Genomic DNA, 71,593 nt, shown 5'->3' with positions numbered 1-71,593 from the left:
AGTGATGTTCAACAGTCCAGCAAGGGAACAGGAGTTCACAATTGGCAGCGAGGTGCTCGAAGTGGTGAAGGAATACTTCTACTCAGGGCAAGTAATGGCAGCTGATCCGGATCATCAGAGGGAAATAACTAGAAGAATAAGAATGAGGTAAAGCGCGTATGGCAGGTTTTCTGAGATCATGAATGGCAATTTACCAATATCCCTCAAGAGAAAAGTGTACAACAGCTGTATGTTACCGGTACTCCCCTACGGGACAGAAACGTGGAGGCTAACGAAAAGGGTTCAGCTTAAGTTAATGACAACGCAATGAGCCATGGAAAGAAAAATGATAGGTGTAACATTAAGGGACCGGTAGCGTGGAGAGTGAGTGAGGGAACAGCCGCGGGTTAATGACATTCTAGTCGTAATCAAGAGGAAAAAAATTGGCGGTGGTTTAGCTCTGGTTAAACCTGGAGTGACGCGATAGCTACAGCTGGCCCAGTCGTACTTGGTCACGTGACCAACCATGTGATCAGCCACGGCGCCGCGCCGCCGGCAGCTGTTCCGCACCACGTGACCAACCACGTGACCGCGTGCCGGCGCAGCCACAGGGTTGCGCGCCGCCGCGCGGAAGGCTCGAAATGCTACCGTAACGTAGCTATCGCTGCAAAAAATGACGCTTATGGCGACGTGAATGCTGGTTTCACACCGCGATTCGATGGAGGCGAAACGTAAAAGGCGCCCGGGTGTTGTACGATGTCAGTGCATCCCAAAGATCCCCAGGTGGTCGAAATTATTCGGGAGCCCTCCATTACGGCACCCCCTCTCTTTCCTTCTTTCTTTCTCTCTTTCTTTCTTCCTTCCTTTCTTTATCCTTTCTTTCTTTTTGTTTCTTTCTTTCTTTCTTTCGTTCACTCCAGCCTTCCTTCCTTCCCAAACGGAGGGACTGAGGTGTGCACCGAGTGTGAAACAATTACCGTGCTTTTCATTATCTGATAACCAAACTTTGTTTGCTTTCAGCCAGTGCGTGTTGGGCTCAGCGCGGACACAGGACGACGATATAGCGGTCACGGTTAACCTCTCCTCATTCCTCTCGCCCAGATGCTGTGCGATGACAGTGCGCGATAAGATCCCCTAGTGTTCGAATTAATTCCGAAGCACTCCACTGCGGCACCTTTTGATGCGCCTTTTTCCAATAGCGCGCCCCTCTAGCTGCCGACACTCACAACTATAAATTTGCCCTGCGGAGAAGTAATGCAGTGTGGAGTGGTCATTGTAAATCCCTTCGCAACAGCCTCTTCGGACCAAGGCGGCAATTGAGGCTAGTTGGTTTACAGTCGAGCCCACTTACAACAAACCTGATGGTCACGTGGATTGCATTCGTTGTATCCAATGCTCATAGTAATTGCACTCCCCCCCCCCCCCCCTTCCCCCCCCCCCCCCACCTGCATCTGTAGAGGATGTGGGATTGTGGGGCTCTGTGGAAGACCTTACTGCTGCGCTATTCAGGCTCTCCATGACAGTCATGTCCTCCTCGTCGAGATCCTTGCTGCCAACAATCTGATTTGGGGATGGAACGAAATTAGTCATAGTTGAAATGCACACGGTGGCGGGTGACAGGCCGGCCACATTTATCAGACACATAGCGGTAGAGGAGGGCTCGTACTTTGCGTACAATGGCTTCGTGGTGGTGGTGGTAGTGGTTTTATTAAAAATAATAGTAAAAAGGAAGGAAAAGATTTTTGCTAGCCCCGGCATCTGCCATCGATACTGAAGCACCTGAGCTGGGTCAGCGGAAATAAAGGATAGCAGGCAGAATGGAGAAATGAAATGAAAGAGGTGAGGGGACAGGAATAGAGGATAGGGGGAGAAGTAATATGTACAAACTATTTACACAATAGGAAATGTGTCCAGGTTGTGCGCGTGATTAGTTCATTTTAGAGGAATTAAATCACACACGCACACAGCACTGCGATGGTTACAACTGGAGTGGGGCGTCCAGTTATTAATCGTCTTTCGACGTTATCGTACGCACGGACGTAGTAATCCGAGGCCGCATCCGGCCAACTACGCATCAACGACTCGTTGCCACAAATTACACGCGTCTGATCACGTATCCTAGACCACTTCGACTATCGTTCATGGGCCCATACAGCGGCGAAAGCAGCTAAGAGCATGTGCGCAAAATAATGCTTCAGCTGTTCTGCCTGCTGTCTGGCTCCGCCTGCACGTAGCCGCGCAGAATATGAAGCCGACAATGCAGGCGTTGCATACCACGTGGCCAGCAAGGCATCCCAACTTTTCAAATCGCTGCCGTTAATCGATCCACAACTATGCACAGTAGATTCGCTTCCGACCATGTTGTTGTCTCGCGCCATAAAAGGTGCAAGGACCTGTACTCATGTCGTTTCGGCTTGATGGGTTTCGTGAAATTGAAGGCGGATTCATGCTCCTCACGTGGCAATGGGATTCGTAGGTGAATGCGGTGACATCATCTGGTGGTCGTTTAGCCTCAAGAGAGCACGTGACAACTGCACTCGGAGCAGGTCTGCTGGCCATCAGCACTGTTTACTCAGATTATGATCATTCTCGGACTCCAATGTTGCTGTTGCGAGTGAAGGAAGAATGAAAAAGAAAGTGCCAAACTAAACGCGAAGAAGCCCACATTAAAACGCAAACTTACGTGATCTTGGCTGATTGAGGCTGATTATTGGTGCCCTTGATTTGCACTTCCAAGTCGCGAATCCCGATTTTTCTAAACCTTTTGTGGTCTACGTTGCCTTCGCATTTCATTCAACGGTGCAGGTGCCAGTGCTCCTTTCTCCACCTCCCTTTCACACATTTCGTTCCCTTACAGCAAGGCGTTGTTGAGGAGCACGCCCAGAGTGAGCATGTTACTGAACGTTTCTTTGACCAGTTCTACCGCATGCCCGTCCAATAGAGGAACTTTCTTTTTTCTTTGCTGAGTCTTGGGGTCTTTTGTTTATGAAGCGCAGTTTGTTAAACCGAGGAATAACAATAAAACACTCATTCTGAATGTGAAAGAAACAAATGTTCAAAAAATTGCAGTTCTGAGCCCCTAAAAACCCTCAAGCAGGTTGCAATCAGGGTTTATAAGGGCAACGCGGTAGGCTCCTGTTGTGAAGGTTTTTTTCACCGAAGCACAACCTAATGTGTGGTGAAATATGTAAAGTTGGAGAGAACGCTCTTCAAATTTCTCTTTCGCCAAGTCCGGCCACACAAAGACACAAAAATACCGTGGTTATTACGTCACTGGATCAAGTTAATGCACCCACATTTGCTTAGCAGTAAATCGACCAGATGCTTTGCCACTTATAATTTGGTTTCCGTCTTGGCAACGAACCATGCAGGTGCACGGTTACCAGCGGAACGATTCGTTGCCAGTGCCGTGCATCTTCCGTATCGTGTTGGAAGGGCTCATTTTCCGGTACGCGCTTTGACGTTCCGGGGCATGTCAATGACACAAAGAAAGATAGCGAGGAGGTTTTGCTTTTTATTAGCAGCTTTTTTTATACACTTCTTGGCCCAGGTTGGTGGCCGCATCAAGAAACATAGAAACCATTTAATTTCACCAAATACTTTCTGTCCCACCCTTTACAAGTTTACAAAAAATCGAACAGAATCAAAGCTGATTGTCATATTCAGCCTCAGCATTGCTCTTCTTGCTTTTGAACCGGTGTGAATGGCTGAGGAGGCATCTACACAAGACAACATTGGTTGAACACACAAAGCAATAAAGACGCTGCACGTAAATACTGCTCGATATAAACCACGCACACAGAGCCTCGCATCAAGCCCTTATTCTGCAATGAAGTTGCCTTCTTGACTGCTAAATCAGGAGGGACGTAGCGAACGCCGTACCTGGAAGAAATAACCGACATGCGTCGGAAGCTAAAAAGAAACGCGGCTTGTATGAGAGATACTTCAGGTCAGAGAAGCCGCCACGTCAAATGTTCCGTGCAAGTACAACTCACTCAAGCACCTCGCACTTAATCCTAAGCTGGTCCTCGAACACGAAGCCGGCGCGCGTGAGCTCGTCGAGACTAAGTGAGCGAAGAGAAAAAGAAACTGACATGTTATTACTTTCTGAAGGCTTTCGGTACCAGCCGAAATCACGCCATGGATCGACTTTGATATAGATTTCAGATTCCGCTGTGGGATGTGTCAGGCTCAGTTTAATTCCGTGCTCGAACGGCCACTGAACGTCGTCGTCTGTGTCGCATCTTTTGAGACAGAGCTTTCCACGCAGGCGCACAGAATCACCGACGCTCTCCAGTGTAACTCCAGGTGTCATGGAGTAGCCACGCAGGTGTACCTGCTCGCTCTCGTACACGGCGTAGCCTTCCCGCAGGGCTTTCTCTTGCAGAGATTTTACGCCATTTACGTAGAAGACCGTATGTGCGACACGTCGTTCATCTCGTCGAAGCATCGTGCCGATGCAGTCCAAGGCTTTCTGGCTATTTTCCTTGACCTCATCAATGCTGGCTGCAATGCGTGAATAGTTCTCATTGCTTTGTCGAGTCGCATTACACAACTCATCTTTAAACGTGCTTTCTAATGCGTCGAGGCGGGTCGAAGACACATTCGTTGTTGCATTCTCAGTGACGGTTTCGCGCAGATTTGGCGTTACGCTCTGCTGGATGTTAGTCATTGCTAGTTTCAGATGATCTCCGAAAGTGTTTACCCCGTGGGATATTTCATTCAGTCTATTCCCCTGTGATCCAACATTGGTAACCAGCTGTTCCAGGGACGCGCTCATCTCCCCTGCCTGCTTCTTCAGGCCCTCCAAGGCTTGTACGAAGGGAGCTAGAAATGCTCCATCTTTCGCGATGCTGGGCTCAGGGTCAGGATCGATTGCCGAAGTCAGCACAGGTGCTGTACAGCCTGATCGCAGGTGAGCGCACATGTTGCTGCAAAGAACAGGAGCCGAGCACTGCGGACACGGAGCGGTGTGGTGTTCACAATCTCGCTGGAAATGCTTGGAGATCGCTGACGCAGCCATCACAGTCTGGCAGCCATGCTCCTCATTCCAGCACTTGACCTGCGATTAATAAACAACATGGAACACACGCTTTATGCAGTCTCATACTAAGATGCAGAGACAATATTCTGATGTCAGCTGAATTCATGTAATGACTTTTTATCAGTCGTAACCTTTTTCATGCATAATATAATTACAAATGTAATATTACCATAAATATTATTATATGATTTCCTTAAAAAGGTATCCAGCGTTGGATATTTGTCAGCGGGACGGAAAATAAATGCTCGAATCGTATAAAGGTCTTTTGTACTTTGTACGCTGTCTCAGGCTGTCTTGTTTTGTGACATGGTGAGAAAGCACCAACAAAAATCATTCTATATTTTTTAGCGGGAACGCTTTTCTTTTTGCAGAGCCCGACAAAGTTAATATCGACCACGTCATTATTCGACGCTTTGCGCTTCATGATGATGCTGCTAGGTTTTTATGGTGCCAGGGCACCTAAGGCCAAAGATTGCCAAACACGTTTTGCGTTTCAGGCGCTTCGTACATTCAATAGGGACGTGATAGCCTGTACAGTGTCATATACTTATGCCAGTCTTTTGACTGATCCTATTAAGGACCCATTCTAACAAGGGCTAACAAAAGTAGCGCGACGAAATAAAAGAGCTAATAATAGTCTTTGTTTTTATACACTGAAGACAAACTGAAGTTAAGCAGCATCGATACATTAGCACGGTATAATGACAGACCACTCACCAAAACATATCATTTATAGGGTATAAAAGCAAAACAAAAGTACTGGTGTCACCGCTGACGGCCAATGTTGCCAGTGAACTGCGTCCGTCGACATTAATTTTTCGGCGATACTATAGAAGCAATGCCGCAGCGCCATTCACTTGAAGACGGCGGAACCCAGTACTTCGTAGTGCAGTCGTAGCAATTTTGAATCGAGTGGGGACAAAATTGCAACTTCTTTCTTGCCAACCATAAATGCGCCTAATGCTACCGCACAAACTTTAACTTGCCAAAAAAAAAAAAGCCATAGAAGGAATTTCCCCACAGAGCAACAAGTCAATGGCGTTGGCATCAGCATGCAATTGAATAGTGAACTAGTTAAATTAGAAATTCTGCGTTCCGGCAAGAGCCTTGAGAGATATCTTAAACCCTGTAAATATACAGAGGTAGTTACGCGTTGTCTCTGGACATAATCTGGGGTTTTGCCACTAGAAAGTGCGTATATAGTAGCGCGTTCAGAAATGTGATTGCATGTTGCTCGCCCTTCGTTGTCGGCTCAGTGGTTTGCTTTTTAAAGCGAAAGCTTTACTGGCCTAGCGGGAGCGAGCACTCTGCCCCGAGAAACCAGTCTTGAAACAGCCGGAGCATGTCGTCACGGCCACGTGACTCCAAGTGACATGGCGCCGCTGCCATAGCAACGCATCACGTGACTTCGTTGCGCCACCGAGTCCGACGTCGCTGCGCCGGGGCTCCACAGCCGCGGACCGGCTACTGCCTGACAACGTGATCTAGCCGAGCCTCAGCCGAGAGGTTGGACACCCAATGAACGCTGCGGCCTATATTTGCAGCGTTGCACGTCTGCCACAACGTTGTCAGCTGTAATGCATGCAGCCCACACCTCTCTCTCTCTCTCACCACCGCCGCCGCGGTGGCTGAGGGGCTTCGGCGCTCGGCTGCTGGCCCGAAAGACGCGTGTTCGATTCCGGCCGCAGCGGTCGAATTTAGATGAATTCGAAATTCTAGAGGCCCCTGTACTGTGCAATGTCAGTGCACGTTAAAGAACCCCAGGTGGTCGAAATTTCCGGAGTCCTTCACTACGGCGTCTCTCATAGCCTGAGCCGCTTTGGGACGTCAAACCCCCATAAGCCAGTCTCTCTCACCACGGCCACGAACCACAAAGCGCAATTGAGGCGTCCACTGATCCATGGAAACAGTTATGCGCCCTTCGTTTCCTCAAAATCGTCGGAGTCTAGAACGTTGCCAACGCCAATGAACACAATGAACGCTGACAGGTTTTGCTTAGTATACCCTGGATTAGCTGAGCAAATCCCTATCCTAATTTCATGGCCTTCGCGTGCGATGCCGGCAGACGCTTTACCGCTCAGCTCGGTCAAGGTGTGCAACATCGTGGAGGGAGTAGGCAGCACATCTGGGATGCCTCCTCTCCGCAAAGCGACGAAGGAGCGCACATCTGCCGCAGCTCTCTGTTGTCTGTTGTTGTTGCCAGGAAGAAAGAATAGGAAAGTGCACAGGCCTGCTCACTGGCTCAAGCCGAGCCACAATCGCTACCACGTGCAGATAGTAAGCTCTCTACGGCGGGCGTTACATATTATTATTAACTGATTTTTGGGGAAAGGAAATGGCGCAGTATCTGTTTCATATATCGTTGTACACCCGAACGGGCGTTGCATCGAACACAACCAGCGTTCCGTTGAACGCACCAAAGTGCACTTGGGTTCTATGCAGAACGCACTGTTATGCACTGCGCATGCGATGCCGCGTCTGTATGACTGAACAATCAGGAATAAAAAACAAATGATGTTAAACAATGCAAACCTGTTCGTCTTGATGAGCCTAACCTGGCTTAAACCACAGCACAAGCAAGCATAACAAAACCTTTCGCTTCCATAACATTTTTTTCGGCATAAGTTTACTTAATTGATTTGCCTGCCCGGGTCACCTCGGGCGCTTTGTCTTGATGCGTCCGTGCTTCCGAAAGTGGCACCATTTTATATGTTGAGCTTGAGGCCCCTCCACAAAAAATCCTCCCGCAGGGGCCACCAGCAAAATTTGGCGAGGTTAGAGGCGACACCAGGACTGCTTTGTTCGCGTCGCTTCCGTGCTAGCTCAGCGTTAGTGATCGTGTTCACTGCCGGATTAAGACGGTTTTATCACTGCATTGCTGATAAAACGCTAGCTCCAGTCACCGAGCCGTATCTGTGGGTGGCTCTCACAGCCATGTGTGCAGGCCTCGGGCCCCTTCCCTCACGAGGACCATGCGAGTGTACAATGCGAACTTCGATAGACGCGCCCGGGTGGAACTAACATTAGCCTGCAAAAAAAAAAAAACAACCCCCAATGCGTCCATTCGTTCGTTATCTAAAAGAAGTGCTACTTAGCGATGATTAAGGACAAACTTTGGGGAAACATTTGGAAAATTTTTAAGCCATGCAAGGCTTCCCTAGCATAAAAAAACCAGCATGAAGCAGCAATGTAATGAAAACGTTGCACCGTAAAGACCACGTCAGGTTTCAAGACAAACATAGCGCATAAAATCAATCCTAGTTGCGCCTTAGTTCGCTTACCTGTCTTTTCAGTACGTCTTCTGCGGGAAACTCCATCCACGTGATGTCTTCCAAACAATCAGCGCCGTCCAAAGGACATACGCGAAAAGCTTTGTCACCGCACTGGTCATAGCACGATTCGCACAGCACGTGCATGCAGGGCAGCCAAGCGGTCTTCCTGCGCACCAGTCCGCAAGCACTGCACCACCAATTCCTCGGAATCGGCCTCACAAAGTGCAGGGGCCTCCAGTCCACTTCATCACCGAAGCCGACCAGCGTGTAGACCGTGGTTGCCTGAGCCATGCTCCGCTGCGTCCGCTTCGAACTCACCGCTAAAGACACTTCTGTGTCGCTACCGCAAAACGCACGGGGAACATCTCACTTTTTATCCTTGGCGCTGCCGGCATCCGCGACCAAAAGTAGTGCGCTCCTTGTGGTGAACGAAACATAGTAAATGCTTTGCTTGCAGGCTTACTGCATCACACATTTGTCATCAGCTTGATTAAATGCATAAATATTGCTGACGACACACTGTCACTTTCGCGTGCCTTTGACTACTAGACAGCAGAACAAGCGCGGAATAACACACCTCCCTTTATTTTCTCGTGCGGACTACTTCCGTATATTTCGCAGCGTCGCACCTGATGTATGAAACGATCTATAAATAGACATTTTTGAGAAATAACATTGGACGCAGAGCAACACGCTGATTATGGTCTGTGGTAAGAATTACGCAGTGACGGGAATAAAAAGAACTGGAGGACGCTGAAACTTCTTCTTAAGAGTGGGACGCGACAGCGTGTTGCAGCGTTGCCCAGGTGTCCACAGGACGCCTTGTCCGTTGGACAATTTAAGGGAAGGAAATGACGCCTCTCTCTCTCTCATACCTCGGTGGACACCCGAAACGAATACTTCCAACGCGCGGTGCCTACTGCTACTATTATTACGACGCCGACGGCTTCTCGACGGAACGAGCTGCATACGATTTCGCGTAAAAACGACACAGAGAGAGAGACAACTTTGTAACCGCAGGTGTCGGGAATTATGGCAGGTGGGTCCTCTGTGGCCCCAGGCGGGGGCCGACGTCCTGGGCCCACGAAATCAGTGCAATTTGGAACCAGCCGCTCTGGCTCAGTGGTTAGGGCACTCTGGTACTGATCAGGAATTCTCTATGAAAATTGGTGATGTCGGCAAATATCTGGGGGCTTCATCGAGGGCGTCTGGATCCGTGGGGCTGGCCGCCAGGATCATTAATTCTCGAGCAAGTCGGTCGGCCCCTTCGTTTCCAGAGTTGCCCTCGTGGGCGGGTAGGGATTGCAGGCACGCTGGATGCGTTCGGCAGGAAAACAGATGCAGCTGGCCGAGTAATTTAGGATTTCTCGTTTTGAGTCGTTGAGGTCTGTGCGTGTCCGGCGGTCAGCGATGGCCAGTGCTGTCGCTGTCTCTTCCGCTGCGGTGGGGGAGGGGCTCGCACCGTGGCAGCGGATATAAGGGTAGATTGCGGCGTGGTTGCACAGACCACGTAGGTTGTTGAATCTTGGCTTTCCGCGTCCACGTATGCTGCGTGTTCGCCGGCACGATACAAATCATCCGGTGCTCGAGCTTTGTGTTTACGGCGCTCGTCGTGTCGGTCAGTGAGCATGTTCTTGGGTAGTGGTTTGGCAACGAGGCGGCTAAAGAAATTAAAATTGGTTGTTGGGGAAAGGAAATGGCGCAGTATCTTCCTTACATCTCGGCGGATACCTGAACCGCGGCGTAAGGGATAAAGGAGGGACAGAGAGAAGAACTCAATAAAGAGGTGCTGTAGTGGAAGGCTCCGGAATAATTCCGACCACCTCGGGATCTTTAACCCTTTCAGTCCTGGCGCATTCAAAGGATGACAGGACTTACAATAGCAATTTTAAGCATGAAATAATAATCGAAACTGCTTGTATTTTCCCCTATCCTAGTATTGAAAGTACTAGTGCCATCGCCATGGTTAGTCACGTGACTCTATTGAGCCGTGTCGAAGGAGGAAGAATAAATGACAACTAATACGGCAAACACGCCGTACGGTACGTGCGCTTTTTTTATAGTTGAATAACCCCTGCATCTGACATAATCTCCCGAATATCAGAATTTTCTTCATCCTTGGAGTAGCAAAGACTGGCGCTCGCGCAGACTAGAGGTCTCTTTCACGCGTTTGCCTTGCCGGGTTCCCCTTCTAAATTTACACCCTCACAGATCTGGCCAGGCGGTTTCCCTATTGTGCCCTTCTTGCGCCGAACCTGAGACAATAGATCACTTCCTGCTGTTCTGCCGCCGCTCTTCTCATTTGAGGAAGCGTCTTGCGCAAATTTCGTTCCACCAACTGGGTTTGTCCGTGTCCTCTACGGTTGTTCTTTCCATTCGCGCCTGTTTGCTTAGACGAAGCGACACGAGTGTGCGCTCTGCTGTGCAACTTTTTTTTTTTCAAGAAACGCAGCGACCCCCGTTGGTGGTGGTAGTGGCTGTTTATTAAAATAATAGTAAAAGGGAAGGAAAAGATTTTTGCTAGCCCCGGCATCTGCCATCGATACAGAAGCACCTGAGCTGGGGCAGCGGAAATAAAGGATAGCAGGCAGAATGGAGAAATGAAATGAAAGAGGTGAGGGGACAGGAAGAGAGGATATGGGGAGAGGTAATATGTACAAACTATTTACACAATAAGAAATGTGTCCCGGTTGTGCGCGTGATTAGTTCATTTTAGAGGAATTAAATCACACACGCGCACAGCACTGTGTTGGCTACAACTGAAGTGGGGCGTCCAGTTATTAATCGTTCAAGGTAGAACTCGCGGAGCGTTCGGTCACTGCGTGTAACTACTTAACGGAGAACAGACGGGCCGTCAAGCCCGTGTATTCTAATTTATTTTTCCTGCTCTCAGTCAGTACAAAATTGAAACATTACATACATTGTACACCATTATGCACATTAAGCCATTGTCCCGTCTTCGATCTTCAAGTTAACCGGACCCCTGTCCTTGCGTCTTCCAATCTATCAGCCTACACACTATTAGTACTCCTTTTCTTGTCAAAACGTTCCTGTCTCCAGCAAGTAACCTCCGGCGCCTTGGCCACTCCCCCGCAGTGAGTATGTGCCAGCATTGTTTGAGGCCAACCAACCAGCCCCTGCGTAGTTTACGTTGCGATTCTTTTATAGTGTCGAAACAGATTGCAGAGAACGCATGTACTTGAATACGCATCATTGCATAGTGGTAAGAAGGTATTCTTTCCGTGTGCGGTTTCTGACGACAGCAGGGCTTTGTGGTCGTATATGACGTGCCGTCAGCTTGCCATTGCGTCCGATTTCAGTGCGTCTTTTTTCTTTTTTCAGGCTCGCCTATACCGTGCATACCGACAGAATCAATCCATTCCCGGCAGAACTTGCATTCTAGGCATCTGGAAGAATTCACGGATGCATTTTTCTGTGAACTTGATAATGGAAACTTGTCTGATATGGAGGGAGAAATCGGCGGGTCTTCCGACAGCGGTGACGTGTTTGAGCAGCCTGAGCCAGAACAGGTGGAAAGCGAGGATGAAAGCTCAGACGAGGATTGCCAACCATCGACAGCTGCATGAGTAAGGAAGAAGATCATAAAACCGGACACAACTTTTGAGTGCGAAGAGTTTGCTTCATCGAAGAATTGCTTCATTGAAGAATTGCTTCATTGAAGAATTGCTTCATTGCACAAGCCGACAGCCTGCCAAAGATGCAAAAGTGAGGAAGGCCGTCACTCTCCGCTATGGTGACTCCGAAAAAAGCAAGATATGCTGAAAATAGGCCTGTACGAGACGTCATGTTTGATAAGGTGGGACACTGGCCTCTTCGTACCGACAGCAGGGAACAGTGTTGTAAGCTCGAGGGATGCACAGGACAAACCAGTATCATTTGCGAAAAATGCAACGTGAACCTTGAGTCTTGCCAAGGCTCGAAACTGCTTCAGAGGCTTCCACATGAACAGTGAAGTTTGTGTTTGCAATGATTGTGTTTTCCGCTTCTCAAAAAATTATCTTTTCACTGCCTTTCGCAACCACTGAGCCCTGATGTGCGGTATTGACGACATTATTATAAATCGGCAATTAATAACACAAATGACTTATTTTTGCTCAGGTATGTTTCTGGAGTCCTTGTGGTGTAAAATATGCAAAGAAAAGAAATATATGCTGAAAGGGTTAACGTGCACTGACACCGCGCAGCACACGGGCGCCTTTGCGTTTCGCCTTCATCGAAACGCGGCCGCCGCGGTCAGGCTCGAATCCGGGTACTCTGGATGAGTAGCCGAGCGCCCTAACCACTGAGCCACCGCGGCGGCTAGCTCAGCTAATCCAGGGTATACAAAGCGAAAGTTGTCGGCGTTTATTGGCGTTGGCGTTGACAACGTTTTTGACGCCGATGATTTTGAGGAAAGAAAGGACGTATAACTGGGTCTCTAGGCAAGTGGACGCCTCAATCGCGCTTTGAGGTACGTGGCGGTGGTGAGAAAGAGATGGCAGGGTGGGCGCGATGAAGATCTAGTGTGCGGAACGCAATCAAAGTAGTTGGACACCAAAGCCACGTACATGAAAGCGAGATTGAGGTGTCCACTGACCCAGGGAGATAGTTGTGCGCCTTCCATTTCGGGAAATTGAATGGCCTCTACAACGTTGCCAACGCCAAAGAACCCAATGAACGCCGGCGGCTCACTTGTTAGATTTTTGGGGAAGGAAATGGCGCAGTAACTATCTCACATATCTCAGTGGACACCCGATCCGCGCCGTAAGGGAAGGAATAAAGGAGAAAGAGAAAGAAGAGAGAAAGAGAAAATTTAAATTAAGTTGGTTGTTCTGGAAAGGAAATGGCGCAGTAACTGACCCACATCTCGCCGACACCCGAACCACCCCGTAAGGGAAGGGGTAAAGGAGGGACTAAGAGAACAAAGGAAGAAAGAGATGCCCTAGTGGAGTGCTCCGGAATAGGATAGGATACACTTTATTGCTCTAACAAGGTCTTTCGGTTCATCTTCAAGCAGATGTCTCCCTCCGTCTTGCAGAGGTCGGCGCCCCTATTTCAGGGCACCGCTGAGTTTGGCCGCTCGCTGGGCATGGGCATGGGCCGCTGGAGCGCATACTCTCCCACCGCTCCGCACTCAGATTTTCTGAGCCATGGAATGCTTTATTTCTGTCACATTCCCAAGTAATATGGTATAGGGTGGGTGTTGCACCGCACCATGGCCAGATGTCCCTGTATTGGTTCGGGAAGATTTTGCTAAGGATGTGTAAATTGGGGAAGGTCCCGGTTTGCAGATTCCTCCAGTAAACTGCTTCTTGTTGATTTAATTTCTTGTGGGGAGGAGGATACTTTAGTCTCGTCCCTCTGTAATAATTTAGAATGTCGGAGTACGTCGGGATTACCCTCAAGAAGTCCTCCGGGTCTTCGTTCAAGAGTGCTCGGTTAGTGTACTCGCGAGCAACTCTATCGACCCTTTGGTTGCCTTCTATGTTCGTGTGTCCCGGTATCCAGAAAATGGTGTGTCTATTGTGATCTTTGGGTAGGCCTGCGCGGAGGAGGTTTTGGAGCGCTTTATGACTTATTCTGCGTTAATGTAGTTACAACATGCCTCTTTCGAATCTGTAAGGATTGTTAAGGACTTATTCGCGCGATAATCCTTCGCGGCCGCTAGGGCAACAGCCGCTTCCTCTCCCTCGGCTACCGTGCAGTCCCATGCCGACGCGCAAGTGATCTCCTTATAGTCAGAGCCTATTACTGTCGCGACGACTTTGTGCTCCGTTGTTCTTCGTCTCCGCGGGTACATCGCGGCGTCCATGTAGACCGTGTTCGCCTTGACTGCCAAGTATTTTTCTACATATTTCGCTCGGGCGTTTCGCCAAGCTGCGTGTAAATATGGATCCATAGTTTTGGGGAGTGAGCCTGTTTTGATAGTGCTGCGGAAATTATCAGGCAGACTCGCTGTTCTCTGCTCCGCTCTTAGCGTTGCTTGAAGCCACAGTGTTATGAGGAGCGCTCTGCCAGTGGTCGTCTGCTGGAGCATGTCTCGTTGTGACTTTAGTTGCGCTACTTTGAGTTCCTCGAACGAGTTGTGAAGTCCGAGGGCCAGCAGCTTCTCCGTTGATGTGGTAGCTGGTAGGTGGAGGGCTGTCTTGTAGGCTTCCCTCATGATGGCGTCGGCTTGGTCCATTTCGCCCTTGTTGGTGTTGTAAGAGAGGGAGTACGTGACTGGGCTGATCACGAGGCTTCTGACCAGCTTTATCATCTCCCCCTCCCTCATACCGGTTCTTCTTTGCGATACTCGGGTGATCACTCGGGTGACTTGCGTTGTTGCTTGTTTGAGGAGGCCGATTGCGTGTGTGCATCGCTGGTTGCTTTGCACCCACATTTCCAACAGCCTAATTAGTTTTTTCAGCGATATATTTTGCCCTTCGTGGATGACGTTGAGATTTTCGTCCGATCGCCTTCTTCGCCTGACTCTCAGGAGCTCAGACTTGTCCGTAGAACAGGTGAGGCCTCTTCACGTATTCTTCTACGCACATTGCTGCTGCTTGTAGGCGTTCTTCTTTTTGGCGTAGCGAGCCTCGGTTGGTCCAGACCGTGATATCGTCGGCATATATGCTGTGTTGTTTGCCTTCGATATTTTCTAGTTTACGGGCCAATCCTATCATCGCGATGTTAAACAAGATCGGTGAAATGACGGATCCCTGCGGGGTTCCTTTGTTAGGGGTGCGGAACTTGTCATTTCGCAGGTCTCCTAATCAAACTGTTGCCATGCGATTTGAGAGGAATGCCTTCACATACTTGTGTATTTTCATGCCACTGTTTAGACCGTCCAGCCCTTCCACGATGGCTGCGTGGCTAACGTTGTCGAATGCGCCCTTGACATCCAGGGCCATTATCACGTTCTGTCCGTTGTATGGAATGTTGCTGAGGAATAATTTCGACCACCCGGGGACACCCGCCGCGGTGGCTCAGTGGTAAGAGCGCTCGGCTACTGATCCGGAGTATCCGTTTTCGAACCCGACAACGGCGGCAGCGTTTCGATGGAGGTGAAACGCAAATGCGCCCGTGTGCTGTCCGATGTCAGTGCACATTAGAGATCCTGAGGTGGTCGAAATTATTCCGGAGCCCTCCACTACGGCACCTCTTTGTTCCATTCTTTTTCAGTCCCTACTTTCTACCTTCTCTTACGGCGCGGTTCAAGTATCCGCCGAGATGTGAGACAGATATTGCGCCATTTCTTGTCTACAACAGCCAATTTTCATATTCATCTTCAACGTGCACTGACATCGCACACCACACAGGAGCCTTCGCGTTTCGCCTCCATCAAAACGTGGCCGCCGCGGTCGAGTTCGAACTCGGGCAGCCGAGATCAGTAGCCGAGCGCTCTAACCACTGAGCCGCCGCGGCGGGTGAGTAATAATAATAATAATAATAATAATAATAATAATAATAATAATAATAATAATAATAATAATAATAATAATAATAATAATAATAATAATAATAATTGGTTTTGGAGGAAAGGAAATGGTGCAGTATCTGTCTCATATATCGTTGGACATCTGAACCACATCGTAAGAGAAGGAATAAAGGAGGGAGTGAAAGAAGAAAGGAAGAGAGAGGTGCCGTAGTGGAGGGCTCCGGAATAAATTCGACTACCTGGGGATCTTTAACGTGCACTGACATCGCACAGCACACGGGCGCCTTAGCGTTTTTCCTTCATAAAAACACAGCCGCCGCGGTCGGGTTCGCGGGTGAAGTTAAAAATTGAATTTTGAGGACGTTAAAGATCCCCAGGTGGTCGAAATTATTCCGGAGCCCTCAACTACGGCACCTCTTTCTTCCTTTATTCTCTCAGTCCCTCCTTTATCTCTTCCTTTACGTCGCGGTTGAGGTGTCGGCCGAAATGTGAGACAGATACTGCGCCATTTCCTTTCCCAAAAAAACCAATTTACTTAGGAAACGCGCGGGGCGGCGCAGCAGTGGAACTGTGGCTCGGTGCAATTAGTGGCAAATGCGCAGTCATGACTACCGAAGCTTACACGAAATGCGCCGCTGACTAGCCTAGTGCAGCTTTCGCTACAAAAAATGGTGGGGTTGAACTATTCTTGAATCTGGCGTATTGAGCGTAAGCTATGTTGTGCCGGTTGTCTCGGCAGCTTGTCTGGCACGGCTGCGTGCTCTGTGGCTAACGGGCTGGCTTGCCGATCAGCTACTTCCGCCGGGTTCGACCTGACGCTTACGCCGAATCAAGCGCGAAGACGGCCCAGCCTCCGTGCAGCTTCCGTGGCAGCGCGGAGACAGGAGCTAGTGCCGCGGAGCAGCTGCTGGAGCGACGGCGTTGGTCACATCACAGCGCTATGTCACGAACACCCTCACTCCGAGCCGGCTCAAGGCCGTCCGGCCGCCGACGAACGACCTTGAGAGACATGGCGTAGTAGAGCTTACACACTAAAACGAAATATAGCCACGACGCTTTGAAACGCGGTCACGACAGAGTATTGATTTTTTTTTGCATATTGAAACGTGGTGGGGACAACACCGCGAAGTGGACGAGCAGACTGAACTGGCTCTGAAACGGAGTTATTATTGCACTGGCTTGCACCCACAAAGAACTGAACAACTTGGCCACGGCGAAAGCAAGAAACGAGCTCGGCGGTCATCGAAAAAGAGAGCAGTCGTCGTGCTCGGCCGCGCTTAATTTATACCCCACAAGATCAAAATTCCACATGCAGGCACCAAATCACTTGGACTCCTGTGCACGAGGGGCTCGAGGGAAACGAGGCCGCGGACAGTCTAGCTCGAGGATATACTAACCGAGCGACTAACCTCCCCGACCTCACCCCTCTCCCCTCTACGTACGGCGAGCGCCTCCTCCTCCGAACACAATGACAAGTCTATCCCCCACCACACCGTAAGCTAACGGCGGCAGAGGCGAGGGAATGGCGACAACTACAGACGAACACCTTTCCTAACCTACACAAGTACCACATCATCTTCCCCGACAGATATGACAGCAACTGCCCCTGGTGTGGCGGAATTCCCACAACATATCATGTAACGTGGGGCTGCTCCGGTCCCAAGCCCCCCGAACTAGACAAACATCACTCCGAGGAACAGTGGGAGTCTGCCCTGCTCAGCTCTGACTTGGCGACGCAACGAAAGGTGATATCCCAAGCAAGAGCAACTGCGGTGGAGTTTGGGGTCCTGAAATAAGGATTCCACCCAAAATCTGTATTTTCGCCTCTCTATCCTACCTTTTTGGAATAAATGTTTTCTACTACTACTATTACTACTACTACTACTACTACTACTACTACTACTACTACTACTACTACTACTACTACTACTACTACTACTACTACTACTACTACTACTACTACTACTATCATGCACGTATGCTTCACACGATCGTTGCATTTACCTCGTAAAACACGTATCGTGACAAACAACGTGCGGCCTTACAAATATGAAGTGATTCATGTAAGCTCAGAATGAGATCAAGATTAGACTGCATTGCTCTCGAAGAGAGAGGAGGGAGAGTAATAGACGGCAGATCGAAGTGTTAAGCTAAATTATTCTCGTTGCACTATCGAACTCGAATAAAATTATGTTCCGAAGATGCGTTATACGTACCTACGCAATGACGATCTCAGGGCGAACATCTAGCTCGGGACGTGATTCAAGGCAATTTGTTAAGATGCTGCGCGAATAATTGATATTGTAATATGGCATCTTTTCCCACGCGCTTCGAAATCGGACTTGTAGAAAGGTTCCTGCGTTCACGCCGATTATCTCTGACGGCCACAAAAAAAAAAAAAACTGGAGGGGACACTTCAGCTCCGTCTTAAGGATAGGATATGACGTGATAGCGTTAATGATTTAATGCAAAAAATTGGTTTTTGGGGAAAGGAAATGGCGCAGTACCTGTCTCACATATCTCGGCGGACACCTGAACCGCGCCGTAAGGGAACGGATAAAGGAGGAACTGAGAGAAGAAAGGAAGAAAGAGCTGCCATAGTGGAGGACTCAGGAATAATTTCGACCACCTGGGGATTTTCAACGTTTCGACCTCGAACAGACGGGCTTGACGTCCCGTCTGTTCTCCATTAGGTAGTTACACGCAGTGACCGAACGCTCCGTGAGTTGTACCTTGAACGATTAACAACTGGACGCCCCACTCAAGTTGTAGTCAACACAGTGCTGTGCGTGTGTGTTTTATTGCTCCATCATGAACTAATCACGCGCTTAACCTGGACACATTTCTTATTGTGTAAACTGTGTATGTTACTTCTCCCCCTATCCTTTCTTCCTGTCTCCTCGCCTCTTTCATTTCTTTTCTTCATTCTGCCTGCTGTCCTTTATTTCCGCTGCCCCAGCTCAGGTGCTTCAGTATCGATGGCAGATGCCGGGGCTAGCAAATATCTTTTCCTTCCTTAATTATTTTAATAAAAAACCACTTACTACTACTACATCTTTAACGTGCAGTCACATCGCGCAGCACACGGGCGCCTAATTGCTTCCCCTCCATCGAAACGCGGCCGCCGTGGTCGTGTTCAAATCCGGGAACTCCCGCTCAGTCGACGAGCGCCCTAACCTAACCAGAGTTGATGCCCACATGTGTGCAACTGGACATTCTCAACTTTACAATCGTACGGTTACACCTTACAGTTGTGCTTTGTGCATGATGGTCTTAGTTGCTTATGTGCCAATAAACACAACACATCACATAAATCCCTGGGAGTCCTCACACCACTCTTTCCGCAGTGATGCAGCAGTTAAGAGATGCACCACTGTCCTGCTATGGCAGATGCTGCCACCGATGGGAATTGTGTGGCTAAAGTTGCTCTACCCGAGCAAGCTTTCGGGATCAATCATTGATTTAACGTCCACCCGCGACGGTGGTCAGTTTGCTTACAATCCCGTGGGCAGGTTCTGATTACGCCACAAGGTCACGTGACCTAGGTAGGTCAGCTAGTTGTAGGTTGCTTTTCCGGCGGGTGCCTACCTGGGCCCCCCTACGCCACCCTATTTCGCTCACAACATCGACGCCGGGTGTTACGGGTAACGGGGCGCTTAATGCTATCACGTTAAAAAAAGATTTTAGCATACCGGAGACGTACTAGCAGAGATGTATACCGGTTTAAGCATACGCCTGTTAAGCACGGGCAGTAGGCCTACTCGGCCACGCCCTTGCCACTGCGCATGCGCAGCTCCCTTAAGTAAAATCGGTATACGTCTCCGCTAGTACGTCTACGGTATATGCTAAAAACGTCTAATAAGGCCTCTTTAAATCTCGCTAATAAGTCCCCTCCCCTGCGTTGTGGCTCAGCTCTATGCATTGTTACCCTTTGGCTGAATGGGGGTCCTTTGTGGGTGAAAAGCTGGTTCGGTCTTGAGTTGTATGCGACTACACAAGGGTGTGCGCGGAACTTGGGGGAATATAGAGATGGTCATTTTCGCTCAGCTATGTAGATGTAAAAAACAACCGTGAAAGGGAGCACGGGAGCAGAAAAACAATTACAATGACAGGCGCTATTTTTTTTCAGCCTTGGCCTACATTAATAACCTACCACAAGCTTGCATTTACAATGCTCACTTTTGAACTGACACTTTCATTTATTGAATGTGGGCAAGAGTTTGAGTTGGCCGCTTTAATACACGAAGTTGTAGTTCCATTCTTGATAACTTTGGAATGACCGGATGAGCAATCAAGTAGTGCTTTTTTGACCCTAGTGCAGTGGGACCTATAAACATGACCGGGCCGAAAATGTGCCAACAGATCTAGAAACTGAACCATTCCGTCTTGTGAGATCTCGACTGTAAAATTAAGTCATGAGCTGCTTTCTCTGAACACATTTAGGGCATCTACAACACAGCGCTGTAGGTTAGGTTGAAAATACAACACGAGACAGTCGTATATATACCTACAGATTTTCAGATCTATGCCATCTGACTTATGTTGTATGGCTCTATCTAGATTTAGAGGGGTTTATAGCGCAAACAAAGACAAGAGAGGCGACACTACACACAGGCACGCACAACACACACAAGAGAGGCATGTGTCTTGCATCTCTTGTCGTTGCCTTTGCGCTATAAACCCCTCTGCATCAAGATGAATTAGCAACTTGCCCAACAGGAAGTTTTAATGGCTCTATCTATCTTAGCAAGGAAGATGCTGCTAAGAGCAAGGGCAGCGCAGAAACCTGTACAAACTCCGGTTCATTGAACAAATAATCTTCTATTCTATCCTATGACGGTTGATGCAAGATAAAATGAAAGTATTTCAGAAATCACCCAACCGAGATGCTACACCTGGACATAAATGTAGGCTTGTCGTTTTTGACCGTAATACTCTACTGAACACTCTTCATTAGCTCGATATGTTGCATATAGTAATATAGGTCCTCAATACCCAAACTAAGAGCGGTGCGATGTCCTAGATTGCTGGTCCACAGAAGTAGGACCGTATCTAGAATATGTGAAACTCTCGGAGAGACAATTTACTACTGCGAACAGAGATTCGTTAGTTTCCAACATAGCTGTCAGTCTGGCCAACATCGCCAGGCTCACATTATCTGGACACAACGACAGATTGCACGACTTCGGTTCCCTTCTTTTCGTCTTTGTCAATGTTCGGCAGTTACCCCCTGGCCAAATGCTGTTCACAGCAGGAGTGTCTTGCCTTTCCATCTCACTCGACAAAGCTTGTGATCACTCCGTACTCTGAAGTTTGATTGACTGCGCTTCACTGACCTTACATTCGGCATTCCCACTGAGTCAACACTGGTGCGCTTTGGCACAATAAAATCTACCTGAGAAAAAAATTTTTCGATAAAATAAATGCAGCCAGTTTTACTCTGGTGAAGTATCAGTCAGTGAACAGAAATATTAAAGTAATTGAATAGGATACTGGCGGTGCTTGCCCAACTATGGCACAGTTCTCATCAGGGATATCAATTTTTCCCTCTAATTCATAAGCCGTCCACAAACAACACCATGGTAACTGTATGACAAGTCAGCACCACTCCACCCCAAGACAGCCTGCATTTCGTCCACGGTCGAATGTTCCCATTAACTTTTCAAAACCTCATCTGAGTCCCAAAGTACCAAATTGTGTACCCGCAATTTAAACCGCTGCGAGCATCAATGCTTTCGCGAATGTCTGGAAACTTGCATCGGCCAGAACTACGGTTTGTTTTGTTCACATTAACAGGTGAAAAATAATGAAAAAGCTAGAAAGGGCAAATTAGGAAATCTAATCACCGCGTGGACTAAAACGTGCGTGCGAGATTTATGACGGTAACTTCAGCTGCACACACTGCTGAAACGCGTAGCCTGAAAGCGCCATCTTACGTATAAGGCTAACAACAATCGAGTCTACTCAGTCATTTAATGTTAAAAACGGTGCTAGAAATTCTTTTTATGAGAAGCTATGAACCTTGAAATAAAGGTACCCAATTGGACACTCATGTAAAGAGGATAAATTTAATTAATCTGCGAATAAAATTGCAGTTAACACTCCGCGCTCGCGTTGTTTAAGACTTTGCCTTTTGTCCTTGTGTTTTGCGTTGCGTGAATATGAATCGCCGCCAACTCGGCCAGTTTTCTATTCTTGCACTACTTCTGTTTATAGGTGTGTGCACTTCTGAGACTGGCGATTTCATTCTTGCGCGTTGTTTGGTTTAGGTTTGGTTTGGTTTATGGGGGTTTAACGTCCCAAAGCGACTCAGGCTATGAGGGACGCCGTAGTGAAGGCCTTCGGAACTTTCGACCGCCTGGGGTTCTTTAACGTGCACTGACATCGCACAGTACATGGGCCTCAAGAATATCGCCTCCATCGAAATTCGACCGCCGCGGCCGGGATCGAACCCGCGTCTTTCGGGCCAGCAGCCAAGCGCCATAACCACTCAGCCACCGCGGCGGCTATTCTTGCGCGTTGTATCAGCACACTGAACGGTGCGCTCCAGGCCAGTACCAGTACTCGCGACGCTCCGACACAAGATGTGACATACACTCGCCGGGCGTTTTTCGTCACACTTAACTCCCGCCTCAGTGCTCCTCCGACACTTTTTCCACTGCGACACAAAAAAACACAAAGGCATCCGCGTGTTGTGTGAGTGTCACTGCATGTTAAAGATCCCCAGGTGGTCGAAATTATTCCGGAGTCCTCGACTATGGCACCTCTATTTCTCCCCCCCCCCCTTTGCTCACTCCCACCTGCACCTCTTCCCTCATAGCGTGGTTGAGGTGTCCACCGATATATGTGTGAGACAGTTACTACGTCTTTGCTTTCCTGAAAATCATTTTTTAGGCCCGGCGCCAAGCTTGCAAGGCCGCTTGCTGTTTGGCTTTTGTCGGAAGTTGCCTTTGCACAGCTGCATTTGCCGGAACTGAATCACAGCACAGCACCGCCATCCCAGAGCTTGCCCGCACTCGCAAACCGCGCTCACTACGTCGAAGCGAGAAGCGTAGCGCACTCGCATAACTCTCTATAGATGCACACGCACCACTGAGAGCGCGACGCGCAGTGGAAAGGTCTCTTCGATTTGGCTGCACTCGCTACACTAGTTCCGTGAAGTTCCGGGTCGGTGCCGCCCGCGTGCATCAGTTCAAGTTCATCTTGGCACTGGCTGCTTCCAAAAAGAATGGTCGAGTGCAGGCCTGTTCGTATGCTAGTCTTGGCGTAGCCACCAAATTGCAATAAACTGAGTGCAGCTGTCATCAGTGGGCGCCAAAATTCCGAACCACGTCAAGAATTTTCAAGCAGGAAATCCCAGAGAAGTGTTGCCATGAACCAGCTCCAAGAAATCGTCGTTCCACAGGAAGAAAAGAGTCGTTGAATGTATACACTCGGACGATTTACTAATATGCGCTGCAATGCCGCCCATTATGCTTACAATTACATTAGGCTTACACTTGGGCTTACAGTTATGACGCCACGAACAGTTACTAACCTCCTCATCTCAAGAAAACATTGCTACCATTTCATAAAGAGACTACGGTCCTATCTGCTTCGCTTCTCTTACCTACACATGGGCGCCGCCATTTTGCTGCACTACATATATATAATTGGTTTTTTGGGGAAAGGAAAAGGCGCAGTATCTGTCTCATATATCGTTGGGCACCTGAACCGCGCCGTAAGGGAAAGGATAAAGGAGGGAGTGAAAGAAAGGAAGAGAGAGAAAATTGAAAATTGGTTGTTGGAGAAACAAAATAGCGCATTATCTTCCTCACATATCGGCGGACACCTGAACTGCACGGTAAGGGAAGGAATAAAGGAGGAACTGAGAGAAGAAAGGAAGAAAGAGGTGCTGTAGTGGAGGTCTCTGGAATAATTTCTACCCTTAACGTGCACCGAAATCGCACAGCACACGGGCGCCTTTGCGTTTCACTACAGCTGCACTTCCACTTCGGAGGGTGCAAGCCAGCTAAGAACTCGTGCTGCACTAGGCTGGTAATAATAATAATAATTGGTTTTTTGGGGGAAAGGAAATGGCGCAGTATCTGTCTCATATATCGTTGGACACCTGAACCGCGCCGTAAGGGAAGGGATAAAGGAGGGAGTGAAAGAAGAAAGGAAGAAAGAGGTGCCGTAGTGGAGGTCTCTGGAATAATTTCTACCCTTAACGTGCACCGAAATCGCACAGCACACGGGCGCCTTTGCGTTTCACTACAGCTGCACTTTTACTTCGGAGGGTGCAAGCCAGCTAAGAACTCGTGCTGCACTAGGCTGGTAATAATAATATTAATTGGTTTTTTGGGGGAAAGGAAATGGCGCAGTATCTGTCTCATATATCGTTGGACACCTGAACCGCGCCGTAAGGGAAGGGATAAAGGAGGGAGTGAAAGAAGAAAGGAAGAAAGAGGTGCCGTAGTGGAGGTCTCTGGAATAATTTCTACCCTTAACGTGCACCGAAATCGCACAGCACACGGGCGCCTTTGCGTTTCACTACAGCTGCACTTTTACTTCGGAGGGTGCAAGCCAGCTAAGAACTCGTGCTGCACTAGGCTGGTAATAATAATATTAATTGGTTTTTTGGGGGAAAGGAAATGGCGCAGTATCTGTCTCATATATCGTTGGACACCTGAACCGCGCCGTAAGGGAAGGGATAAAGGAGGGAGTGAAAGAAGAAAGGAAGAAAGAGGTGCCGTAGTGGAGGGCTCCGGAATAATTTCCACCACCTGGGGATCTTTAACGTGCACTGACATCGCACAGCACACGGGCTCCTTAGCGTTTTTCCTCCATAAAAACGCAGCCGCCGCGGTCGGGTTCGAACCCGGGAACTCCGGGTCAGTAGTCGAGCGCCCTAACCACTGAGCCACCGCGCCGGGTCACTAGGCTGGTACTTTTGCAAAACGAAGACGAAAGTGCAGTGGGTGCGGGCTGCACTGGCAAAACGAATGCGAAAGTGCTGCACTCCTTGAACTGGTGCAGCCAAACCGAAAAGACCTGAAGTAGCTGCTCGCTCCTCTTGCTCATCTCGCAGAACAGCAGCACTGCTGCCGGGGGCCGATTTATGGGTCATTTTTGGAATAAGAATTTGGGCGGGAGAGGATGCCCTATTTGAACTATGTATTTCTAGGACTTTTTATGCCAATGATAAAGAGCGTCCAACATGGTTTTCCCATTTAAAAATTCTCGGTTTGAAAAGGGAATTCCCCCTTCCTAAATCCGCCCCTGGCTGATATCAGAGTTGCTCGGAAGAGGAAGCAGGGGATGCGCGGCCCTCTCCCCCATCTCCGATCTCATTAGCTTTACGCGACATCAGACTCGATCAGGGTAAACACCTGATTAGAAGCCGAAGAAGCAGCCATCGCGCTAGCGATATCGTCTTCAACTGCCACTCTTTTACTGAGCGATTCCAAAATCGCCATTCAAAATTTTGCCCCCTGGCAGATACATGCTGGCGCCTGTAAAATTCTCACCTACAACCCCCAGCCACCTCGCCTCATGCAAATAGTCTGGGTACCGGCCCATTCAGGTAATCCCGGTAACGAAGCGGCCGATTCCGCTGCTCGAGCGTACGTCAACCGAGCGGCGCGAACCGAATACCCAGGCAGCGCGAGAGACCGGCTGATAACATATAACGACATCACGCTACACAACCGCGAAGAACGTCTACTTTACCCCCCGCCACACACACACCGCTGATAAAACAACAACAACAGACGACCCAGCGACAACTCCAGGCTCGCATCTTTCCCTCCCCAGCGCTACTGGCACTTTTTTTCCCTTCTACTCACACCCCCGAATGTTCCCTCTGTGGGGCCCCGAGAGCCACATTCGACCACATTATGTTCATGTGCCGACAACTTCAACCACCTGCCCAATGGGCCGTCGCGGACTCGGAGATTGGGGATGGAGGTCGTGGTCTCTTCCGACCCGGCCTCGCAACTGAGGTTGGTGCAGTGGGTGGAGAAGGTCGCCATTAGACACGGTCTGTTGGCCACCACCCACGACCAGGAACCAGCTCACCACTGAAATTGTAAACTATAAGGGCTCCGCCAATAATAACGTTTTTCACCACCACCACCGCTCCGATAGTACACCGAAGCCGCTTTTGCAGCAAGCCCGTACGCGCACATAGAACGTACCCATGAAGGCGCATGTGTTTCCTCGGAGCAGACACCGCATCTGATTTCCACGGTGCATGATGCAAACTCGTCCTCCATAGCGGTACGAACAGGGAGCACAGAAAACTAATTCGTCGTGAAGTGAGCAGAGCTGCCATGTTTCTCGCCGTGAAAAGGGCAGCCTTGGGATGTCGATGTCCTCACCATTTATGACCCCTGCTCATAAAAGGAAACCAAAGGAACTTTGAATCAGGCCACTGTGAGACCTCAGATCGAGAATCCGTTGCCCACGAGCTTACCTTAAGGGATGCCAGAAGGGGAGCGCAAGCCAGACGACCGCAAAAAAAAAACGAGACCTTGTGTCGTCGACTTCCTTCCCTCTTTGTGGTCGTTTGGTTTGCGCTTCGCTTTTGAGATGAATAACGTACAACTCGACCGACCCGCCATCTCGCTCCAGTACCTTAAGAGACCATGATGGCAGTCTTTAAAGCGCAGACGGGGTTTGCCTTCACAGAGGCTGAGGTGGCGAAGCGGCGTTGTTGGTACCGTGTTTTTCCAAAAGTAAAGAGCACGAGGTCGCTTGGCATGCATATACATATAACAGAGTCTTACAGCACCCCAAGACCAAAAGGACCTTAACGATAAAGACAAAGGTTCTCCTTACGTTACACATATATAGAGCTTAAGGGGTGCCATAAGCGATTCGCTACACGCATAAGAAACAACCCTGTAGCTTGGTCGCTTTTGGCAAAGCAGGTATATCATTTTTTTAATGCGTTCGCATTAGAAACCGTATTAGCAGAAAAAGTGTCCGGTGTTGCCCAGGGTTTGAAGCCTCGGAGAGAGGAGGGAAGAGTAATAGGGAGGAGGTAAGAGGGGGCGAATATGTAGGAGGCGACAGGTGGCGAGTGGGAAACCATGGTCCCCAATCACAGGCGAGGTGTGGGGAGAGTGGCGAGGGGCTATTGCGTGGCGCACTGTGATTGCTGTATTGAATGAGGCAAGAGGAGAGGGGTTGCGGCATGTCATACGATGTTGATGGTCTGGATCACGCCACCAGCCGCCGTCAGGAGGGAATACTAATGCTAGTGCGTACTCTGCCGATTAAATCATATTGATCATCCGGGGTTTTCGTTGTCTCTTGCTTTCTTAGTGCCAAAATAATGTTTGTCATTCACGACAAAGCCCGTTATACACATGCGCACGGGCAGGGATTCTTTCTTCTTAAGTATTTTTCTTAGTCCCAAAATAATTTGTCCTTCATGACACTGTAATATACTAAAAATTACGCCGCTCGCATGACACGGAAACAGCACAACGGAAAACCCCATGTACTACTGCATGCTTGCAACATTGCTCTATTTTTATTTCTCTTTTCTTCCAAAAGTGTAGTGCAGTGTGCAAAGCCAATTGTAGTTGTTTCCTTTCAGAAAATGTAGTTTCCAGAAAGATGGAGAGTACTAAAAGAGTGCTAAGCGTGATTGTCACAGTATGCGGCAGTATAGTGATGAACAAACGAACGATGCAGTCGCCACGTAAACACCGCGCAGATGGCGATGGACGGGCTCCTTATTACCCTTTTCCTTAACGGGAAGAAATTTTTACTTACCAAACATTGGTACGCAACACCAATAAAAATACGAAAGCCAAGACTGAGCAAGGGTGGTCGTAATAATTTATTTTAGATAGGTTATAGTCCCACTTGACGTACACACGACGTCACCATCATATTAATATGGCCACGCTCGTGAACATTTCTGCTGCACGGGCTGGACCAGAAACGGAAGCATTACGTGCACCACGGGCATGGCTAGAGAAACTTTATAAAACCTAAATATTTGCATCTTGCAACTGTCACTTCTCCTCATTGTTTTTCTTTCACAGCAGCATTAAAATCACGGCCATGCTAGACAGCGTTAGTGAGCACTGACGGAAGATTTTGAATTCAAAGTATCTGTCGAGTTCTCTTTAACATTTAACATTTAACAGCATATTGTAAGGCGTAGAAATTAGGTAACGTACTTTTGTATAATTTTTTAAACTCTGTGGGAAGATCGCCCGCAACTGCAGCTTGCTACACAAGCATCAAGCTGACGAAATGGAACTCAGTGACATATACGAGCTTCAGTGGCGTTAAGCTTGAATATTGCTGACGTCAGAAGTCAAGCTGTTCGCAGTGGTTCGTCCACGGCGCTGGTACGTAGGCTTGCGTGCCCGTGCTTATGCACTAGAGGTTTGAGAGCTTGGGCGAACAGTTTGTGTCTCCACAGTACCAGATGATGCCATGGAATTCGCGCTGATGTAAGTTGTGATGCAATTATTATTGATCACGTGCTGAAGTAAATTAGACCTTATATTCTGACTGCCGTGGGAACAGCAGCTCTTGAACATTGATACAAACTCCAAGCTCGAAAATCTCCTGTCAGTGCTCCTCTAAAGCGGGAACAGAGAGAAGTGTGGACTCGTAGCAGGCGGAAAGTGGAACAACACGCACGCTTTGACCCCATCTTGGGCCCACTGCATGTACGGCTGTACGCGTGAACCTGAAAATATATAATTTTATGACTTTGCCAGTAACACTTTCATAACAGCAGTAACATGTATTATACCTTACACACACTGTGCACGAAACATACTTGGTCAGTTTTTAACAATGGCAGTGCTGGATGGCACTGCATGTGCATGTTATATACGGCGAGTACAATGTCACAAACTCTCTTTCATTTCTTTGAATTATAACACTTGCACATTTTGTACGCACATAAATACGCAGCCTAAAAGCAGTCTCGTTTCCACTCCGTTATTTTTTTTTATTTGGCAGGAGCACCTCTTCTCCTCGTAATCTCATATACGCAAGCTTTTCCAGCCGGTCTCATTAACTTCGGACGTACATATAATCGCGCCAACTTTGTTCATGTGAACTGTGTAGAGAGATATGTGTATATAGTGTACGCCTAAATGCTATATATCCACTCACACGTAGAAAGCGTTAACATTCGCAGGGATCACAGTTAATCTTGGGGTTTGCGTGCAATGCGGTGAACACTGGATATGTGAGCATTTGTGACGAAGGCCTCGTTTCCATCATGTTTTCAGGCCCTCGTAATGCCGCCACGACGGACCACAAAGAGTTAGAAATCAAGCGCCTGTTGCAGCTTCTAGACCTCGTTGACACACAATTCGCTGAAGTGTGAAAACAAAACATTCACCTTCGCGGTTGGTACAACGCGTTCAAGGCTTTTGCGACATCTCAAGACAAAGTTCACTCTTCACTTAAAACCGAGCGCTTTCTCATTTTTCTCCCTCTAGCCGCCGCGGTGGCTGAGTTGTTATGGCGCTCGGCTGCCGGACCGAAAGACGCGGGTTCGATCCCGGCCGCGGCGGTCGAATTTCGATGGAGGCGAAATTCTAGAGGCCCGTGTGCTGTGCGATGTCAGTGCACGTTAAAGAACCCCAGGTGGTCGAAATTTCCGGAGCCCTTCACTACGGCGTTTCTCATAGCCTGAGTCGCTTTGGGACGTTAAACCACCCTAAATCAAATTAAATCAAATCAAATTTTTCTCCCTCTATCTTATTGAGGCAGCAGCGACAACTTTCGTCTTGCTTGAAATTGTGAGTTTGTAATGAGGCGAAGAAAAATAAGTGGTCCTTCTCTCATTTTTATTTGTTATGTTTTATTCTATACGGGGCCTCTGTGTGGCTCTGCACGCCTTATTTTGATAGAGACGCGATCCCAGATCCCAGCGCACTAGGCTGAGAACACGCCACAACCCGGCCAGTTTTCGTGCTCTTATTGACGAAGCGACAAAGAGAATCGACTCATGGCTGCAGCAGCAGATTGAGAAGAGTGCGTAGCAAACAAGGTGCTAATTTTAGTCCGAGGACATGAATAGACAGTCTGCCGGCGAATAATAATAATAATAATTATAATAATTGGTTTTGGGGGAAAGGAAATGGCGCAGTATCTGTCTCACATATCGGCGGACACCTGAACCGCGCCGTAAGGAAAGGGATAAAGGACGGACTGATAGAAGAAAGAAAGAAAGAGGTGGCGTAGTGGAGGGCTCCGGAATGGACTTGATGACAATGAACAGGTGTTTCCAGTCTTGACTTCCCCGCCGCGGTGGCTCAGTGGTCAGGGCGCTCGACTACTGATCCGGAGTTCCCGGGTTCGAACCCGACCGCGGCGGCTGCGTTTTTATGGAGGAAAAACGCTTAGGCGCCCGTGTGCTGTGCGATGTCAGTGCACGTTAAAGATCCCCAGGTGGTCGAAATTATTCCGGAGCCCTCCACTACGGCACCTATTCTTCCTTTCTTCTTTCACTCCCTCCTTTATCCCTTCCCTTACGGCGCGGTTCAGGTGTCCAAAGATATATGAGACAGATACTGCGCCATTTCCTCCCCCCCCCCCCCAAAAAAAAAACAATTATTAGTCTTGACTAAAGTTAGTGAGAAGCCGCCACCGTAGCACATGAAACAAGAAAAAAAAGAAGACAAAGAGGAAGGAAGAAAGTAAAAGGAAAAAAAACGAGCGAAAGAGGAGACAGGAAGCGTGGGAGAGCTCCTCTTAGTGGGGGTTTTCCTACCGTATGTGTGCATGTATGCGAGTTGCGTGAAAGCGCAGAGGGCGCGCATACATTCGCTCATCAACCTAGAGCGTGGCACGACGCCACGGTGTCACTTGCGTTTCCGCTTGCCTTTATGTATCCTTTCTTTCAATTTTCTGCACAGAACTCTCGCGTCGAGCTCGTGTCATATATTCCGAAGGCTATGAACTGCACAGCGTCGTATATCGAAACATACACGCGTGCAGCATGCTAAAAAAAAAGACGGCGTGGTAGCTATATACGATGAGTTTCTTTTTGACGGCCCACAACAAAGGACGGCTACTATTCGCACCAATGACAGAAAACCGCGGGACACATGCTAAGCATGTGCCAATTTGCTTTGTTCTGAAGAAAAGCAGGCTAAGAGACCGGAATAAATGCGTTTCGTGAAAAGATGACAAGGGTAACGTTGACAGCGGCTACGAAATTTGCATTCATGACGAAACGATGATACTGGCTTTTGAGCAGAATTTGTGATATTGCTGCACCAAACTGAGCCCACTTAATTAGTTGTACTAAACACTTTAAAACTGAGCATATTACGCTCGTGTCAGTGTAGTGTTGAGAAAAGCGCGCAGAATCCGGGCCCCACTTTTTCTTCGTATTCGCCACTGGTTAGTCGCTGCAACGAAAAATATGCCGCAAAAGTCGTCGTCATTGGCGATCTTCTGGTGGCCAAAGGCAATGACGGTGCACATTTAGTTCTGACTGACATTATCGCGAAGTTTAGTTATGTTTTTCCTTGTTTCGTTCATCGCTGTCGGCAAGTAGCCCTACAAAACTATGCAGGTGGATCCACAAATTCACTTCCATTAGGAAACATTCAGCGAGACCTTTTGAATTGTATGCGTCAAGTCCTTCTGCATCTCATGGCTTCCAATTATGATCTTTGGTTGTGAAAAGCTAAAAGCTGGAATTTTGTAAAAAACAAGAGCTATTCTTTATGTGCGTTTTTTACTTGTATTAAAAACAGGCAGCCTTGCTGCCAGACGGCATGGTTTTGTCAGGAACGTGAAGTTGTTATATTCAAGCCTCTTTGCGCACAATGTGAATGCATTCCTCTTTTCCTGTTGGTGACGTGGACACCATCCGGTACGCACAGCGCTGAGAGTTGTTTTGTCAAGCTTCCATCCTTCCTAGTCTCTTCTCCGGCCCAACCACGCTACCCTGCAGCACAGCAGCCGGTCATGCTAGCCACCCGTAACAAATGGTGGTGCCATCGGTGGGAGAGAAGCCAGTTATAACATCTGGTGGCAGCGGTGGGATGCTGCTACCCGGATCGCAACAGCATAATCAGTAGGATTTCGGTATACTGTAGATGCAGACCTCGTGCACTAGGCTTGCAAGCAGTCTGTTCAAGTCTGCTCCACCGACGCCACTCCTGGTGAGGAAGGTCATACATTTTCTCGAAATAAAATTGAGTACATATACAACTTGGCAACGTCCCATAGTGCCCTTCTTGCATGTGGAAAGTTTGCGTACAGCGAAGAACGGCCGACGTCACCCAAGTCGTTCGCCACCATTACGGCACGAAATTTATGCCGGCCAAGGTTGCTACGATGAATCCTTATCTTTACAGACGGCACCTATTCTAGCCTTTTTAGAAAGGTTTGCATTTTTCTTTCCAGAAAAAATGTTGTGTCTGACATATAACTACTGATGCTTCAAAGAATCTAGGAAGAACTAGATTTCTAGCATCATGTTTAGGAGACAGCAACCACAGCTTGAAGATGACGGTATATAAAAGGACAACTCGTCTGGAGAACCACTAAACATATCACAAGAAAAAACGATATCGAAAATTCAGTATTGCTTTGCATTTCACTAAATAAAGTCACTGTTGTCATAAAGCCAGCATGAACGACGCCTGCACACCCTCTCAAGAAGCAATGACAAACAGATCTTGTGCTACAATAACAAAACACTTGTTGGCGTCTTCTAAACACGTCGGATGCGTATTTTGCCGCAGTGGGACCCTTCAATGCTTACCTCCTGCTACACGGCACGGGCCGCCTGCAATGCAAATCGTGCATTCGAGGCTCCCCATAAAGAAACCAGAGAGATTGGGATAACATGCAGCGCGTTTAGCCCACCGTCTGTCCTTCGCAGTGGTAACTTTGAACGATAGACAACGAATACGGGCAACATTTTGCAACTGCTGTACGCCTTTGTTTCCGGACTCTAAAGAGACGGAAGATAGAACGCGAAGGTTAAGCCTTTGTCTCTCACAATTTTCTTTGTGTGCGTGTGTGCATGTCAAACTCTCATAACACCACTCTTGTGTGCCCGGGGTCACCATTCCCGCGATACCATTAGCGTTCTGACATTACGGTTCGTACACACGTTCCCACAATTAGAACACGAAGCAATATTTGAAGCCCTTCTTCGCATCGACCGACACCGGAGCCGACAGAGCGAACTATGCGCTGAGCGTACACTTTCTTCCTCTCTGTGGTCGTTCCCGTTGGCAGATAAGCTCCCTAGAAGGCGGAGAAGTTGAGGTCATGCTGTGCGAAGATCTGCTCGAACCGGGCCGGTACGATGGCCTTGCGGTAGCACCGGGGTACGCGCATGTGCGACTCGAGCCCGATGTCCTGGGCCATCGCCACGGCGTCCGGGTTGCAGTCGACCACCATCATGGTGAGGCTGACGCGCGTCAGCGGGTTTCCGTCCACGAGGGCGCGCAGGAGCACGTCGGCAACCTGGCGGTCCTCGCAGTACATGGGGCCCATCATGGCTCCGCCCAGGATGTTGGTGCCGATCTTTCCGAAGCCGCAGACCACCTCGCTACCGTCGGGCCGCCGCCGAACCACGGCGCGAGCAAAGCCGTCCGTGTCGTACACCGTGTAGGTGACCGCTTTCTCGCGGTTGTAGCAGTGCACCAGGGCATCGTACGCGATCACCTGCGCCGGCGAACCGTGGGAAGAAAATTGGTTATGAGCAAACGAAAGACGAGCACTAAGTGTCTCACTATTGGGGAATACCTCAACTGCGTCGTGAGGGAAGGGATGAAGGAAGGAATGAGAGAAGGTTTGGTTTGGTTTATGGGGTATAACGTCCCAAAGAGACTCGTGCTATGAGGGACGCCGTAGTGGAGGGCTCCGGTAATTTCGACCACCTGGGGCTCTTTAACGTGCACTGACATCGCACAGTACACGGACCTCTATCATTTCGCCTCCATCCAAATGCGACCGCTGTTGCCGGGAACCGCTCCCGCTTCCTCGCATTCAGCGGCCAAATGCCATAACCACTGAACCACTGCGGCGAGTTGAAATGGTATAGGGGGGGACATCGATTATCAGACGCTTTTGAGCAGTAGCGGAAATCGTCAGACTAGCTGGAATAGCTCAGCGCAGGTCCCATTTCTGGGGTTAATAATGAAACGGAGCTACACTGCATGGCGGTTTACTTGCAGTTATAATTTTTCCCTCTTGTAGAACAGCGATAGAAAGAGCGGCGACGACTCGAGCGTCCTGTGCATCAATGCGGCCATAGAGCCCTTCGCTGTCGCTTGATACATATTGTTCTGATTTTCTGCAAACGGCGACTGCTATTCCGGGTTCTCTAAAGTGACGCTATAGGCGAGTACAAATGAATTCCTTAATTGCGTATTTCTCGTCGCATTCTCACTGCGGGAGCCAAGGGCTGCTACGACGCAGAAATGCGCAAAGCACAACCGTCATCAAATGATGGCCAGTTACGTCTTCAAGGCAGTGCGGCGAATTAAAACAAAGCCTGTCTAACTTAACTGAGCGTGCACAAAAAAAAGAATAACAAAAAGCACGGACAGCTGGCCAGAAGCTATGGAGGCCTGAGTATGACAGACAAAACTGGAACCTTCGCACGCACCAATACCTTACTCTGGTTGCACTTGCTGCCAGGAAATGAATCATTATTATCTAGGTCCCTCTATGTTGTTGGTGGTACAAATAGGTTGTTCGCAAAGAGCAAAATGTTTATACGACCCCCTTTTGTGTTATAGGACGGCACCAGAAAACATAGGAACCAGTAATATTTTTTGTTATTAACCGCGACCCTTCCATCAGCAATCCGCATTGACGAGACAAAACGAAGACTACCTTTAGAACGTTCTATTGGGTATGATGAGGCAGGAGTCATAAGTAGGGAATTGAAGGAAATTCGAGGGGGCACATAAGCTCCGCCTTAAAGGTATGACGCGACAGCCTCAATGAGTTAGTGCCCATGTATGCGCAATTGGCCATTGTGTTCTTAACATTCTTGGGTCTCTGGGAATCCCCAACAACTCCCAGTGCACTTGTGCAGTGGTTAAGCGATGCGCCATCGCCCCTGCAGGGGGCTGTTTCAAACACAGCCCCCAGTGGAGCTTTTGACACCCAGTTTGTTCTTCCCGAGCAGCCGCTCGTGAGCAATAGTTAATTAAACTGCCACCTGCCATGATGGGAAGTTTACTTACAATACGATGGGCAGGTTTAGGCGACGGCACAACGTCACGTGACCTAGGCGGTCCGCCTGCCGCCGCCGGGTTTTCCGCTGAACAGCACTGTTAGCGTTGTCGAGTTAAAACAGGTCCCTACGTCAGACACCGCAACCTCGTTCGGACACGTCGGCTATTCCAAGCCAGTAAAAAAAAAAATTCGCAGGGACGCCTAATTACATTATTTGCTGGCAATGCTATATCATTCGAAGCTTTTGATGATTCTGCCGGACATCACTGGTGGGGCTTGAGAGACCAAAGTTGCTCTTCCCGAGCTCTTCCCGTGCAACACCTACCACCTGCCATTGTTGGCAGGTGGAAGGTGACGCCGCCTTTGATTTAGGAATTATGCTACGCTAGTTTCGTTTCCCGATCAGGATTCTAATGCTGCCGCCTTAAAAGAGTGTGTCTGTCCAATTTTCCGCCCATTCCCAGAGGGAAGGACAACCCTCCACCACCTCTCCTATATTTCCCTTTATTTGGCCTATATAGCAAAGGCCTGGATCACATGACTGATTGCACGTTCTGATTGGGAAGGAGATGAAAATAGCAATTCTTCATTTTCATTGGTCAATACGTGATGACGTGGTGCTAGATTGATTGCGAAATTTTATTTTGTCTTACCGCAGTCATGCTAATACTAATGGTGTTACTACTTCTGCTGCAAGCAGCAGCAGCTGCTGCTATTAGTATACTTTTTGTCAACACTACAAGTATAGTTGCCGCCGCGGTGGCTCAGTGGTTATGGTGCTCGGCTGCTGACCCGAAAGACGCGTGTTCGATCCCGGCAGCGGCTGTTGCATTTCGATGCAGGCGAAATGCTAGACGCCCGCGTACCGTGCGCTGTCAGTGCACGTTAAAGAACCCCAGGCGGTCGAAATTATCCGGAGCTCTCCACTTCGGCATCCCTCACAGCCTGAGTTTGTTTGGGACGTTAAACCCTATAAACCAAACCAAAGATAGTAACGTAAACTCCGCAAACCCTAGCGGACGCGGCTATGCAGCTGCAAAACTTTCCGGCGCCAGCAAACGAACCTGAATCCCTGGGTCTGCTGAATGTGAACCAGGTGCCACGACCAGCGATACACGTCACGACGGATGCTCCGTACCTGGGGAAGGAGGTCGTTGCTCACGGGCACGGCGCGTAGCTGGTCCGTGGGCTTGGCCAGCTTGTCCGTGTTGATCGCCGTGCCGCTGAAGACGAGCGTGTTCCATGTGTCGACGTGCCCGAAGCCCGCGCGGTCCCGATACTTGCTGAGGTGCTGGGGGACGGCGTTGAGACCCGCGTTGCAGTCGCCCAGCCTCCGGGCCATGGTCCGCCAGAGGCGGATTCCGATGCCATGGCCCTGGAGGTGCTTTCGCACCGCGTACATGCCCACGAAGAAGAGCGACTCGTGCTGGCGCACGCAGGCGCACGTCGCCACCACTCGACCTGCGCAGGCGGGGAGAAGACACGAGGCCATTTTCCGGCACTTGCGAACAAGAATGTCATGGCGCTGTTGGAATGCTTCCTCTCTACCTGGTGGTGGTGGGGAGCACGAGGTTCATCGATGAGGCTAGAGTTGTTTTCTGCAAAACATCTATTGGGCACAACTGCTTACTATATTAGCTATATTGAGCTTTCTGATGCGCAGGAAGCCCGAGCATTTCGTCTACTATATGCGCGTGTTACTGTATGCGCAATTACTATAATCGGTTTTCCCGTTGTATGCCGCCTCGACAACTCAGGTTTTCGGCGAAGAAATAGACAGCCCCCATCTACAGAATCGAGGGTATCTTATTTGCCTAAACTAAACCTATATCATGATTCGCAATTTTTTTAGATTCGTGTAGGCGTCAAATAGCACAGACAGGAAAAGTGTTCGATTCATGCCCTCTGGGTTAAGTACGCTTGATACCGAAGTTGTATTAACCTGGTTGCTAGAACCTTCAGTGTGAGAAACTACATCACAGGTCGAAAACCTGCTTGCGCAGCGCTACTTCCGTTATGTATTGTGTCAGACATATCATAGGCATTGCTGCTCTATATATGAGCAGGAAAGCTTACCTTCAACTCAGAGTAGCCTGCCTCTTTCTTCGCATCTGCTTTTAACGCGACAGCGTTAGTGCAGACGTTCGGTAGAAAAGTTGAGTGCGTCGTCACATTAATTCAGGATTTATCGAGAGGGTTGTGACGTCACATGTTTGCATGTACGTGGAATGAAAAGGACTAAAACTCGAGTTAAATTGTGACTATGAGGCCGCAGTATGACTGAAATGCCGTTATGTTATACAAAGATGTCAAATAATTACGCTGAAAAGAAATTGGGGAAATTGGAGCCCATCACTCTTGCGCTGCGAGTCAAACACCCTTGGCCACTAAGGCACGTTCGTTCGACTTGGTTAACGGGAGATCTTGTGAGTCATGTGGTGTATCACGTGGTCTAGTAAGTGCGTGTAATTAGAAAGAAGTATCAATTAAGAAAGTATTTATTTATATTTATTGATGCATTATAAATAACAATTAATAACCATTAGAACTATCGCGTCATGCTCTTATGCCCGAGCTTAAGTGCCTTCCAAATTTTATGCTTCAGGAACATTAAGTGCCTTTCTGGTTTAAGTTCACCATGCAACTTTCTTTTTTTTCATGGGCCTGAGTCCAGTCTCGTGCCACAAACTTTGGAAGTCCATCTTGATCTGGCGTGCCGATTCCGGGGTTCCAATTCTTGATATCATAACTGATGTGCTTTTTATCATCATCTCGACAATTGCGCAGAGTGAAAAAGAAAAATGAGAAGGGAAGCCCGCAATCGACAAAAAGTGAAGTAATAAGCCGGGCGGTATTCTCGTTCCCGAGTCGAGCACCGCACAGAACGAAGCGCACACGGAGCGAGCACCCTTTCGTGGAGGGCTTCAGCGCACTCATTTCCGCAGCCCTGGACGTCGCAGGGCTGCGGCAGCGAGGGTGAAGTGAACGCGAGGTCCGCCGGTGCTCCCCTTCAGACATGCCGCGTTCCATATTCTGCGAATTAATCTTCGACTGGGAAAAGAGGAATGGAGGCAGGACGGAAGGGAAGAGAAGAAAGGAGGGGCTCTGCATTCCTCCGCCCGAGGAGAGCCTTCAACTCAGCTCATGACAGGCAGTAAAAGAGAGCGAGAGAACATATGTATGTCGGCTGCAAAAGAAGAGAGAAAGAAAGAGATAGAGGGATGAGTGAATAAATAGAAAAAAGGCTAACTGAGGGCGCTAACTTTGTTCAGGGCTATATTGGAGCTGGCGCACGCGAGGCGAAGAACGGTGTTATTAACAGCCATGCACACGAACTGAAGGGGAAAGGGAGGAAAATTCCGAGCCTGCGCTGAGAAGGCGAACGCGCAAACTGTTGAAGCGCGCGCGTTCCTCGCGCTTCTTCTATACTTCTTCCCATATCTGCACGGGGCTAGGGCACGAGGACGGTATGGGCGGGAATATGAAGACAACGCCAACGAGGGTTCGAACCCCGCTCCCTAAGCACACGTGGCTCCCTTCCCGACCCAACCTGTCTCCTCGCTGCTCGGCTGTCCTCGTTTCGACACCGCGGCGACCCTCTGAGGAATTTGAGTCGTGCTGTCCTTCCCTACCTCTCTTTCCCATCCAGATCATTTTCCACGGCAAGCCAGCAGGCCAGCAGGTCGTGCCTCGGGAAGTCCGTATAATATATAAGGTGTATAGCGCAGGCCATCGATTCTTGCCGAGCCTTCCTTTGTGTACTCGTTGTGCACACAGAGTTGTGTGCTTGCTTTGGCTCCCCTTTTTTATTCCTTCCCTTCTATCCTGGCTTCGCTTTCGCGTTTGCTGACATTTAAAAACAGCACACTCTGCAAAAGAACCGCATCACTTCACCCGTTACCCCTCCTTCCCTCCTTTCTTTATGCCGTCTCTTTCCTTCAGCACGCCATTTAATTTAGTTCTCTCTCACGCGCGCTCTCAAGCACCGCCATTGCGCTGTTGGTGGCCTGTTCATCGTGCGGTCCCAATCTTCGGCGTGGCGCAAGCAACGACAACTGAAGGGGAAAAGGGGAAAATGGGGATGGCTGGAACTCCTTCGGGAAACCACCTTAGCCGTGCCTGGGCTCACGTTCTCTTCTCGAATTCCACCTCTTTTCCCTCTGTCTTCCCTATTCCTGCTTCCCGACGCGGCACCACACCACCGCTGTCATCTCCTCACATTGGAGCCCGCCTCCTCCTCTCCGGCTCCCTCTTGGCCTTAGGCCGCTGGGGAACCGAATTGCAGTTGACAGCTAAGCATTGCGCATGCGCGCCTGGCTGGTGCTATACGGTTCCACGCCGGCTTGTCGTCAGGCGGGACGCGGAGAGAAAGGCGCTCTTTTTCCCAACGCCGATGGCTGCTTCTTCAGTTCTCCGTGACCCAGACATACTTTGCGGTCTTGTGACTACCTGCCCGCCCTCTCTCGCTCGCTTTCGAAAATAGGGCCACCCCGAAGAGGGCCGGAGTTTTGTTTTGAAGACAGTGCTTGGTTCGGAAGGAGCTTGCGGCGCGCTTCTAATTTGACATCTTTCGGAAGGGATTTCTGTACGTTACCACAGGGTTACACAGCAGTGTTTTTCAAAGCCTAGTTACATGTTGGATGTCCAGTTACGATGGTATCCACGTGGGCCTTGGAGTGTGTGCTCACCGGAATGTCCCGTATGTGATCACATGAACGCGATAAGGAGGCGCCTTCCAGTCATCCACAAACAATGTCAAGATTAAGGCGCTCCAGCAAGTGCATTATGACTATATTTCGTATTTCTAAGAACGTCTCTCCTGCGCCTTTTCGGCGACACCATAACTTTTAATGTAAAAATTCGCAAGAAAGGGGAGGAATGGACGATCATTAAAGCGGGAAAGCAGCTGGTGACGATTATAAAAGGCCCAAACCTTCGCGCTGCGGCTTGATGGTGTTTGATGCACGTGATCTCAAGAACGACGTTTTTTAATGCTTTGCTGGACGAGCTTCCGCTGTCTGCGTTTGCTATTTTTGACCCGGTTATATAACGTTCTCTAGTTTACTGCAAATTCGAAGAAGTCACGCACAACATAAATGAAACTGTCTCGTAATGCATCATCGTTGCTGAATTGAAATGCACATACGTATGTTATCTACGGTGTTTGGAATTTAACGCGACAGCGTTAAGGAGCTCGTGTCGCAGAAAATACGGGGTCGGCGTCGGCGGCGTTGGCCGTGAGCGAAAAATGGCGCATCTCGGTGGACACCTGAACTGCGCCGTAAGGGAAGGGATTTTTCTTCCCTTACGGCGCGGTACGGGTGTCCAGCGAGAATTGTGAGACAGGCGTCATTTCTTTCCTTAAAACTAATTTTCATTTCATTTTCCTTCCCTTACTGCCCGGTTCGGGTATCCACCGAGATATGTGAGACAGGCGTCTTTTCCTTAAATTGTTCAACGGGCCACGCGTCTCGCCGAACGGGCAATGGCTTTACGTGCATTCCTTGGCAACGCTGCAACACGCTGTCACGTCTCACTCTTAAAGACGAAGCTTAAGCGTCCTCCAAATTTTTCTTGTCGGAGGAAATTGAGTTCCTCTCGGAAATGAAAAAACGGAGCGCACGCCGCGTTGCGACACGTGTAGCCGCGTCTCGGGATGCGCAGCGCTCTCGCCGCGACGTGGGTAACATGTGTATAAACTGGGTCAGTTCTGTCGTCGGCCGTGGCCCTGCTGCCTCCCTCCTGCCCCTTTCCCCTAAATTCTTCCAGCACGCTCGTCTCCCTTCGTTCTTTCCAGGTCTTCTCTTTGTTCTTTTTTAGTAACGCGTTTCCCCTTTTAATAACAATAATAATTGGTTTTTTGGGGAAAGGAAATGGCGCAGTATCTGTCTCATATATCGTTGGACACCTGAACCGCGCCGCAAGGGAAGGGATAAAGGAGGGAGTGAAAGAAGGAAGGAAGAAGAGGTGCCGTAGTGGAGGGCTCCGGAATAATTTCGACCACCTGGGGATCTTTAACGTGCACTGACATCGCACAGCACACGGGCGCCTTAGCGTTTTTCCTCCATAAAAACGCAGCCGCCACGGTCGGGTTCGAACCCGGGAACTCCGGATCAGATTTCGACGCATTTTGACGACCTCACCCCACCCCCCAGCCGCCGAGTTATGAAAGAGGGAGAGCTGGGAATTCGCGCTCGGCTTGGGTGGCGCTCGCGAAGTGAGCATGCAGCGCCAGCACACCAGCGCACCTTTGGAGAAGACGGCCAAGCCAAAAAGTTAGGGATTCGGGGAGAAAGGGAGAAACGGGAAAGCAAGGGCGCATTCATGGACGCCGCCGGCCGACACGGCTCACTGCACATGACAGAGCGGGCACTCGTTCCGCATGTGCCGTCCGCCGCCATGATTCGCGCGCATGATATATAGCGACAACGCGAAACCAAGGTCATGGGCTAGACAGGAAAGGGGCTATGCAGAGAGAGCCGCGGGGGCAGCATATTCGCTTCCGCTCAGGCTCTCTCGCTAGCACCGAGATGAAGTATACCCGAGCGAGAGACGTCTGGGCCAATTTGAGCGGTATCTGGTTGGGGCGTGATGCAAGGGCACGCGCACCGGAGGAAATAAGCGAAATAAGAATCAGGAGGAGGAGGAAACAAAAAAAAATAATGAAATAACTTTGGTGCTTAGTGTTTACAAAATCAACCCTGTTGCTTTCGGTGCCTTTCTGAGCTACCCGCCGCGGTGGCTCAGTGGTTAGGGCGCTCGACTACTGATCCGGAGTTCCCGGGTTCGAACCCGACCGCGGCGGCTGCGTTTTTATGGAGGCAAAACGCTAGGCGCCCGTGTGCTGTGCGATGTCAGTGCACGTTAAAGATCCCCAGGTGGTCGAAATTATTCCGGAGCCCTCCACTACAGCACCTCTTTCTTCCTTTCTTCTTGCAATCCCTCCTGTATCCCTTCCCTTACGGCGCGGTTCAGGTGTCCAACGATATATGAGACAGATACTGCGCCATTTCCTTTCCCCAAAAAACCAGATATTATTATTAAAAGAGGAGCTTTGGAAAAGAAGGACAGGAGATGGGGAGGAGACTGTTCGTCCGATGAATGAGAGCACGGAACCGACCCTATGCATGCAGCGTGCAGCGCCCGCGCTTTCTGCCAGAAATCTGCATAGGCGCGTTTGCGAAAACGCGGCTTTGTCGGGTTGCTTCCCCACATCCACGCTGTTTTGAAGCGCCCCTCGGAGGTCTCCATAACAGGACACGACAGAATTAAAGGAATCGAGTTGAAATGGAACGAGAACAAAATAATAATAATAATAATGAAGCCGTCCTCTCTCAACTCTGGTTACGTTAGCCCTCTCTCGAGTTCTTTCCTTTCACCATGCGGGGCTGTTTCCTGTAGCAGCAGCGAAGAAAAAAACAGCTCTGCTGATTCAATTAGACGGCGCGTCATCTCTCCCGCAGAGTAGGCCTAACTGTTGACCTTTATTTCGTGGAGGCGGCGACACCTTTCCCCTTCGGCGAAGGAAAGAGAAGGCTCTTTGTGAGCCCGGAGATGCCTCCGTGCAAATGGAGCTGCTTTTACGCCTCTCGCCGGCTGACTTTTCGTTGCATTCGCTTTTCCGCCCCACTGCGCGCGATTCAACCAAGCCACTCGCCATAAGATAAGCGTTAGAGTTGGCGCTGCTTTGAATTTGAGCTTTTTTTCTCTCTTTAGCGCGAGCAAAAAAAGGAAACGAACAGCTCTGGAAACAACAAACCGGAAATTTGTTTTGTGCAGTGCCGAGCAACAAAGCGACGAAAGAGCGAAACTAAATGTTATCGAGGCCCGGTATTTTCATTCACTCTAGCCTTCGGAAGATTATTTGAACGCGGACTGCACATAAATACTTTGAAAGCTTACTGTACGTGCGTAGACACTCTTGAAGAGCCATTTCTTTCTACTTCGTCTGCCATATATTATTTCCGAGGTTCAAAATTTTACCAAAAGTAGGCTTTTCGGGCAGTCATGTTCTTTTACTGGAAGATGATCGAACGTTTCAGAGAATAGAGTTGAAATTGCAAGAAAAGTTTTGTGTCCCTTCGACGTAATGCAGACGTATATAAGCAGATTTTTTATGCAAGTGGTACGACTGCTAAAAAGAAGTGGCAAGCTATAGCAGGTGTATACATAACAGTCGCTGAGTGAAGTTTCTTTCTTTCTTTCTTTCTTTCTTTCTTTCTTTCTTTCTTTCTTTCTTTCTTTCTTTCTTTCTTTCTTTCTTTCTTTCTTTCTTTCTTTCTTTGTTCCTTTCTTTCTTTCTTTCTTTGTTTCATTCAGGAAATCGTTCTTTATTTTCGTACATCGCTTTGGCTGCATACAAAAAAAAATTCGGCAACTTTCGGCGCCGACGCTTGAATACTCTCGCAAGCTGTACAGTGAGATTTTCCAGGTTACCTGTGACTTGGGACTCAGTAGCGTGCGGTATGCTGCCATGAGATTTCGGTGGGCCTAGTCGAAGCACTCAAATAGGGAGCATAGAGGAGGGGGGGGGCTGAATACACTACAACTCTAGCATCTAATCCCTCTTCCCCAGTGCAGGGCAGCCAACCGGAACCCCTTTCTGGTTAACATTCCTGCCTTTCCCTCCTCCTCTTTATCTATCTATCTAGCATCTACATCACAGAAGAAATGTATTTTGGCGTCTAGGAGTTCGTTTTTTTATTTTACAATAATCAACGTACTGGACGGTGTCAACGTGCGATCAAAGCAGCCTAAAAAAGAAACGCGTCAAAAAGCAAAAAGTTAATTGGCACCATAATAATAAATACCACCAGACCTTCTGAAGACGCCTTCAGACCTGAACCCTCCCATCTCCCTATATCCTCTCCCGGATCCATCCAGGGCTCACACTCCTACCTTATCTCTCTGCCCACATCCACGCTCACCCACATCCTTTTCATGGCGGATCCTCCCCTGCGGTGCCCGGAGCATCTGACCAACTGGGAGGCTGCGCTCCCGCACCCGCACACTCAGAAGAGCGCGATGGACTGGTCCGCCAAAGTCGTCGACCGTCATGCACTCATGAACGTTTAAGCGCAGTGAAGCCGTGCGGGGGCCCAGCCCCCTACGTGCCTTAAGCACTGTTGAGTCAGTAGTTTTCCCTTCTCTGCCTGCATCAGTGCGTTAATAATCAGCCACGTGTCTGTTTCGCGCCGTCCTTATAATTGGTTTTTGGGGGGAAAGGAAATGGCGCAGTATCTGTCTCATATATCGTTGGACACCTGAACCGCCCCGTAAGGGAAGGGATAAAGGATGGAGTGAAAGAAGAAAGGAAGAAAGAGGTGCCGTAGTGGAGGGCTCCGGAATAATTTCGACCACCTGGGGATCTTTAACGTGCACTGACATCGCACAGCACACGGGCGCCTTAGCGTTTTTCCTCCATAAAAACGCAGCCGCCGCGGTCGGGTTCGAACCCGGGAACTCCGGATCAGTAGTCGAGTGCCCTAACCACTGAGCCACCGCGGCGGGTTTCGCGCCGTCCATTTTCTGTTTTCTGTTGTGCCGCGTGCCTTCGGCGGTCACAAAGCAAATGCGCAAGGTTAGGTGGCTGCAGTATTGTTGCGACGCAGTCATTTTTACTCTGTGAACAACTAAAAGGTGCACACAAAGCGTGCGACAACCACACACGGGGAATAGGCTGCTCGCTTGTTGTCACCATCTATATTGACGCAAGTTGAGGTTTGGGGAAAAAAGAGAAATACGAGTGCAGGCAAAGGTTCTGTACGAATGATGCGCTCAGCGCTCTTGCGAAATTGTTTCGTCAGACACTGAGGACAACGTCATCCAATCTCTGTTCTTAATGAAACAGGAATGTTTGGCTTATTGTGGCTTTGTTACGGTCGTTCGGCTGCAAGTGGTGTATTAAATTAGGGCCCGAAAATTCAATATTGTTTTCCTGCCACGATGTTCAAACTCATGGCGTTAGTGCTGACGTCAAGAGCATTAGGATCTCCGTGATCTCCGACTCGTGGAACATGGCAGCGTGTTCTAGCCTCAGAGATCCGCAAAGAAAAAAAAAACGACGTCATAGAGGTCTGCTGGTGAAAACAGCCGTTGGAGGCTGTACCTGTGTTTACTTTTCGCCTTTTTATATAAAAAATATGCTTTTAATTATCGTAACTTTTTGTCATAATATGGACCAACTTGAAATTCTCCTCAGTGTTGCTTTTTAATGGGTGGAAAATGTACAGAGGCTTGTATATCAAAATTTGCAAGCAAAACAGAAACAAGTCAAGAGAAAAATCATCTTTCACATGGCGACGCACGCGCGCAGTAAAGTATAATAATCGCCCCTCTAGATTCAGTGGTTTGATTTCCTTCCCGGTGAGCGTGAAAGACTGGGCACTGCGCGTACCGTGCTTGTAAGACATCAGGTTGTGTGAGTTTACCGCTCCCTGTTTCTTCTTTCTTTTACCTAGACAGAATTTATGTAGTTTAAACATTGGGGTATGCATTTACAGCTTGCGCAGTGTATTCCAATTCAAGAACGAAAAATGAGATAGTAGAAGCATACAACGTCACGCATGCATCGCCATGCCGAAGTGAAATTGTTGCTTTACTAATATGTTTTTTCATATATGATATAACCCGATGTACTTTTTTCACCAATAACAGCAGTTAAAAGTGCGAGGTCGCCTTAATAGTGGCCATGGTATTCAACGCCTGGTGGTCCTTGTGCTTTTTCTAAAGGCCAAACCTCCTCAGAACGCTGTAATATCAACAAACCCATGGCCAAGCTTTTCCACTACCTGCCTTGAATGCTGAAGGCATTCAAAGTATTTGGTGGCAGGATAGATCGCCCTGTTTGATAGGCGCAGCATAGCCCGTTATCCCTGTCGGCTCGTGAGCGCCAGCTAAGGATCACTGGAGTGTTTTAATCTCTGTATTCCCTTCATCTTTCAATCTCTGCCCTCATGGGGAGACCAAGGTATTCGCCCAGAATGAAACAGTTACCAAGCCTCTGTTTTTTCCCAACCTGGACTGGCCTAAGCAACCGCCCCGCTGAGGGTCGGTGGCTTTGACATTTGGCTACTAAGCCTCAACGTTGCGAGACCGAATCTCAACCGTGGCGGCCGCATTCCGATGGAGGTGAAATGCAAAAAATTACTGTTCTCTACGCTGTCAGTGCTTATTTAGAAGCCACAGATGGTGGAAGTCAATCCGGAGCAATCTATTTAGGCATCCCTCACAATCTATGTGTAGCATCGGGACGATTAACCGCAATTACCGCGACCTACTAACTGGAGTAAAATATGGACTACTCAAATCTCTGCGGGGTGTGTGCCGCCACGTCCAAAATCAGCCTCATAAAAAGGCTCTATTGTGCAACTTGATGCGAGAAATCGCCTAAGCCCCATTGTCGGTTTCACTCAAGGGAAAATATTTGCTCATGAGATGAACCTTAGGCTTAAAATCTAAGCCTTCGAAGTGATTTTAATTACAGAGGGTTACAGAAAGCACTACAGACTTGAACTAGTCCGGAAGTGCTGCATGTGCGTGGCTGTTTACCAATGTTTAGTAAAATGAACCAAGTGGTGACCATCATTGTCTAGAACCTCGAAGCACCAGTAATGCTGCAGTAGCCTAACAGCAGAGTTGATTTAGTGTTTGAGTTAGACATCACGTGGCCCGGGCATACCTTTGGCAAGCTTTCGTGGGTTTTCTTTTCCCACTAGACAATGAACTCGTAAGAAGACGAGCCCTACAAGCAGACGTTTCAGGAGGTTAGAAATCACCCAAGTGGCTCCACAATAGACTTTCATACGTCTTTTGGTCACTTTAAACACGTCAGAAAAGTCAAGCGGGCCTGCAGGAAGCCTATAAGCCAGCAGGTCTCGTGTCAACGTAATGGCCGTTCTCCACGACACGTGAACAACAACGGACGCGCATAGGTTTGTTACCACCGGTGACTGTACGCCTCACTTGAAACGATGTGCGGTTCGCTTTTTCTTGAGTGCATGAGTAAAATCAGCAGTTTGATTTCGCTCATCCCACCTGTACGCCTGGATCGCCGATCGTGCATCCTGGAGGTTTTTGTCACCGACAGAACTTTCTCAAGCCATTTACATTTCTCTGCAACGCTTTCAAAGCCAACCGGAGAAGCCTTTCGTGCGGGATACTTTAAACAGCGTCGAGACGGCAACTATTAATCTATATAAGCATTTAACTTCTACATCGTTGATTTGGGGTAGTATACTTTCATTCGACCCAAGAAATTGCCCCTTGTTTAAAACGAATCCGCGATCAAACGTTATGGCGCCCCGCGGTCCGCATTTGTTCGACGCGCATTAGCCATCCCTATTGCGTATTCTAAGAGCGAAGGAGGGGCCGTTACGCGTATACGCTTGCCCCGTAATAACCGCAAACAACGTCCCTTGTCGCGTTAATCGATGCAAGCAAATGACGCGACGCTGCGCGATACGCGTCGTCGGTGAATAAATGCTAATGACTCCCAGTCGGCCACTCTCGGGACTCTCTTCTTCATTGTTCTGGTGTTCAGATATCTGCATAATGAGCTGCCTCGGTTGGAGTTAGCGCTTCACATCATGCAGAAAAATACAGTTTATTTCGGCGCCGCGCATTTACGCATTTGCCAATATTCTGTTCTCACAGGAAGGGAAACTACCATTCGCGGGTGTGCAAGACAATATGCTGTTCCGTATTCTTTGCAGAAGAAAGAATGATGCGGATGTGTGGGCGTCGAGTATGACTAATATTAACACTCTAAAACTCTCTCGACACAAAAAGTAGCTCATAGTGCAAATCCAGGCAAAATTTTCAAGCCTTAATCGCAAAATATTCGTTACAGTTGGACACTGTTGATATGTAAGCCAGCCTTTGTAATCGTCTGCAATTCTTCTTGATTTCCAGTTCCTTGGAGGGCGGAAACTAACCGCCATGACCATCCTTTCCGCTACCAAATTTCGCTACAAATTTTCACAAGTTGCGGGGATCACATCTCTTCTTTGCATTTTAAGGTAGCACAAGGATGACCGGTCTTCCAAAAACGGTAACCTATAAAGCCAGCCCTACGCGACGCTCTCAGAACATCAACACAGATTATTAAAGAGTATACTGTCTCGGATCTTCTTTTTGGAACGCTTTCATGGCGGGCAAATGAAGCAACAGTAACACAAATTAAATCTTGCTAAGAAATTTTTAAAGTTTGTGATAAGACTTTGCTTTGTTTACTTTAAAGCAATCGGCAGTGTTTGTTCCGGAATGAATTTTTACGCAAGATCAGCCCCTCTGTAACAAAGTTGCAAAAAAAATTTTTTTCCAAATAAGTTTACGGCTTTTTGCTATCTAAAAACCCTCCTGCACAAATATAAAAAGATTGGGCGTATTAAAATCAAAATCACAAGCGCTAGTCTTTAAAGGGGATGCTGGCAATCGTTTACATCAACGTAAGCTCCGAGGACCTTGCCTTAATCCCGTCAGCAACGCTGGCCGCCAAAAACATCTGCAAGCTCATCCTGTTCGCGTCAAAGGGTGGAAGCACCTGTGGCAAATTGCACTTCCGACATCCACAGGTAGAAGCATCAACCACCGACAAAACTACTTGAGGCTCAAAACGAAATACTACCGTCCAGCCTTGCCTCCCCTTCCTCTCCCCCCCCCCCCCCCCCCCCCTCCGTCTCTGAGCACTCAGCGGGCCTAGGTCAGACGAGTCAATACAGAAAAGGGAGCAAGACAAAGTGTCTGCGCAGGAAACCGCGATTCGGGGATTCGCCCATCCGTGTCGTCCCCTGTTCCCGGCTTCGCGGCGAAAAGAGCGAGTGCATGACAAGCCGGCAGGAAGGACCTGGGTTATTTCCTACGAAAACAACTGGTGGCTTCTCGGGACGATGTCAAGCGAGCGGGTGTGAAAAGCAGTTCGGGAAAATAGGGATTGCTTTTTCAGTGCACGTTGTTTCTCTCGTGACTGTTGGGGATTGTCGCTGAGGAAAAGCAACCCGTCTTGTAATACCAAGAGGGAGGATGTGAGAAAAATCACACGCCAAGAGTGTCAACAATGCATTGATCCAATAACTCACTTGTCGCGCCGAGTTTGCTTTGTTCTTGTCAGAGTCTGTTCTTCTGGCTGCGGTTGTGGATGCTGTGCCAAAGGAACTTTGCTGCACCGCTATCTATCAGGTTTTATTCGTCATTGTCTGCGCCTGTTTTGCTGCTGGCTGCAGTTGTGGGTACTCTGCCAACGGGACTTGCTGCAGTGCTACTGCCCGCTGTCTGCCATCTGTCATGTTTGCTTCGTCCTTGCCTGTGCCTGTTTTGCTGCCTGCTGGGTGTAGTTGTGGGTACTGTGGCAACGGAAGTTGCTGCAGTGCTACGGCCCGCTCTCTGTCAGGTTTGCTTCGTCCTTGTCTGTGCCTGTTTTGCTGCCTGCTGGATGTAGTTGTGGGTACTGTGCCAATGGAAGTTGCTGCAGTGCTACGGCGCGCTCTCTGTCAGGTTTGCTTGGTCCTTGTCTGTGCCTGTTTTGCTGCTAGCTGCAGTTGTGGTTACTGTGCCAACGCCATTTTGCTGCAGTGTTACTGCCTGCTGTCTGTCAGGTTTGCTTCGTCCTTGTCTGCACCTGTTTTGCTGCTGGCTGCAGTTGTGGGTACTGTGCCAAAGGAAATTGCTGCAGTGCTACTGCCCGCTGTCTGTCATCTGCAATGTCTGCTTCGTCCTTTTCTGTGACAGTTTTGCTGCTGGCTGCGGTTGTGGATACTGTGCCAAAGGAACTTTGCTGCAGCGCTGTCTATCAGGTGTGCTTCGTCCTTGTCTGTGCCTGTTTTGCTGTTGGCTGCAGGTGTGGGTACTGCGCCAACGGAACTTTGTTGCAGTGCTACTGTCCGCTGTCTGTCACGTTTGCGTCGTCCTTGTATGCGCCTATCTTGCTGCTGGCTGCAGTCGTAAGTACTGCGCCAACGGAACTATGTTGCAGTGCTACTGTCCGCTGTCTGTCACGTTTGCGTCGTCCTTGTATGCGCCTATCTTGCTGCTGGCTGCAGGTGTGGTTACTCTGCCAACGGAACTTGCTGCAGCGCTACTGCCCGCTGTCTGCCATCTGTCATGTTTACTTCGTTCTTGTCTGTTCCTGTTTTGCTGCCTGCTGGATGTAGTTATGGGTACTGTGCCAATGGAAGTTGGTGCAGTGCTACGGCCTGCTAGCTGTCAGCTTTGCTTCGTCCTTGTCTGTGCCTGTTTTGCTGCTGGCTGCAGTTGTGGGTACTCTGGCAACGGAACTTGCTGCAGTGCTACTTCCCGCTCTCTGTCATCTGTCATGTTTGCTTCGTCCTTGTCTGTGCCTGTTTTGCTGCTGGCTGCAGTTGTGGTTACTCTGCCAACGGAACTTGCTGCAGTGCTACTTCCCGCTCTCTGTCATCTGTCATGTTTGCTTCGTCCTTGTCTGTGCCTGTTTTGCTGCTGGCTGCAGTTGTGGTTACTCTGCCAACGGAAGTTGCTGCAGTGCTACTGCCCGTCCTCTGTATTTGTCATATTTGCTTCGTCCTTGTCAGTGCCTGTTTTGCTGCTGGTTGCAAATGTGGGTACTGTACCAACAGAAGTAGCTGCAGTTCTACTACCCGCGGTCGGTCAACTTATTCTTCCTCTTAAAACATGGCACATACCCACATGGGGGGATTGGCCAAGGTGTAGCGGCATAAAGAAGGAAATTTCTATAGGAGATTACGAGAAAATTTTAGCACCAAGCGTGAATTTTGTAAATTATATCAGTAAAAAACGACAGAAGAATGTTTAAAGTAAAATAACAGACAGCATTTTGGTGATAAAATAAGAGCTCGAATGGTTACTGGGCCAACGAAACTTGCTGCAGTGCTACTGCCCGCTCTCTGTCATCTGCCATGTCTGCTTCGTCTTTGTCTGTGCCTATTTTGCTGCTGGCTGCATTTGTTAATACTGTGCCAAAGGAACTTTGCTGCAGTGCTACTGCCCGTCTCTGCCATCTGTCATGTTTGCTTCGTTCTTGTATGCAGCTCTTTTGCTGCTGGCTGCAGTTGTGGTTGGTTGTGCCAGCGGAACTTTCTACAGTGCTACTGCCCGCTGTCTGTCATCTTCCATGTGGGCTTCGTCCTTGTCTGTGCCTGTTTTGCTGCTGGCTGCAGTTGTGGGTAACGTGCGAACGAAATTCGCTGCAGTGTTACTTCCTTCTGTCTGTTAGGTTCATGTCACTTGCTGCTTAATGGCCTCGTTAAGTTAAATCAGTATTATTATTAAAGTTAAGTTATGAAGAAGGGACCTTTTCTGAAAAAAAAATTGTAATTTGCCTGCTGAGCGGCGCAGTGAAGAAAAAAGAGAAGCCGGTCACTCGAAGACCTGGAAGTTTAGGACAAGATATCGCATAAAGGCTCTCCTGTCGCCTTTGGGATACGAGTAGACGTAGTTTTTGTTTGTTTATGGTTTATGGCGGTTTGACGTCCAAAAGCAACTCAGGCTATGAAAGACGCCGTAGTTAAGGGCTCCAGAAATGTTGACCCCCTGTGGTTCTTTAACGGGCGCTGACATCGCACAGTACACGGGCCTCTAGAATTTCACCTCCATCAAAATTCGACCGCCGCGGCCGGTATCCAACCCGCGTCTTTCGGGTCAGCAGCCGAGTGCCATAACCACTGAGCCACCGCGGCGGCCTAAGAGTAGAGGTAGTGTCCTTATACATACTAGAGTTGAATTGTAAAGTTTTATTTTTTTTCAATACTGAATGGCCTACAACAATGGAAGTGGAAAAAGAAGCCGTGAGAAACTGGCAAAGCCGGGACCCACATGAAGCGCAAAGAGCGCATCTGGCAGCATCGCTGATCAGGCTATTTGGTAATTTATGACAGCTAGGAGTACAACACAGCGCAGACGTGACACTGCTGACTCCATTGAGCGTAGTGATGTTTTTATTTGTCGTCGTCTAAATGTTGCGCTGTGATGTATTACTAGCTGCCAAAGAGCGCAAGATGCCTTAGCTCGACATTCACAGCAGCTCTAGAATTTTTTACACCCTTTTTTACCTTTACTGAATGGGCACCTTCTTTACCATCGAACAACGAAGAAAATACGCTTGTATTAAGTTTATTCTAATCAGCTTAAAATAGAGAACAAGTAAATAGGAAATAAAAGTGATTAATAATAGGCCCAATTTCAAACCTGTGCTTGTAAGCCAAAACACCTGTGTTTTCCGGAAACATCTGAGAATAATACCTGGGCCGAGGCTGCCAGCGTCTTAGGCAGCTAACAAGAAAAAAATGAAAAATAAGGGCAAGAATAAATTGTGGTATATTGCAGTCAACTCACCGGTTTTGAGCTGAAACGGTACACTGGAAATCAAAATGTGAATACCATCGGGGCTGCGTAATAAGAATTCCGCGTAGTTTCTTTCATACGTTCGTATTGTTAGAGAAAATTGGTAAATGCGTATTCATCAAAATGCTCTGAATTCAAACAGCAATAAGAGGAAATTATTCCCCAAAGCGCCACAAGGATTAACGCAAAGAACGCGTGTAACGCGTTCAAGCTCAGCGCGCTTTCCGAAACACGTGCGTTGAGGGCGAGCGTAGCGGCTCCACGTAGGGGTGGAGAAATCCCAATATCCGCGCACCGACGACTGCCGAAAACTCCCCGCCGAGCAATCGCGATTTTGCTGAGCCTTTCTGCACCGCTAATCTCCCGGTTCCAATCAAAACCTAGTATGCTAGTTTTCTCTATGCCACATCGCCACCCTCGCAGAACAAATTTACTGGACATCGCGAAGTTTATTCCTGAACACACAGGGCTCAGCACACTTATCCAGAGCGCTCATGCTGCGCGGCCCGGTGTACGTCTGTGACATTTCCCGCTGCTCCTTTGGTTCGCTATTGTTCTTCCAGGCGTGAGAGTTTAACACTTTCGTGGTGTGGATACATGAAAGCGTAGGTAAAATGGTAAAGTGATTCAAGATCTCGGACACCCATAAATTACGCGAACGCACTCAGCAGTGCATCGTATCGCGCGCTCTGGACACCTGTGCGGAGTCTACCAACATCGATCATACATCCATCCATCCGCGTGGCGTTTTGCGCTCCGCCGCCGCCGCAGCCGCGGCAGCGTGTGAAGAAGCGTCGCGAAAACTTCTCGCTCGAACAATGGGTGGCCAACCGTGAAGCGTGCCTCGTGCGCTTCGACGCTCCTCACCTGTCCTCGTGTCGACGGTGGCGAAGAACCCCTCGGGGTCCACCTGGTAGAAGGTGCTCACGTTGTTCTCGCTCTCCTCGAGCCCCTGCTCCTTCCAGATCTCCATGGCCTGCTTGAGCTCGTCGGGGCGCAGGTGCCGGATGAGCAGGTGCTCGTCCTCGCTCGAGAAGCCAGAGGCGGTCCGCCGGGCGGCCGCAGCCTCGGTTCCCGCCACGGACGTGGCCGATGCTGTTGCTGCCGCTGCTGCGTCGGCCATCTCGGCGAGCACCGCGCGCGTCGGGGTTCTCGGCGCTATTTGACGCGCCTCGGAGCCGCGCGCTCGTCTTCTATCTTCCAACTACCCTCACCTCTTTTTTTTTTCTTCGCCTCCGCGCCCTCCTCCTCCGCTCCTGCCACCACCGGTGCGCGGTCGTCGATGAGCTGGGGAAAGGGTAGGAGAGAGAGAGAGAAGGAGCGGCTCCTTGTCGCGATGCATCGCTCCCGCTCCTCTTGCCTCAACACAGCGAGCGGGCGAGGGCGATCGATCTGACTCCGGCTCGACGAAGAAGAAGAAGCTGCGGCATCTGCCGCCGTCGCCGCGTTCACTGTGCGCTGCTTGCTGTCTGCGCGCGTTATCTTCGCTCGGCGTGCCTTCCTGCCTGCAGCGCGGGCGCGAGCGCCCTCTCTCCCTCTACGTGCTTGACTATCGCGTTTCTCGCAAGCGCCTTGCTGATTGACAGACGAAAAGCCGACTTCGGCTCGCCGACCATAGGGAGAAAGGAAAGCAAGAGCCCTGTCTCGCTTGCTGTCCGTTTTTTCGTTTGTCATCTCACTAATTCATTCCACGTGCGACGGATCGTGTCATCCCTCGTTCGATTAAAGCTCGTGCCTTCGGAAAGAAAAAAAAAGGAAATGTACGAAAATAATTACCAATGGGGTGCTGTTCTTCGCCGCTAAGAAAAATTCAACACGTTCTTTTGTTACTCACAATGCTAATCAGTGAACGATAACGTGTCGGTATAGCTTCTGAGGCAAGTTATTGGTGCTAATTTACCCCCCTTCCCATCCACCTGCTTTATTTTTTTCTTCTGACATAAAGTTTAGCTCACCGTTGACTACTGTGTTTTCTACACTTCAGTTGCCCGCAGATGGGAACTCTAAATATCAAACATGTATTAAAGGTAAATAGAATATTTAACATTGGTCAAGTGTTATGCTTTTCCTACCTTGTCGCTTAAGTAAACACACAGATTTACTTGAGAGAGTAAAGTAGTGACATCTGAGAGGAAGGCGCATATAATTTTGCTGCTTAACAATATCCAAAGGAAAGGTGCGCATTCTAGATCATGAAGATAAAATGGCGCTACCAGTAATGCACGTGTGCTGAGGACAAGGACATCATGGTGCAATTGTATGATTTATTTTGGAAATTATAATGAATCGATGGTTGTCGCGCAGCTAAAAAAGTTTCTAATCAGTGCGAACACCAGATGAGAAAAAACATCGTTTCATATTTTTTTCTTATTACAAAAGATAACCAACGCAAAGTGCTGATCAAACAATCAGGATTACCTTACCACAGCGTTTGAGTTTAACGGATGTTAACGTACGTTTTCTAACTGTCAGTCTACGTCCCTTAAAACGTTTTGCGATTCCAAAGAACGCTTAAAGTGCACCAGAAAATAGAGGAATTCTGCTTACATAGTGCTATCCGTCTACGACCCCGCCAGCCACCCCACGCTACACAAAGTGCGCTTCTCTGCGCTGCATCAAAGCCTTCCGGGCGCTGCGCGTACGAAAGGATCCCAGAAGCCCAAGCCTAGGAAAAACGAAGGAAGATAGCGCTTCTCCAACTTGTACGACGTGTCGGGGCCGGGATTTGCATACGCCTGGCGGTGTCTTAGTAAACCATTCCCCATGAACGTTTTGAGCAGGACGGAGTGCCAACCGGATATGAATTGAAGAGGGAGCAGTGCGTTCGTGGCGAGTTTCCGAGTTGATCACTACTGCCGGCAGAGCGGAAGCATTACATTATGCGAAACAGGCTCGCACTGTCGAGGAACCCGCGTATCAGTGACGACTTCGATGAAGAAATAAATACGAAAAACATGCAAGAGTGAGCTGACGTGCTAGTTAGTCCTGCATTAGTGTGTGTCTTCTTATGTATATTGTTTCACTCTATGTCCTTGTGTTTTGCGCTTAGTTTTCACAACCCGAAAAGCATGTCTGTAAAGCAGTGGCGCACAAGAAGGCGAAATAGCGAGCTCAACTGTTTTACCTTGTACTTTAGCTTTATATAAAACTTGTTTGAAAGATAGATTTCCTTTAATATATTCGCTGTGATATCAGAAGTAGGTCTCGGGTACACAGTACAGCATGTGACGAACACTCCGTGGCTATCTTCGTGAATACCTCTCTGTGACATGCATGAGAGCCCAACTTTTTTTTTCTACAATCCAAAACGATAACATCAAAAAAAAGAACACACAAGAAACATCAAAAGGTGACGACATGCCAACAGCTAGCTGCATGAAAAATCAAGGTAAAAAATAATAACTGAGCAGAAAATTCAAACAAACTACATCACGCGGTGCACTGCAAGTGAGATGGGTGTAGCTCAGTGAATTCCGACTATGCTGTGGCTTTTTCCCATCCATCTACCACCCTCTGCGATTTCACGCCAGCAAATCAAGGGAAATCGGTCAAGGGGGAGTGGGGGATAATCGCTCAAGGGAAACGATCGGTCGACGCCATTGGCTGGAGGGTCTTCTTTTAGGGGAAAGTGTCGCTTCACTCTTGAGTTGTATCCAGCTGTAGTGAAAAGTAGCAGAGCGAACAGGGAGACGCGCATGCACATGGAAGAGAGGAACACCTGACAACGGCCTCTCGTGTGGGTGCTGGCAGGATTATCCACGTCGTCTCCCGAAAGCATCGGTAGTTCCGGACATTTGTTTACAAATCCGCCATATTGTCAAGAGAGCATTCTAAGGATTAATATGCGTGTATGTATGTGTGTGTGTGGGGGGGGGGGGGGGGGGGTCCACTGGACTAATTATTTACTCGAAAGAAGTTGAAGAAGTGCGTTGCGCAGATAGAACCTCCTCTTCTCGCCTCTTTCAAGAGCTGCCCATAACTCCGCTGCTGGAAGAGGCTGGGAAGATGCGTGCAGCTTTTCGAGAAACCGTATGCTTCATCGAATTTTCTTCATTGTTGTTAACGACTTTCATTGCGCCACTTGTGAACGGTGTACTAGGAGACACCTGGAATTTAGCAAGGCAGGCTTGAATAGAGAACTCAACTTAAGACTTTCGCTCGCGTTGACTGAATGATAATGCTCGAGGTGTGCAAAAGATAACTGCGATATCTGCGTGGGCAGGAGCTCTACAAAGCCTGTAAACCTTGCTCACGCGTTCTGGTGCCAGCATTTATGAATATTTTAACCTGCGAATTGATAACAAGCTGTCGAAGCCATGTTGTTATTAGGACTCCTAAACGTCAGACACACCGAAGTATGAGTTGACTCTTAAGTATTATCTTAAGTACTAAAAATATAACTGTACAGCCCCCCACATTTTTAATAATATTGCGCGATCCTCGATCATGCATTACTTGAACGCCTTATTTTTTAATTTTCTGGGGGAAAGGAAATGGCGCAGTACCTGTCTCATCATTGGACAACAGAACCGCGCCGTAAGGGAAGGGATAAAGGAGGGAGTGAAAGAGGAAAGGAAGAGAGAGATGCCGTAGTGGAGGGCTAAACGGCGAATAATAATTGTTTTTTTTTGGGGGGGGGGAGGAAATGGCGCAGTATTTGTCTCATATATCGTTGAACACCTGAACCGCGCTGTAAGGGAAGGGATAAAGGAGGGAGTGAAAGAAGAAAGGAAGAAAGAGGTGCCGTAGTGTTGGGCTCCGGAATAATTTCGACCACCTGGGGATGTTTAACGTGCACTGACATCGCATAGCACACGGGCGCCTTAGGGTTTTGCCTCCATAAAAACGCAGCCGCCGCGGTCGGGTTCGACCCCGGGTACTCCGGATCAGTAGCCGAGCTCTCTAACCACTGAGCCACCGCGGCGGGTAATAAACGAGGAAATCACAGAATGTTCGCGCAACCGCACAAAGTCCTCTCCAGTGCGAGCGCCGTCTTCTACGGTGATCATTAAGGCGCTACATAAGGCGATGAGGGGAGAATTGCTAAGGGAGGGTTGTGACTCCTCCTCCCTCTCACTCCCGTACCCCTTAAGCCTCAACATTACCATTTCGTATTTTTTATTTGTATATCGTGTTCGTTCTAAACAGCGTCGCTACTAATAAACTTAGCTCTTTATAGGCTTTGCCGTCTTGATTTGTTGCTTTAATGAGTAGTGTTGGTCCGCTTTTAACATTAGACTGAGAGAAGTCTTCGCTGAATGATAGCGATGTTAAACGGAAGAAAAAGGGAAAAAAATCTCGACTACTGTGTGTTTTCTCACATTTGCGTGCCGCGCACAAAAATCACTGAAATGAAGTGAATTCTGTAACGGTGTAGTGTCTACTATTGCTGTGGAACATTTACAAGGCGGGACGAGCCTGGTTTGGCGTCTACAACGAGATGTCGTCGGCATAGCAGCTACGCTATAGCGTTGTTACTATGCCGCGGAAATGTTAGCGGCCGTGGAAATGTTGTATACAACATTTCCGCGGCCGTTAACTGTGTAGATAAAAACAGAAAGCGAGAAAAATTTAGTCTCAAAGGACGCAACACTCAAAGTTAATAAAAACTGAGCATTCTTTTCATAGGCTTTGGAAAGTCGCGGATATTAAAAGGATTAATCAGTGCTTTATGTTTGAACGTATACCCTTTCTCGCTGTATGTTCACAGTGGAGTGAAAGCTACGAATGTTAGGTGATGGTGACCAGCCCTGTATGGTTTGGTGTCCAGTGCATGAGAACAGCACGCGTGTAATTTATGGAAATTTTCTAAAGGGTCCCCTACCTTACTTGTTAGTAACTCAGTTTAAAATGTCCTTTGGCGGCAAGAACGAACTGTCATTCATTATTAGAGTCAGCAGGACTGCAGCCAAACACGTCAGATTTACGATGATGTCATCGTTCTGAATACAAAGCCGCAAAAAGCGAATTACCACCGGGAAAGCCTGTGCTCCTTTGTGATGCTGCGAGAAGCTCCATCTCGGCCACCTTTCAAAGCAAACTAGGCGTGTACGAGCGGAACGCCGGGCTTTCTTGTCGGGGCATAATAGGGAACAGAAAACTCAATTTCAGGCTCGGGTGACTCCGAAAGGCTTGAGACCGGATTTGCAGCAAAGGTGTGACATGCTTCGAATCACTCTAAACTACCGTAATGTGTAATCCTACTTTACACATGCCGCTTAACACGTTCACTGCGGTAGCGACGTTGGGAGCGCTAATTGCTGTGCGTCGAGGCCCACCGGTGGTCCACCCTTAAATTTTCTTTGGTGCGGCGTGATCCACCAGTGAGCCACCGGCGAAGCCAACTTCTTGGAACCGCCAAAAGATGGCAATAAAGACTTGGCATGCGAGATTTAGGCAGGACTTCCGAAAAATCAAATCTTCAGGAGTGCATCACGCGACTCAGTGTGCGTGGCCGCACAGCATGAATGCGTGGCCTACCGGTGACCTACGGCGCAGTGAGCGTATTAAGAAAGGAATCCAGCGAAATTTTGTAGCGTCGCGTGAACAGCTGGTAAGGTTACTCTGACGAGAACTTACCTGTGAAGAAGAGCCCACGATTGTTGTTTTTGGCGTTCTTGTTTGCTCGCGAGTATATGAAATGATGATGATGATGTCCTCAGGCTTAATGGCAGGGTATGAGAGCAGTAGTTGTTGATAGCCTATCAAAAGATGGCGCATATACCCGCACTGGGGGATTGGCCAAGAATCGGAAAAAGAAAAATGCTTCATCATCTTCGTCTCGATGACCCCCTTACCTTGGACGTGATTGGAAGGTCTGTCACCTTTTATTTAGCATCGCAACATGCAACAACATGTCATAAATTCTCCATAGAGAGTTCCTCTACTCATGCACTGCTGCTGTTACTTTTTTATCGCGTTTTTTCATATATTTGTCACGTCTTCTTTTTCCTCTAAAGCTCAGTTTTGCGCTCACACGCACCCCTAGGCTGTGTAGGAGCACAAAAAGACGAAGTCGAATTTTATTAAGGTGGAGGTCTGCACAGTGTTCATTTGAATGCAGCCTGTACAGACCAGGTGGCGCGGCAGCCGCTTCGTTGTCCTGCGCGAAGCTACGAGTCACAGCCGTTGGGTCGCGCGAAACGAGACAGCATTTTGCATTAAGAAAGACACGCACATGATTTACAGCGTTCGTTATAATGATTACCCCACTGCTATTGTGCTTTTTGTATCCTCGTGAAAAAAAAGTGTCGACACTTAAGCTCCGCCAGTCAGGGCGGAGAGTTGGGGTAGTTGGTATCCTTGCATTATAAAAAAGAATAGCGCTACATACGAGGCACGGTTAGCTCCGTTCTCTTTTTCAGCCACCAATCTCAGTGTTTGATATTTTTAAATGTCGACAACATATCTGCATTATTTTAGTTTATTACTGTTTTGATTTACCGTCTTGAGCACCTTTAGATCGCCACCTGCGTCTTGGCCAATCCACCGCCATGGATATGCGCCATTATCCTCTTGAGAACAACAACAGGACGTGCGCTAAAATTAGCGCACTTAATATTGGCGTCCAATCCCCGGCTAATAACTTCAATTTTCTTTTCAGCGCAATTCATTTACTTTATAAATTTACACGTCCTAATGATGCTTGTGTCACGTTGCGACGACCTTGTAATCACCTGTTTTGTAATGTTTCAATCACTTTTCAAATCCGCCGCTTCACGTGTGACGTATACCTTTCCGACCAATCCGGACTTTCCGCTATCAACAGACGCTGTCGTATTTTCGGCAGAACGGGACCATTAAAGCTCTTGCTTTAAGAGCGCATGCTCTCGAGGTGGATTAGCCCCACAGGGAAGGATTCAGAGGCTGACATTACCGAGCACAATTTTGGAGTGGGAAAAAAAGCGCTAATTCCTCCCCCTTCCCCTAAAACAACAACAACAACGACGACGACGACGACAACAACAACCACAACAACAACAACGACGACGACGACGACGACGACAACAACAACGACGACGACGACGACGACGACAACAACAACAACAACGACGACGATGACAACGACGACGACAACAACAACAACAACAACGACGACGACGACGACGACGACAACGACAACAACAACAACGACGACGACGACGACGATGACGACAACAACAACAACAACAACAGCAACAACAACAACAACAACAACAACAACAACAACGACGACAACAACAACAACAACAACAACAACAACAACGACGACGACGACGACGACGACGACGACGACGACGACGACGACGACGACGACGACGACAACAACAACGACGACGACGACGACGACGACGACGACGACGACGACGACGACGACAACAACAACAACAACAACAACAACAACAACAACAACGACGACGACGACGACGACGACGACAACAACAACAACAACAACAACAACAACAACAACAACAACAACAACAAAACGCTGTTGTTTATAGAGCCAAGCGATGACAGGTGGCGTTGGAAGTCCGCTGTGCGTAGCTGTTCGTTTTTTCTGGGAATCTTTGCACTAAGCCAAACCGAGTAAAAGGGAGTGACTGTCCCACTTAAATGTCGCGAGGGGCGGTTATTTTATAGGTGAATTACAGCGGCTGATATCTCTTCGTAGTTTGTTCCTGGGGGTGCAATTGTTCCTTTTGGAAAGGCTAATGGTTATATACATTTATTCCCACCGTTCACTAGGCTGTGTTACCACACGGTGGTCGACGCGAGAAATTTGCCCAGCCAGTGCGGCGAATGATATGGTACGAAACGAAGGAAAGTGAAAAGTTATAAAATGCAGCTTGCCCACCGCGGTGGCTCAGTGGTTAGGGCGCTGGAATACTGATCCGGAGTTCCCGGGTTCGAACCCGACCACGGCGGCTGCGTGTTTATGGAGGCAAAACGCTAAGGCGCCCGTGTGCTGTGCGATGTCAGTGCACGTTAAAGATCCCCAGGTGGTCGAAATTATTCCGGAGCCCTCCACTAGGGCACCTCTTTCTTCCTTTCTTCTTTGACTCCCTCCTTTATCCCTTCCCTTACGGCGCGGTTCAGGTGTCCAACGATATATGAGACAGATACTGCGCCATTTCCTTTCCCCAAAAACCAATTATATATAGCTTGGTGGAGGTGATAACCCTAATTAAGACGATATTTTGGCGTTAGCTTCTCTTTCATGGCGTTATAAGTACTCTCTTCCGTTCAAACATTAGTAGTGATTTAGCAACAAAGCCCGTAATATTTCAAGTGACAAAAGCAGCACTAAATCAGCGTAGCTCTGCGGCAGCAGTGGAGCATAATTTTGGGTATTCTTCATGGAAACGGAATAGCCTTTGCTTTATTAATGCGAAAGCATATACGGCTCATGAGGCGGAAAATCCGGCGTTGTTGTTGTCCAAGCCAGACACTCCGAAAACCCCCGTGACCTCAAGACGTCATCAGCAGTGTTTACATCGTCGGGAAAGAAAAATAAAATTTTCCTTAAGGGAGTTTCGATTCTAGGCTGGCACGAACAGATCAGATCAGCATCGCTGGCCACTTCAGTACAGCACTCCGCCATCACCGCAGCACAACACACCACGCGCTAAACTGCCACTCTCTCGTGCTGGGTTTGGCTGTTGTCGCCGTCATCGACTTCCATACGGGCGGCGCGAACAGATCAGCTTCGCTGGCCACTGCAGTATAGCAGTACGGAATTGCCGCAGCCGAACACCCCGCGTGCATGCTTTCGCATTCATTGCATGTAAGTAGTCTTAAGTTTCCTCAGTAACTTTTTATGGAACAGTTGGAGAATGGTGCCCTTGTAATGGGGGTTCGAAGCGCATAAGTTGCCTTTCTTCATAGCCATTTGATTGAATGTTTTATGAGGTAAGAGATGATTTGGTCATGAACTATTGTGCGATGCGAAGACTGCCTGATACCTATTCATAGTGTGTTGATATTTATCACAGCACAGCCGGATGTAACCTTGTGCACAAAGCGCCCTTATGTGTTCACGCTAATATGCAGCCATTGAACTACAGCAGCCGAAAGGCGGGCCTAGTTAATTAGTCCAATCTACTACACCCAGTCAGACTCGGTCCCTGGGGTTACTCGCGTCTGAACGGAGAGGTTGGGTGTCCTGTTCTCTGGACGCTGTGGCTGTAAATTTGTGGAGCAAAAACACATTACGGTGGCACGTTGAACACATGAATTTTTCGCCGGTATGAAAACCAGAAACAATGGTTTGCTATGATTATACAGTACATAAACCACCTAGAAACGTGACAGCAAGCTAGTGAAAGCGCTGTTATGTTTGCCGGGCTCGATCGGTTAGATTTTATCTATATTATTTTGTCTTAGGCTTTTTTTACGGAGCATTAGCGACAAAGCCAGTCATTACGTAAAAAATATGCTTTTTTGCTGAAACCTGAAACTGTTTTTAAAATACTGCTGTCAAAACTTACTGAAAAGGTTCGCTTCTTTAAAGAATGTAGAAACGCACGAAACACCAATAATTGGTTTTTAGGGGGAAAGGAAATGGCGCAGTATCTGTCGCATATATCGTTGGACACCTGAACCGCGCCGTAAGGGAAGGGTAAAGGAGGGAGTGAAGGAAGAAAGGAAGAGAGAGGTGCCGTAGTGGAGGGCTCCGGAATAACTTCGACCATCTGGGGATATTTAACGTGCACTAACATCGCACAGCACACGGGCGCCTTAGCGTTTTTCCTCCATAAAAACGCAGCCGCCGCGATCGGGTTCGAACCCGGGAACTCGGGATCATTAGTCGAGCGCCCTAACCACTGAGCCACAGCGGTGGGGCACGAAACACCAACATATTGATTTCGTACTTAGAGCAAGCTTGGGTGAACGGGAGTGTGTTCGTAAAGTTGTGCGAAATGTTTTTTTTTGCTTAGTTTCTAATGTTTTATGCCTGAGCCGCTGAGACGGTTTGGTTTAATAGTTTCATGTGTTCTACCCGCCAAAGCAACCCAGTGGACAATAATGCATGTCGCATAATAGGGTTAGCTGTCCGACGTAATTTCTGCCACTTGACGTACTTTATCGTGTACTGAAATCTCAGTTCAAGGGTGTTTTCGCGTTTCCCCTCCATCTAAATTGCCTGCACAGAAAATGACAGATGTGAGATTGTATTAGCTTACGTCATGAGCAGCGCGTTCGCTTCCGTCGCTATTCGCCGTTCTAGGGTATTCAACTCTAGTTCTTGTCAGGTTACAAATACATTTAAAAATATCGTTTCAGTAACTTAGTTTAAATTTCTGCGAGGTTTTGCTGTCAAAGAAAAAATGATCTCGATATCTTTGTCAGCGTCTACATTTGAGTTGAGTAACCTTAGTTAATAGGGGCTGGCACAGATTTCTTTCTTTCTTTATTTATTTCTTTCTCCCTCTCTGTTTCTTTCCTTCTTTGTTTATTTCTTTCTCTCCTTCTTCCTTTCTACCTATCTCTCTATTTCTTTCCTTCTTTCTTTCTTTATAATTTTCTTTCTCTCCTTCATTTCTATCTATTGCTCCCTTTCTTTCCTTCTTTCTTTTTCTATCGTTCTTCCCTTCTTCCTTTCTTTTCTTCTTTCTTTCTTCCTTTCTTTCTTTCTCTCATTCTTTTCTTTCTCTCTTTCTTTCTTTCTCTCGTTCTTTCTTCCTCTTTTTTTCTTGCCTTCTTTCCTTTCCCTTTTTATTTCTTTATTTTTTTTTACCGTGCCTGCATTTTCTTCGATTCCCTAGATGCTTTTCGAATGACCACTAGCCTTAAAATATGCGCGCTCTATAAATTCGGGCAGCTGCTCTAACCACCACGAAAAAAAATATTAGTTGGTCTATTAATTGGTCGGTTGATCTATCAAGTAAACTGTTTCAACTGAATAACTCCTTATTTATTACCTCAAAGTGTTCTTTGTGTTGCACACATCTCGCTTTCGGTAATACCCGGCATAGAACAGAAAAAGAGGATGTTTTCTCTGCGTTTGCCATCTCGATCGACATCGTTTCGTTGTCCGCCACTGCACAGCGCGGTCCAGCGTCCGGTTATCGTGCGTTACACGACCGGCGAGCCTCATGTTTCGCCGTCGCGCGATGTGAAAAGCAGATGGCGGAAGTCGATGCGCTGATGAAAGGATGGGAGGGATCAGCTGGCTGCTGCGTGTCCGTGTGCGGCCATTTCTAAACCCACCAGCAAAGTTACTTGCATGCCAGCGAGCAATTATTTCGCCTTTCTGGCCTCGATCATTGTGCTGAACCTAGCGCCCTACACGTCGCACGACTCCGCTTTGTCTAATACCATCAAGGCACGTGAGTAGATACAACTTTTCGTAGAGCGTCTTTCGCTCTTGCCTTGTTCCTTTGTGTTTCTGTATTTGATTTCAGAACAGCACCTTAAAACACCCTCCATAATGACGTAGATAGCAGAAGTATAGGCAGTGTACAGTACGTTCAAGTCAATACATTGATATGTTGTGAGCGCAGCAAGCAGAAGGGAAGAAGGAACACAGACAGCATATAGAAGAGAAAGTAGTTGTCTTGTGCAGTATATGTTCCTTTCGGTGTCATGCGTTTTCGTTATGTCCTGACAGCATGTTGTAAGCTTTAGCGGTCAGCTAGCTCGCCTTCCTGCCTAAAAAGTTCCTGCAGTTCCTGAGCGTGCTTGTTTGGATTTCATACGCTGCACAGGAGAAGCTGCAGTCAGCCACCGGAAATGGAAGGCTGCTCCCGAGCCCGAATCAGGCCTGTGCGACGCGAGGACATTCCGGGACTGCTGCACATGAAGAGATCGCTGCGTCAGCTGTGTGGCGAGGCCTCTCCGCAGATGCTGCAATCACTCGACCCGGATGGCTTCTTGGCTGCGGTGTCGGACGGAGGTGACGTAAGATTAGAACGGATGTTGCGTTATGCAAATCCGGGACTTTCTGAGAGAAAATACATTTCCATCCCACCGACTTAAACAGCTCAAAAATTATGAACAAGGAGGTTTTTGAATGGCCAGATCTAGTCGAGAGCTTTCACTTCACCTCGACGAGAGTGGTCGGAACTGGTTTAGACTAGCTGGCGCACAAGCCGTAGCCACTTCCAATTCATGTCAGTGAGATGGGGACGGGTTTTTCTGTTCATTAGTTCTCTTTGAATTGCTGTAGCTTTCATTGAATTGCGTTAACGTGCTCTTGATTCTAGGTTTTTGTATTGTTTTGGTTCGGAACTTGCCATTCTTGTACAGAGAAAATGATCGCTACACTGCGGATGACAGTTACATAGATAACAGCGTCCTAAGGGTGTCTTTTGTGTGGTCGCAGGTCAGTTGTGCGGCGGCTGCTCCATCGCCATCCTCTCCGACAGCGTGGCGACCGTCGGCTTCTGGTGCGTCCTGCCCGAGCTGCTCGACAGCCCTTTGGCCGAGCAGCTCCTGCGGGCTGGCCTGCGGAGGGCCGGCAACCGGAACGTGGTGCTTCGCAGCGACGGCGCCACCGTGCGGGAGCTGCAGCGCACCGAGCTCTTCCCGCGCGTCGGCCGCTGGCTGTTCCACAAGGTGGGGCCGGCGCAGCCTTGCCTCGACGCCCTGCCCGAGAAAGTCGAGGGCGTCCGCGTGAGAGACTACAACATCCACGCGCACGCTGACCGCGTTGGCTCGTACGCTACGGAAATCCTCAAGATGCCCATGCGCGAGTACCTACGGTAGGTCATACCTAAGCTTACCAGCTCTAACTCAACTCTCGTGATGCATTTTGGAAGCATCTGGAAGGGCACATTATCTTTATATGACACAGAGGGGCACTGATGTCTTTCGCGACAGCCTAACCCTCCTATTCTGAAGAAAATCCGGCGTCAGCGGCGGCATGAGCGAAGCCTCCGGAATGATCGATAAGGTGGTTACGTCATATGTGGGGCGTCTTTATTTTAAAGTAATTCAAACATTAGAAAACTGATAATTACAATAGCACAACACGACTCGAGCGTGATTAGGACATGTAAGTATACGAAGTAAATGAATTGCGCTGTGAAGAAAATTGGGGTAATTAGTCGAAAGTCGAGTCCCTGACCCTTGGGTGGAAAGTCAGACACGCTACTGCTAGGCTGCGCAGGCATGTTCGTACGGTTTGGTTAAAGCGGGGCTTGATACGTATGCTCTGTGCTCCTTCACATAAAGATTGTGATTGTGAAAGTGGAAACAATGTTCGCGTCAGCAGGGGCAAGAGTAACCACTGACAGAACCCGTTAACGCTGTCACGTCACGCCCGTAAACGCGGAGCTTAAGTATAGAGCTCGACGGGTTTGCTTTTGGGTCACGTTGTGAGGCCCGTTACCGATCGGCAACGTTCGCCGTCTACGACCTCGCACGCAGCGCCATGTCCAAGCAGCCGGGCGTCGGGTTCAAGGTGGCCTTCGAAGGCAACGCCCTGTGTGGCCTGGGCACCATCGAGCGAGACGTGGGCGGCTGCGCTCTCGTCCGCCACCTCCTGGCGAACGATCTACCCCGTGCACTAGTAGTGCTCCGAAGCCTGATCGACGACTTTCCCCTGGCGTCCTCCGCGGGCATCTGCATGGCGGCCACCGGCAAGCGTTTTCCCGCCACGAGTCCAGGAGCGGAGAAAGAGGAACACCCCGCCTTCTTCTACGAGCCCCTGGGACTGCGTTACGTCTCCACCATGCTCATGTCCTTTACACTGCGGGAGCCTGCTATTGATTATAACCGTGTGTTTGCACTGTACACAGCATGCCTATTTGCCGCCATAGTGCCAATGTTTTTGTGTGAATGGGTGCCTGCGTGTGCATGCGTGTGTGTGTCAGAGAGAAGAGTGGAAGTGTGTGTCTGTGTTTACAATTTTTAAACGCAGATAAGCCGGAATATCGTGCTTTTAATCAAGGTATGGAGTTTTTTTATAGCGAATAGGCCTATTACAAGCAAACATATTTAGGCGTCATGGCTCAGGCCTCTCCCAACTCTCGAATCACGGTTAACGACGGCAAGGCTCGAATGTGTGTGGTATTGGTACGCGTTTAATATGGCGCCTTTATAGAGAGCGGGGTTTTGAGTCGGTTGTTAATTCACAGATTTTTTGTCTCAGATATTGTTAATCGCGATTAAAAGTGCGGTGTGCAGAAGGTAGGCACGGATGTGCATTTATTTTGAGCGTATAATTACATGAGCAGTCTCCTCGATAGTTGAGCCATGTACGAATTCATCCTGGGCAGCTGTTAAGAAGATTTATGATGTTTCTTTGCTTTTACTATTCGAATCGCTGATCTGAGCTTGAATGGTAGCCTCTTTGACTATAACTGAAGGAAAGGTAGTTTCAGGAAGTTAGGAAATTTGTGGTGTTCCAAGCGGTGTTTTTCTGCGTGGTGGCTTCCCTTTCTGCATTCTTCGACGGCCAGTTCGCTGGTACCTTTTTTGCGTGCAGTGAGACTGCTGCAGGTGTGTCGGATGCCATCAAAAATAAAATTTTAAAAATTCAAAGCAAACGCCCCAGAGCTGCAGTTCTGCTGCAAAAACATGGACGATTAAGAACTTCCCAGTATGAAACAAATGCTACCCTATTCACGACACTGGAGATTGCTGTCATCACGCAATGTGCTTCGTCACCTACTTCATCGCGCAATGGGATTCGGATTAAAAATACCCTTTTTAAATTCGCTTAATTCTTTAATTTATAACGTCGACACAACAGTTCCAGCTCATGGTTTTGGTTTATGGGGGTTTAACATCCCAAAGAAACTTAGGCAATGAGGGACGCCGTAGTGAAGGGCTCCGGAAATTTCGATCTTATGGGGTTCCTTAACGTGCACTGACACGGCGCAGTACACGGGGCTCTAGAATTTCGCCTCCATCGAAATGAGACCGCCGCGGCCGCGATCAAACCCGCGTCCAGACCAGAAAATCCAGCTCGGTATTTGAGATTGTATACAAACACACATCTGCAATAGCGAAGCAGTCTGTCGTCTTGCATACACTTCAGATGTAACGGTCTTCAATTGCATAAGCCTTTTTAAGGAATTGCTAGCTATACCTACTGAACTGTGTGCTTCAGGCGCAAAGTAGAGGGACGGCACTGCAGAGCAAAGTTTTTCACCTAAAATTTTCACATTCCGAAACGTTCATTCCAGACAGCGTACGAGTGCCCACATACTCTTTGCATAACGTGAGCACGACTTCGAACGGCTTCACAAAAAATGCAGCTGTTTCATTGTTTAATAGCTGACTGCCGAAAAGCCCCACAAATACCGCAGTTTATTTGATGCAGGGCTACTGGAGAGAAACCGGCATCACAAGTACGCCTTTCTTCATAAATTGTAGGGCAGATTGCGCGAAGCCAGCATGTACGTAACCCACCTAGCAGTGAGAGTAAGTGCGGTAACGGAGAAACTGGTTATATGCTGCTTACTCAAAAAGGTTGTTTTTGCAGGATTTTCGCCAAAGCCAGAGTAAGAACCTGTTCTCACCTGTTGACGCTCGGGCGAGGCGGAACCGCCGCGCCGCTGCTGTTTCTCGCTTTTCCACACACTTCCCGGCCACCACGTGACCGCTCGCGGCGTACACAGATATGGTTAGAAAAGAGCATAAATCGATGCTGTCTGTGTACCATAACCGTATGCACGCTTACGTACGTAAAAGCAGGCACATTCCATTTTTAGTTCAGCGTATGCAAACAGGACCCGCCGCGGTGGCTCAGTGGTAGGGCGCTCGGCTACTGATCCGAAGTTCTCGGGTTCGAACCCGACCGCAGCAACTTCGTTTTTATGGAGGAAAAACGCTAAGGCGCCCGTGTGCTGTGCGATGGCAGTGCACGTTAAAGATCCCCAGGTGGACGAAATTATTCCGGAGCCCTCCACTACACCTCTTTCTTCCTTAATTATTTCACTCCCTCCTTTATCCCTTCCCTTACGGCGCGGTTCAAGTATCTGCCGATGTATGAAACAGATACTGGGCCATTTCCTTTCTCCAAAAACCGATTATTATTATGCAGACTCGCAACGAAACGCCCAGCCTAGTGGCACCATCTGCTTGTCAGGACGGGAACTAGTACTGTCAACAAAACCGGCGCTGCTATTAGGCTTAGTAGCGGCAGAATCGTCACTCTAAATAAAAAAATAAAGCAAATTTATCACTTATACGTTTGCTTACAGGTGAGGTCAGACGAAGCGATGTACCGGTGTCCGATTTATGGCCAGTGAACGCGCTGAAAAAGGCCGCAACAACGACGAATTCATTCCGAGGCGAGGGGTTCTGCGTCGAAGGGCGCCGCCATGTTTTTCGCCGTAGCGGTGGCGAACGCTAAAAATTTGGGTCCAGCCCGATCGCCCTCGCCGCGCCGCTTTCCGCTTCGCTCGGTGTCAAAAGTGGCCGAATCCGCTTCTCTCGCCAGATTTTTGGACAAGTGTGAACGGGCCGTAAGACAAGGTTCTTTCCTTTGTGTGCTGAAAAAAAAAAGCCGCCACTTTTCTATTGTTTATTGTTTTTCTATTGTTTTCAGCCCTCTAGCACCTCATGTTACCCTAGACATATTGAACGAATTAAAAAAAAATCCGTCTTTCTCAAATCGCAAGGAGAGCACAAGAAAATCTGAGAATTGGTTTTGAGGAAATAAAAATGACGCAGTAACTGTCTCACATATCTCAGATGACACCCCGAAACATGCCGTAAGGTATGGGATAAAGGAGGAAGTGCAAAAAAAAAGAAAAAAGAAGGAGGTATCCTATTGGAGGTTTTCGGAATGATTTCACAAACAAATTTTGAAATGCGAAAGCGAGATATGTTATCTACAAGAAGATAAGCTTCAAAACACCAAATGAAAAGGCGAAAGCACTACAGATAGAATCAGATCCGTGACATTCGCAATGAAAGGCCATGTTAGTGCAGCATGCAGGGATCAGAGATGTTTTCACCGTGAAGGCAACCGTTAAAAATAATTCGTTGAAGAAAAGCAATTGAAGTACTCAAACTGAAGCTTGAGCTGATTTCCAGAGCCTTCAACAGCACACAGATCTCGAGAAAAATTTGCACGGGCAACGCAACTAACTAACAGATAGTCAGCATATCCAGTGCGGCGTCGAAGAGACACTTGAGCTTTCGTAGAGGGTGCCTTGCAGCTTTTAGTCAGGCCTCATTTGTGCAGTCATTTCAGATGTGAGAATCCAGAAAAAAAGGCATTACGTGCTTGCCCGCGTAGTTAACATCGGAGGAGTGCATTCCACCTCATGGTCTCTTTCATCAACATCGGTGTTGAACCCTACAGCTCAATCGGGACAGCCACAGCACAGCCAAGATCTTCCCTGAAATGTTTAAGTCCTCGTTCAGGCAAATAATTCGAGCCCTGGAGCAGTTGCTTCCTTTTTTGAACACACTTGTGCGAAAACTACCGATTAAATTATGAACACAGTGAAGCACCTTCAAACTATCAAGTAGTTAACAGTGCACTCTGTACAACATCATCACCATCATGCAGAGTCGTTTTACCGTCAGTGTTTCACTTCATCCCATCATCATCATCATCATCAGCCTTACTACACCCACTGCAGGGCAAAGGCCTCTCCCATGTCTCTCCAATTAACCCTATCCTAACATGCAGCGATGGCGTAGAGGTAGAACATCCGCCTCGCGTGCAAGAGGACCGGGGTTCAAATCCTGGTGCCGCGCAATTCTCCACCGGGTTTAACGAAAAAAAATCCGCGTGTCGATGGAATTGCATAACCAGGCCTGGAGTGCGGCCTGATCTCGGTGACCAGAACCGACAACGCACTCTCTCACCAGAGCAGGATTTGGCCACCCTGGTGTAGTACTTGGCCACAACCTTCTATGATCAAACCATCCCATGATGTTGGCCTAAAAACAGATGGCACATACCCACACTGGGAGATCGCCCAAGAATAGGAGGACATATATCACTAATTTCCTGAATATTTACATGGCCGAAAATTAAAAAAGAATTACGGAAGGCACTTACGACTGCTTACGTGGTATGAATGCGAAAGCATGCACGGGGGGTATTCTGCTCCGGTGATGGCTTACTACTCTAATGCAGTAACCAGCGAAGCTGATCTGTCCGCGCTGCCCGAATGGAAGCTGATGAAGACGACGATACCCAAACCCAGCGCGAGAGACTGGCGGTTTAACGAGTGGGTTTTGGGCTGCGGTGATGGCGCACTACCATAATGAAGTGACCAGCGAAGCTGTTCTGTTTGCGCCGGCACTGGTTCCAAATTCAATTCGAGAGAAATTTTATTTTGCTTTCTTTCCTTGTTAGATCACGTGGGTCTTCGGACCGTCTGGCGTGGACAATGACATAGCCAGATTTTCCGCCTCATGAGCCATATAATGCTTTCGCATTAATAAAGGCAGACGAAACGC

The 71,593-nt window shown here is 48.5% G+C and overlaps 2 protein-coding genes across 2 annotated transcripts; one reads left to right on the top strand and one right to left on the bottom strand.

Moving 5' to 3' along the window:
- Positions 1–27,538: 27,538 nt before the first annotated feature.
- LOC144124898 (uncharacterized) lies at positions 27,539–58,881 on the bottom strand. Its single transcript, XM_077657845.1, has 4 exons — positions 58,820–58,881; positions 53,108–53,527; positions 36,045–36,367; positions 27,539–33,382 (listed from the first exon to the last, which is right to left on the bottom strand). Exons 2-4 carry the CDS (start codon positions 53,361–53,363, stop codon positions 32,960–32,962), a joined length of 1,002 nt encoding a protein of 333 aa, XP_077513971.1. The 5' UTR covers positions 53,364–53,527; positions 58,820–58,881; the 3' UTR covers positions 27,539–32,959.
- Positions 58,882–64,246: 5,365 nt separating this feature from the next.
- LOC144124112 (uncharacterized) lies at positions 64,247–67,076 on the top strand. Its single transcript, XM_077656774.1, has 4 exons — positions 64,247–64,548; positions 64,927–65,114; positions 65,544–65,922; positions 66,590–67,076. The coding sequence occupies exons 2-4, from the start codon at positions 64,952–64,954 to the stop codon at positions 67,074–67,076; spliced, it is 1,029 nt and encodes a 342-aa protein (XP_077512900.1). The 5' UTR covers positions 64,247–64,548; positions 64,927–64,951.
- Positions 67,077–71,593: the final 4,517 nt, after the last annotated feature.

This window comes from Amblyomma americanum, chromosome 3 (genome assembly GCF_052857255.1).
Source record: "Amblyomma americanum isolate KBUSLIRL-KWMA chromosome 3, ASM5285725v1, whole genome shotgun sequence".
Taxonomy (NCBI): Eukaryota; Metazoa; Arthropoda; class Arachnida; order Ixodida; family Ixodidae; genus Amblyomma; species Amblyomma americanum.
Note: the sequence above shows the minus strand (reverse complement) of the source record. Positions and strands in the feature narration are given on the sequence as shown.

Coding starts and splice junctions, on each gene's coding strand:
- LOC144124898 (XM_077657845.1), bottom strand. CDS start 53,363: ATGGCCGACGCAGCAGCGGCAGCAACAGCATCGGCCACGTCCGTGGCG. Junction 36,368..53,107: donor CACCGTCGACACGAGGACAG/GTGAGGAGCGTC, acceptor CCGCCTGCGCAG/GTCGAGTGGTGGCGACGTGC. Junction 33,383..36,044: donor GCAACGACCTCCTTCCCCAG/GTACGGAGCATC, acceptor TCGCCGGCGCAG/GTGATCGCGTACGATGCCCT.
- LOC144124112 (XM_077656774.1), top strand. CDS start 64,952: ATGGAAGGCTGCTCCCGAGCCCGAATCAGGCCTGTGCGACGCGAGGAC. Junction 65,115..65,543: donor GGCTGCGGTGTCGGACGGAG/GTGACGTAAGAT, acceptor GTGTGGTCGCAG/GTCAGTTGTGCGGCGGCTGC. Junction 65,923..66,589: donor CCCATGCGCGAGTACCTACG/GTAGGTCATACC, acceptor CCTCGCACGCAG/CGCCATGTCCAAGCAGCCGG.